This window comes from Xenopus laevis, chromosome 9_10S (assembly GCF_017654675.1).
Source record: "Xenopus laevis strain J_2021 chromosome 9_10S, Xenopus_laevis_v10.1, whole genome shotgun sequence".
NCBI classification, from domain to species: Eukaryota; Metazoa; Chordata; class Amphibia; order Anura; family Pipidae; genus Xenopus; species Xenopus laevis.
The window spans coordinates 11,159,805-11,220,752 of NC_054388.1; the positions used below are offsets into that span (position 1 = coordinate 11,159,805).

The window sequence follows — 60,948 nt, forward strand, 5'->3', positions numbered from 1 at the left end:
GGGAGATAATTATTCCCAGACCCAGAAAAACAGCACATTGAGAATAGATAGTTCCCATATATACAATAATGCTGTCGAGGGAACAGAGGCCGGTCACAGACACAAGGGATCTGATGGGACTGTTGCCTCTCTGAGTATTGTTAGTACTTACAGGGTTGGGTAAGTTATTCTGGCTGAAGTCAGGCACTACTGAGTCAGAACTGACACATACAGGTTCCCCCGGGCACTTACACAATGCTGTGAATCCCCGAAAAGGAAGCAATATTGGAATATAGCTCCTGTATAGAATAAAGGTTCATGCAATTAATATATGAGATGATTAAAGGGAACTCCACTCAAAAATGGATTTATTGCATAATAAAGGCAAATGTAATCATAAGCAATTCCTACTGTGAAAGCTGGATCTCTGGCAACAGTTTTTATTTAATTCATCCGGATAATAGTAGGTCACCCTCCCCGTGTGTGTGTTGTTTGTAGTACAGAAGCTATAGTAAGGAATAGGGCAGCTCCTAACTACAGGCAAAGAACACACCCAAAGGCTTCCATAAGTGTAAGACTCACATTTATATTCCCTGAATCATTTCCTCTTTAGATCTCAACAACCAGATCAACCAGATACATTTTTTTCAAGAGCCCGTATGCAATTCCTCCTGGAATTCTATTATATTGCGTAGTCAGAAAGGAGATATTTAAAGGGTAAATTCAGCTTTCGATGAGCTAAGATTATCTGTAATTGTTTTTTTTTCTGAATTTCAGCCGCAAGCAAGGCTGTTTGTTTCAGGCATTTGTGAAACTGAAGAATGAATCCCATGATAGAAAGAATACAATGCTATTACAAAACAAAATCAGGCCTTGCAATTAATGAGCAGGTCACTGATAGGACCAAAATTGTGGAGCTGCATATACACTATGTAGTCTTATTTGCAAATTACAGAAAAACTATCCTTTATTGGATTTCTGTTTTCTGATTAACCGCACACAAGGGCAAGATATCTGTACCTATTATAAGGGATAATGTACCCCCTACTGTAAATGATAAGGATATTAGAAGTCACTGAGGGGTTGTTCTGTGACCATATAAAGGCACAAGGCTGCAGGCTGAGTTATACGGGGAACTCTGAGTATCACTCATGTATTATAAGGGATAATGTACCCCCTACTGTAAATGATAAGGATATTAGAAGTCACTGAGGGGTTCTGTGACCATATAAAGTCACAAGGCTGCAGGCTGAGTTATACAGGGAACTCTGAGTATCACTCATGTATTATAAGGGATAATGTACCCCCTACTGTAAATGATAAGGATATTAGAAGTCACCGAGGGGTTGTTCTGTGACCATATAAAGGCACAAGGTTGCAGGCTGAGTTATACAGGGAACTCTGAGTATCACTCATGTATTATAAGGGATAATGTACCCCCTACTGTAAATGATAAGGATATTAGAAGTCACCGAGGGGTTGTTCTGTGACCATATAAAGGCACAAGGCTGCAGGCTGAGTTATACAGGGAATTTAATGAAGCATCAATGAAGTTACTATTAAAAGGGATAATGTACCGCCTGTTATACATGAGATGGATAGTATCATTTTAAAGGTTGAATGTAGTACAAGTATGGGACCTTTTATCCAGAATGCTCAGGACCTGGAGGTTTCTGGATAATGGATCTCTCTCTTAACTTGGTTCTTCATACCTACTAGAAAATCATGTAAATATTAAATAAATCCAATGGGCTGGTTTTGCTTCCAATAAGAATTAATTATATCTTAGTTGGGATCAAGTACAAGCTATTGTTTTATTATTACAGAGAAAAAGGAAATCCTTTATAAAAATTTGGATTATTTGGATAAAATCAAGTGTATGGGATACAACCTTTCCATAATTCGGAGCTTTCTGGATAGCAGGATTCCAGATAATGGAACCCATAACTGTATCTGTGGCTAATCCAAGACACACCGTGTTCAGCCATTTGCACATATGATTCTATCTTAGATTCTGCTTGTGAGCCATGGACCTACAGTTTAGCACTGTTCTCATTAAATGTCATTAAATACGATTTATAATTATAAACACTATGGGGCAAATTTACTTATGGTCGAATATCGAGGGTTAATATTCGACTGTCGAAGTTAAATCCTTCGACTTCGAAAATCGAAGTCAAAGGATTTACTGCAATTCGTTCGATCGAATGATTAAATCCTTCGAATCGTTCGATTCGAAGGATTTTAATCCATCGATCGAACGATTTTTCTTCCACCCAAAAAAGATAGCAAAACCTTCCCCATAGGCTAATATTGACTTTGGTAGGTTTTAGGTGGTGAACTAGGGGGTCGAAGTTTTTTTAAAGAGACAGTTCTTGGACTATCGAATAGTCGAATGATTTTTAGTTCGAATCGTTTGATTCGAAGTCATAGTCGAAGTAGCCCATTTGATGGTTGAAGTAGCTAAAAAAACATTCGAAATTCGAGTTTTTTTTATTCAATTCTTTCACTCGAACTAAGTAAATGGGCCCCTATGAGTTATAGGAGATTTTCCTGCTGGTAGCCGGACTCAGAGATTTCAGCTTCTTCTTATCAAGTGAAACTATAAATAAAGTAGAGATATCAGTTGTCACGACACAGGAGAGTTTTCTCTGCAGTTTTCTTGACCCAAACCAAAAAATGTAACTACAACTGAGCCATTTTCACACAAATAATAGTGTTATGGGCAACTGGCTGCTGGGAGATCAATATATATATATTTATATATATATTTATATATATATATATATATATATATATATATATATATATATATATATATATATATATATATATATATCAAACAAATTTTGCACATGTGCAAGGGAATTCTGTTTTTCATGGTCTTAGAATTTTGCTGATAAATAATAATAAAGACGTATCTGCATGCCATTCTTCAATTAAAGAAAAAAAACCCCCAAATAACTCACTGAAACACGTGGAATTGATCTGTTCTCTGTACAGTAAGGGCACTTTATTTAAAATACTATAGCAATGCAAACAGTGAAACAGCCGTCATTCTTTTTGTTTTTATTAAGTAGCAGAAGGAAATAACAGGCAGTTTGAATACAGTGTAATACCATAATAATCAGGCAGACTGTTAGTTTCAATTTTATTAGGCAATCAACCAGAAAACTCCATTAGACTTGGTAAATAAAGTATACAGTATGAGAAATCTAATTGAACGCTTAAAAAAAAAAGAAAAAAAAAAAAGCACATTGTACAGTGTATAAGTATTTGGTATTGGCGCCCCCTACAGCTGGTTTGCATAATTATCCCTTTTAAAATGCATAAAACTTAAAGGGATACTGTTACTGTTTCAAAACACATCAGTTAATAGTGCTGCTCCAGCAGAATTCTGCACTGAAATCCATTTTTCAAAAGAGCAAACAGATTTTGTTATATTGAATTTTGAAATCTGACATGAGGCTAGACATATTGTCAGTTTCCCAGCCGCCCCCAGTCATGTGACTTGTGCTCTGATAAACTTGAGTCACTCTTTACTGCTGTACTGCAGGTTGGAGTGATATCACCCTCTCCCTTCCCCCCCAGCAGCCTAACAACAGAAGGTGGTAGGTTACCTTCTAACAACAGATGGGAAGGTAACCAGATAGCAGCTCCCTAACACAAGATAACAACTGCCTGGTAGATCTAAGAACAGCACTCAATAGTAAAAGCCAAGTCCCACTGAGACTGATTCAGTTACATTAAGTAGGAGAAATAACAGCCTGCCAGAAAGTAGTTCGATCCTATAGTGTAGGCACAAGTCACATGACTGGGGCAGCTGGGAAACTGACAATGTGTCTAGCCCCATTTCAGATTTCAAAATTGAATATAAAAAAAATCTGTTTGCTCTTTTGAGAAATGGATTTCCATGCAAAATTCTGCAGGAGCAGCACTATTAACTGATGTGTTTTGGAAAAACAGTATCCCTTTAAAAAAAAATCATTATGGATATATGTTTTTTATTCAAGCTATACATCAGCGTCTTCAGGCACAATCTGAATGAGCGACTTTCAGTTTCCATCATAAATGACCCCCATTACAACTTGCAGAGTCTTTGAGATAAGTCTTTCCGAAGCATTTAGGAAGTGGATACACGGTCCATGTTTTTAGATCTGTGGCAGTACAGGGAAATACCTCCCCAACGGGCTAATGCTTAGTGCAATTTATTAAATTACCACCTTGGACAGTTACACACCCCTAAAACTCCCATGACTCCCCCAAACCCCACCCTTTTTAAATAAAAGCCGTTCTGCTTTAATAATCTGCATCACCCTGTGGAAAGTGGAATATCCGTTAGGTGCACACCCTAATAATACTATTTAGACGTCTCCTCAACACTCCAAAGACTTGTGAATCTGCTATAATAGAAAGTGTGTTTTTCCCCCCCATTTGCCATTGAATATATCTGCACAACGTATATTATTATTATTATTATATGTATTAAGGGGGTATTGTATTGACTAGTTAAAGGGGAACTCCGGCTTCCAAACCAAAATTCAATAAAGAAGACCAAATAACACAGAAACCCTAATATACCCATCACAGTTACCTGTTTCTTCCAAAAGTATGAATAAATGCCATTTTCTTTGCTGAAATCCAGCTGTTTAACAGTTCTTCTCTTTCTGCATCATTTTAAATCCTGGCAGGGAAGGAGGGACTAAAACACTGATGTTACAAATTGTAACAACCAATCCAAAGCTTACAGACAGCATTCAGGAACTACATAACCCACAATGCATTGCACTGTGATGTTCTGTTCCTTATTGAAATTACGTGTGCAGGGAATTGTGGGGTTTGGAGGATGCAGGCTGAGGACAGATGATACAAAGTAACAGTAGTCAGCCAGATCAGCAAAGTAGTCAGACAGATCAGCAGGAGAGCAGGGGGCTGGGCTTAGAGAACTGTTCCAGACCATTAAATATCATGCATATTTTTTAATCGATGCATACCTCCCAGCTGTCCCTTTTTCAGAGGGACAGTCCCTCTTTTGACAGCTCAGCCTGCAGTCCCTCATTTGTACTGGAAAGTCCCTCTTTTCTCTGCACTGAACAGCCAGAAAAAGAAACAAAGTTTCTCACTTAATTGGCTTTTAGCAGAGAGCCCAGAACAGCTAACGGGAGCAAATAAGATACTTTGTAACAATTTTGAGACACAAAAAAACAGTTTAGATAAGGAGAAATATTTTCAAACCTAAAATGAACATAGTAATTAGGTGTCGTGGCCACAGAAAGGGGCGTGGTCAAAAAATTAGCAAAATTTCAGCAAAAATTTTTTGTCCCTCTTTTTACTTCCAAAATGTTGGGAGGTATGTTGATGTATATTGCAAAGTTGCTTGAAATTATGTTTACTTTTCAAAAAGCTTAAGTTTATGTTTGTGTGGAGAATCCCTTTAACTAAAATCTCATGTTTTCTGTGATGATTCATTACAATTAGGCCACTAGCGGCTTCTCTCACTCATATTAATAAATACAAATATGCAGACAAATAAGGCTCCTTGGGGTTTCTGTACCCATATATGTGTATATTTACCTTGTACAGATGGGGAGTCCAGTTCTCAGTAGAGGGGGGTTGAAACGAAGCCCACCTATATCACTTCCATGTAGAATCACATGATGAAGGGGTCATTCTACTCATCTGTAACCAGCTTATAGCAAACCAGTGCAAGACCCAGCGTGACCCTGTGGCATTAAATGACGGATGTCTGTACATATTAACCTGAAATATACATTAGCAGTATCATCTACCCCCCCAACCAGTCCCCAAATGACTTTGCAACCATCCCGGCATATTCTTCTTGCTTTACTTGGCCTTTTCTCCTGGGAGGATGCATACTGGGTCTGTCTGCACCGCTGCATCGCTCAGTCGCTTCGGGCCCTGGAATTTATTGATAAGGGAAATAAGAATTGGTGATTAGCAAGGGGTGCATTCTGCTATGGGAAGTAAATGTCCAGTATAACTGCCCCGAAAGCAATATCACTCTCTGCACTGGTGGTTGTGACTTTTTAAGCAATGTTGCAGATCTGAGCTGAATAACGGACCTGGGAAGAAGCAAGCAAGGCTGTCTTCTGCTGCATTGTTTCAAGAGACAGAACCAGCAGTGCGTGTATATATGAATGGAAATTGGAAAGTTGCTTAGATTTATATTTTCTTGTAATTTTTTTTACATTTGCAAAAACTTCAGCAGCGAGTCCTTTCTTTCCACAAACAGAGAATGAATAATAATCCTACTTCCAAAAATGTTACCTCCTCTTGTATCAGTGCCTCATATAAGGTGCCAAGTCTCTTTTGTGACTCAACAACTAGTCAGGGAACCCATAAACTATAACAAGGATACAGATATATAGAAACATTTTGGTAACAGTCACCCTGCTATAGTTCCAGGGGTACCCAGGACACAAATAAGCACTCACCCCAAATCTCCCCCTAACTGACCTTCAGGCTGGGCCCCCTTAGCTCATAACAAGGTTACAGATATATAGAAACATTGGGGTAACAGTCACCCTGCTATAGTTCCAGGGGTACCCAGGGCACAAATAAACACTCACCCCAAATCTCCCAATAACTGACCTTCAGGCTGGGCCCCCTTAGCTCATAACAAGGTTACAGATATATAGAATCATTGGGTTAAAAGTCACTCTGCTATAGTTCCAGGGGTACCCAGGGCACAAATAAGCACTCACCCCAAATCTCCCCCTAACTGGCCTTCAGACTGGGCCCCCTTAGCTCATAACAAGGTTACAGATATATAGAATCATTGGGTTAAAAGTCACTCTGCTATAGTTCCAGGGGTACCCAGGGCACAAATAAGCACTCACCCCAAATCTCCCCCTAACTGGCCTTCAGTCTGGGCCCCCTTAGCTCATAACAAGGTTACAGATATAAAGAAATATTGGGGTAACAGTCACCCTGCTATAGTTCCAGGGGTACCTAGGGTACAAATAAGCATCACCCCAAATCTCCCCCTAACTGACCTTCAGGCTGGGCCCCCTTAGCTCATAACAAGGTTACAGATATATAGAAACATTGGGGTAACAGTCACCCTGCTATAGTTCCAGGGGTACCCAGGGCACAAATAAGCACTTACCCCAAATCTCCCCCTAACTGACCTTCAGGCTGGGCCCCCTTAGCTCATAACAAGGTTACAGATATATAGAAACATTGGGGTAACAGTCACCCTGCTATAGTTCCAGGGGTACCCAAGGTACAAATAAGCATTCACCGCAAATCTCCCCCTAACTGGCCTTCAGGCTGGGCCCCCTTAGCTCATAACAAGGTTACCGATATATAGAAACATTGGGGTAACAGTCACCCTGCTATAATTCCAGGGGTACCCAGGGCACAAATAAGCTCTCACCACTAATCTCCCCCTAACTGGCCTTCAGACTGGGCCCCTTAGCTCATAACAAGGTTACAGATATATAGAAACATTGGGGTAACAGTCACCCTGCTATAGTTCCAGGGGTACCCAGGGTACAAATAAGCTCTCACCCCAAATCTCCCCCTAACTGACCTTCAGGCTGGGCCCCCTTAGCTCATGACAAGATTACAGATATATGATAACATTGGTAATTTGAACCCCTATTCCCAGGCAGAGTTTAAAACCTCTGGAATAAGTTGCATTTTCAAGTTGAGCTGAGACATAACTATTACTGACACTATAATATAAATAGACATATGGAACATTTCTCTTATCCAGGGCAGATATCTGACTTCAAAGCCACAGTACAGAGGTTTATGCCGGCTGAGCCGTGCCTGAGAGCCGACTGAATGAATTCATTTCTAGAGCAACTGGATGGTGCATATTAAAACCCTTATAAAACAGCAGTGCAGGAAGGGAGCAGATTCTCTCCTGTGACGTGTGTCTTAGGACGTTGCCATACTGAGTAATGACAAATAAAAGAATATTGGCATGCAGGTGATTTAGAGGAATAATGTATCTAAACAGGAAAGGACAAATAAAGTGGATAATTTAGAGTCTGCTGGTTCTGATTTATCCATGTGAATAAAAATGTTTCGATACGGTCACGAATAGAGATGACTGGCTAGTGTAGAGTATGAAGAGTGTGAGACAGAACGTACAAATTGTAGATAAAGAATTGGCAGATCTGGACAACTTATGGTGCCCTACTTGGTTATTTAGACTTATAACATTATGAAGAATTAGTATTAGTTCTATATATCTCCGATATCATTGATGTACTGATATTGTTTTATCCTCCTACCTACACCCTTCTTTCACCCATCCCCTTCTCTTCCCACCCTCTGTCTTTCCTTTTTTTCCTCCCTTTTCCTCTCTGTTCTCTGTGTTTTTATTATTGTAAGAAATATAATAACAATACAACTGGACACATTCTCCTATTAATAAAGCATTTAAAAAGAAATTATAATTCCTAGAAATTGCTCAACATTTGATGAATATGACCCAACAATTATTGGCACTGGTAGAACTGGAATGTTGTTGCATTAGGAAATAGCTTGGCCAACTCTACCTGGCATTGACCTATATCTGGCTAAACTTACAATAGCTTTGAAGAAGTTTCCCAGAGACTGTCTCTTCTCTGTCTTCTTCAGCTGTCCGTCTTTAGTTGCGTCGGCCCCATTCTGCACAAGTGCCGGATCGGAAGCTTGATGCTGTGTTGGGCTTACAGCCTCGGGCATATCTTTGCTTTCTTGCTTGGTCATCTTCTCAGCTCCCGCCTTTTTCTCTTTTTGGTTCTCCTTGATTTTGGGAGCTGGGGGTGGAGGTTCCACCACAGCCGACACTACTGTCTTCTCTGATTTTGTGGCTTCTGCCCCATCTGTTAGATCAAGTGACTGATACACAGAGAATAAAATAGTAAAGATGTCTGGAAGTTTTTCATTGTGGCTTAGTTTGGAAACTTATGAAAGTGATTAAATACATTGCTTATTAGTACCACCTATTTTCTTATTGTTTTCTATATGACAATGTAGTATAAAGATACTGTTTATTTTATTTATACATAAAAGTAGAAGCCCACATGCTGTATTATCTTTGGGAATCAATATGGAACCTCCCACCTATATGTTTTGGCACATAATAAGCTATACCCTCATACTGTACTGTCTAAGGGAAACAATATGGCACCTCCTTCCCATATGTATAAATACAAATATACAGAGAAGGAATGTTCTGGGAACACAATAAGCTATACCCTCATACTGTACTGTCTAAGGGAAACAATATGGCCCCTTCCTCCCATATGTTTAAATACAAATATACAGAGAAGGAATATTCTGGGCACACAATAAGCTATACCCTCATACTGTACTGTCTAAGGGAAACAATATGGCACCTCCTTACCATATGTATAAATACAAATATACAGAGAAGGAATGTTCTGGGCACACAATAAGCTATACCCTCATAATGTACTGTCTAAGGGAAACAATATGGCACCTCCTTCCCATATGTGTAAATACAAATATACAGAGAAGGAATGTTCTGGGCACACAATAAGCTATACCCTCATACTGTACTGTCTAAGGGAAACAATATGGCACCTCCTTCCCATATGTATAAATACAAATATACAGAGAAGGAATGTTCTGGGCACACAATAAGCTATACCCTCATACTGTACTGTCTTGTATTTCAGGGAAGAAAAAACCAATACAAAAATATTTCCTGTTTAACTATTCTCCATGAATTCGTTTACAAATGTTACTGGCAAAAGGGAAACAATATGGCAGCTCCTTCCCATATGTATAAATTCAAATATACAGAGAAGGAATGTTCTGGGCACACAATAAGCTATTCCCTCATACTGTACTGTCTAAGGGAAACAATATGGTACCTCCTTCCCATATGTATAAATACAAATATACAGAGAAGGAATGTGCTGGGTACACAATAAGCTATACCCTCATACTGTACTGTCTAAGGGAAACAATATGGCACCTCCTTCCCATATGTATAAATACAAATATACAGAGAAGGAATGTTCTGGGCACACAATAAGCTATACCCTCATACTGTACTGTCTAAGGGAAACAATATGGCACCTCCTTCCCATATGTATAAATACAAATATACAGAGAAGGAATGTTCTGGGCACACAATAAGCTATACCCTCATACTGTACTGTCTAACTCTGTTGTATTTCAGGGAAGAGAAAACCAATACAAAAAATATTTCCTGTTTAACTATTCTCCCTGAATTAGTTTATAAATGTATGGTACCATACCAACGAGCAGTCATGCTTGGCAATTCAAGGGAGTATTCAGTGTGTCTAGGAGATGCAGCTATGGAACTAAAACAAATCTTAAAATGAATTAAGTTATCTAGTTGCTGCGGTAAGTAATCTAGACAACCAGAAAATGTAGTCATTGTCATTGTTTTTGTGTTTTATTGCTACCGTTTTATTTCTATGATGTATTTTCCGGCATTCTTCACCCTACATCATGCTAATAGCTAAATTTAAGGTAGTGATAGACCAGATTTGAAGTCTATAGAAAAAAAATTTGGTTTATTTGCGATTTTAATTCTGTATGCAAAATCACCAAAACATAAGCACGAGAAACAAACCATATTCATATTCAACCGAATCAAAGTTGTACCTGCCCCTTTTTAATGGTGACACATATGCCTGGTTATTGAATGGAGAATATATTATTAGAGTACAGGTATGGGACCTGTTATCCAGAATGCTTGGGTCCTTGGGGATTTCGGGATACTGAACGTTCCTTAATTTGGATCTTCATATCTTCAAGTCTAAGAAAATCATGTAAACATTAAATAAACCCAATAGGCTGGTTTTGCTTCCAATAAGGATTAATTATATCTTAGTTGGGATCAAGTACAAGCTACTGTTTTATTATTACAGAGAATAAGGAAATCATTTTTAAAAATTAGGATTATTTTAATGGAGTCTATAGGAGACGGTCTTTCCGTAATTCAGAGCTTTCTGGATAGCAGGTTTCCATCATATACATGTATTTCCTTCTTCATGTATTTATTTTATTGTTGTATTTTATTCTCTTTACTTTTCCATTTATGCTGCCGTCGTATGTTTTGGTCCCTCACAATTCTATTTCTCTTTTTTAATTTACAATTTTTTACAGTTAATCCACTTTACTCCTCTCTCTTTGGCACACACTTTCGGCTGCTTTCTGTTCTGCTTTTTTTATTGTTGAAGCCTTTTGCTATCGTCTTGTTTTCTTTTATTCACACCTCACTTCACTCAAAAATAACACAAACCCCTCTAACAGGAAATCATGCTTGTTCAGTGCCCCATATATTAATCCTTGTTGTAGAATAAGGTTTTTTTTTTTAATGCTTATGTTGGTCATTTTGCTGGAGAGAGAGAGAGAATGCTGGTTGAAAGAACTGTGAGGCGAATATTTTAAAATATTTATGCTTTAAATTAAAAGGAGAATCCAATGCAAACATTTTGTTTTATACAGTATATAAATAGTTTTATAGAAAAATCTTGCTAAAGCTTAAAGGGGAACTGAGCCTCAACAGTTATATAGATAATATAATACATATCATTCCCAGTTGATGCAGAACCCATGCTTCAGAAATACATTTCAAAGCTACTTTAAAGGGGACCTGTCACCCTAAAAAAGTATTCAAAATCCTATTTTATCACATTAGTCAAGCAAAATGAACATTAATTACACTATATAAATTATTTGGATCTTGTTTTCTCCAGTCTGGGAATTCATAATTATAACAAGCAGGCAGAAGCCATTTTGTGGACACTGTTATTAAGACAAGTCTTATATCATCTCAGAATCTTGTTTGTGCACCAGAATGGGGGACCTGATGTCCATCCCCATGTACTGGCTACATTAAACAGTGAAGAGAACGGGGGAATATGGGGAGAGCAGTGACATCTAGGAAGTGTTGAATGGAAAGTGAAAGTAATTGTCTGCCCCGCCTCTATGACTAAAGCATAGAGGAGGGGCAGACAATATTTGATTGACAGCTGAGATTTTCAAATGAGTTTACAACAGCTTTGAATGCTTTAATAAAAAATAGAAATTGGGTTTCTTGTTTCATTTGAAACTTGTTTCTGAGAAATCACTTGTACTCTATCCTCCATATGTAATTGGGTAACCCACAGCAACCAATAAGATGTTTGTTTTTAAACAGTAAATGCTACCTGCTGATTGGTTGTTATGGGTTTCTGCTGCAGGGCAAACTTAGTGCATTGTATTACATAACCCCATATGTATGCTACTATTAGATCCTGTGGAGTCAGAGACTCAGGTGGTGGGTGGGACTTGAACACTCTAATGGCAGCTTACAGATGGAGGGGAGAAGTCTATAACTAAAGTAGTAGGCTGGACTAGAGAATTATGATGGATGCCTTCATGGGAACGGCCGGAAGTCTGTAACTCAGAGAGTGAGCTGGACTAAGAACATTATGATGGAAACCTTCGGGGGGAGGGGCAGGAAGTCTGTAACTCAGAGAGGGGGCTGGACTAAGAACATTATGATGGAAGCCTTCAGGGGGAGGGGCAGGAAGTCTGTAAATAAGAGAGTGGGCTGGACTAGATCATTATGATGGAAGCCTTCAGGGGGAGGGGCAGGAAGTCTGGAACTCAGGGAGTGGGCTGGACTAGAGCATTATGATGGAAGCCAGTTTACTCTAATGGTTGCTTTCAATGTGGGTCAGAATATCTCTTTTTAGCCGTTATTTTTGAAGCATGGAAAAACGTATGTTTTTCAAGACTTTTATGCATCAAATATGAAAAAACATGTTTTTAGATTTAGTTCTCTTATAAGTGACGAATAATACAAATATCCTTCCCCAGACAATTTCATGCATATCCTAGTTTTATGTTTGCATTCAGACAGAGACAGGAAAGCCTCCACCAGATAATTGCATAAGGAAATTCTCCACACTTACTGACTGGTCAGTACTTTTCTCGTTAACCTCCTCTGAATTGCCATTACCTCCATCACCAATCACTGACTAAAATAACATACATGGGATTTTTTAAAACACGTTAAAATTGAATTATACATTTGTTTTCTTTTTCTTTAGAAGTATTAATGCATCTCCATAGGCCCTACGCGTTTCACACATCTAAGAGCCCATGATTAAAGGAGAAGGAAATCTACCGATGCAGTTTAATGCCAACAGATTAGCCACAATAGTGCAAGCTATAAGACTATATTTATTCTGCAGAATGTTTTACCATATCTGAGTAAACAGCTCTAGAAACTCTCTCTGTTTGTTTAGGATAGCAGCTGCCATATTAGCTTGGTGTGACATCACTTCCTGCCTGAGTCTCTCACTGCTCACTCATAGCTCTGGGCTCAGATTACAGCAGGGAGGGGAGGAGGGAGGGGGAGAGAGGAGCAAACTGAGCATGCTCAAGCCCTAGCCCTGGAGGTTTAAGCTGATAACAGGAAGTCTGATACAGAAGCCCATGAGTACACAATAGAAGGAAAGAAATGCTGTGTTTCTTTTGATAGAAGACTCAGAGCAGCATTACTTTGACGGTTTACTGGTGTATTTATATAGACCTTTCTAATAAAGCTTACTTAATTTTAACCTTTCCTTCTCCTTTAAGTACCTTAGAGCTACAAAACGTGTAGGGCCTATGGAGATGCATGTATACTTTTAATTATGATTGTTAAAGACTTTTTTAAACTTATTCTTTTGGCCCTGTCAATTCCTCTGAGTGCCAGATAGCCCTTTCTCTTTGCTGAATATATTGTAATATCTTCCCCAGAATAAATCATTTTAACAACGTACCTGTAAATCACAGCAAAGCTAGTTTTTGTAACCGCATAACCCCCATTACGAACTATTTCCTGGCAACATGGGATTAATATGGAAGGTACGTTTTCTTTAATTATTAGAAAAATATCAACAGAATTTTTAGTGCAATTTCCACCAGTACTTTCCTCATAATGCTTAGGAGCTCCCTTGACTATTGACGGGCTACTTAGTTACTTATAAACAATTATTATACCAAAAGTACAAGAGTAGAGGGTGAAGATGCTGAGAAAGATGAGTAGGATTGAAAGAAGGAGAGTTAGGAAGTAATAGACGTTATCTTGTTAGACCTAACTGTTTGAAATATGGTGGCTTTCACCCGCCTGATCTAGAATTAATCCTGCTCAGTGTGTTATCCTTACCAGCTGTTTGAAGAACATCATCAGTTTTGGCTTAGTATTTTTCCCATCTTCAGCCTTTTTACCCTTGTCTGGAGATTCTTGCCCTTTGCCACTGGATGCGGCAGCCTGAACCCCGGCATCTGCTTTGGCTTCTTTCTCTGCTGAAGCCTACGTTATTGAAGAACCAGAAACAAATCTCTCAGTGCACTTGACCTTTAATGGCATTTATAATGATAAACAAAGAGGTGAGGCAATAAGCCTTGCAGGTGTCCTGGTGTCCCAGTGGTTATCAATGGGGCTCTGAGTTGGATTTTGACCCAGGCGTTCTGCAGGGGGGTTGCATTTTCTCCAACCATCTGTGACAACTGTGTTTTTCATTGACACTTGGGGCAAATTAATTTACACCTGATTAACTTGATCTAAACATGTGTTATGTGATAGGGACCTTAGATTATAATTTCCAGGGACTGATATGAAAGATGTGTAATCCCTGTACAGCACTGATGATATATTTCAGCCCTTTATAAATAAATCTTAATGATAAATAAATTAATGCACTGATAGAGAGGACCATGTAACTGTCATTTTTGTATCTCAAGATCTATTGCAATCTACAAAAAATTCTTCCTCTATCAGTCTGGTGTTAGCATTGGCTTTCATTACAACGGCTTTCAAGACCACATAATGAAAGTTACGTCTGATTATATCATCTGATTATCTTATGTGCCAAAGGCATTGTCAGCTAAGGTTCCTGGCTGCGGAAACTCATTAGAAAGTTATTATACCATAGTTTACTGACCTATCCATGTGACCCAAGATTTTAAATCAAACAACTAACTCCCCAGGGAGTACATTATTTTGCTTTTTAATAATGCCATTAGTCATCAGGACCTTAATTAACTAAGACTGCACTAAAATACAGTATATACATTAATGTTTAAAATGTCCCTAACTATTTTTTATTTTTACTTTGTACTTGTATTTAAGAAAATGTCTTAATGAGCCATCTTGCACTTTCAGTCTTACAGAAGTCTCCATTGTCCTTTAACTATTGAGCTTTCAGAAAGAGCCAGTGCTGCACTATGGAACTGCTTACTGGCAGGCTGTTGTTTCTCATACTCAATGTAACTGAAGGAGTCGCAGGGGGACCTGGATTTTACTATTGAGTGCTGTTTTTATATCTACTAGGGAGCAGATATCTGGTTACCTTCCCATTTTTCTGCTGAACGCATGCTGGGGGGAGGGAGGGGGTTGATACGCCAATTTGCATTGAAGAAGTAAAGAGTGACTGAATTTTATCAGAGCACAAGTCACATGACTGGGGGCACCTGGGAAACTGACAATATGTCCAGCCCCATGTCAGATTTCAAAATTAAATTAAAAAAAATCTGTTTACTCTTTTAAGAAACTGATTCCAGTGCAGAAGTCTGCTAGATCAGCACTATTAAGTGATGCATTTTGGGGAAAAAATATTCCCATGACAGTATCCCTTTAATTTGAATGTGCAAATCTACAAGTCAGTAGGCTTTCCAAAATGACTAGTAATGCTCTATTCATAAAGTTATAATGACTTACATTCTCAGTTACTGCCTCTGCCTCTGGCTCTTCTTTCAAAGACTGAAGTATAAAATATTGGGTATAAGTCACATGTGCTGTTACCAGCTCAAATGTTTGCCCATTACCTTCTAAATATATTTTTGAAATATGATTTCAAAAGTAAGTAGGCAGGAACTAAATATGGAAATCCTTTAAGCGGAAATAAGAGGATGATAAGAAGAGGCACAAGAAATGTCATCACAAGATTATGAAGAAAAGGTTGGAATAATGAAAAGATGAGGCCAATATAAAAAAACAATTATAAAACAAAGAAAAATAAAGAAAGAAGAGGAATATCTGGACATATTCCCAGATTTAAAATTGCCCACTAATCTGAAAATTTGTAGACATATTATTCTTTCTTTCTTTTTTTACCAAGAGTTATTCTGATGTCATGGCATTTAATGAATCAATGTATCTTATGCCAGATATTTGCCAAAAGAGATTTTGTTGGTAGCGATGTAAAATAAAGTGATGCTTTCAAATAAACAGAAATGTATAATCTTTTTAAGGGTCAGTTCAACATCACAAACATTAGCAACAACTTACATTTTCTTCATTCTTAACAGGCTGAGGGTCACCTTTAAAAGACTGAAGAGCAAATAAAAATATTGATAAAATATCATTGAATTTGTAGTATATTTGGAAAGATTTGCAAGGCCACATGCATTGGAGTCTTAATGACATCAACGGTATACCATCCAATCAAGGAAGGATTCCATGGATGGAAAGAGCTGCAACCAATGTGGTTGGTTTAGCATGCATGATTGTGCAGGAGAATAAAGGAGATGCCACCCAAGCAAAAACCACCCTCATCAAAGCTCCCAAGATGGATTGAAAGTATTCCTTTAAGATCCAATTTGAGGATGGAAAATAATTGTTTTTTTCCAATTCTTTGGAAAAGAAAGATCAGAAATGAGTCCTGGAATAAAAGAGAGTGTGCTAAAATGTGAACTACAAAGAAGACAATACACAGACAATTGATCTACAAAGAAGACAACTAGATACTAAATTTAGACGTCATTTTTTATTATCCATTGTGCCCTTCCAGGGCATTTTTAATATTGTTGAGTGGAGAGGCAAACGCAAGATATTTAAAGGAGAAGAAAGGCATACTGCACTTGGGGGTGCCAAATGTTAGGCACCCCCAAGTGATTGTTTTGACTTACCTGAAACTCCAGGCCAGTGCTCCTATCAGCAGAATACTGCACCGGCCCGGGGTTATACCAGTGAGCACCGGGGAGCGATCCTCTTCAGTCTTCTTCTTTCTTCAAATTTCCTTTTTAGTTAAAGTTTGGAATTTAATTCTACTGTGCGTGCTCAGCCACGCAAAGAAAGCAGAAGACAGAAGAGGATCGCTCCATGGTGCTCACTGGTATAACCCCTGGCCGGTGCAGTTTTCTGCTGATAGGAGCACTGGCCTGGGGATTTCAGGTAAGTCAATACAATTACTTGGGGGTGCCTAACATTTTGTTGGTCAAGAGAGGTCTTAAGTGTAAAAGTAAGTCGAGCAGTTCTACAGCTCCATCTGGCAGCCAGTGGTGGCAGTTGAGTAGATGTGCTCTCTTCTCTAGTCAGCAATGGAGGGGAAGTTGGTACGTAGAAGAAGTCTGGGCAATCTACTGTTGCTGTTTTGGTAGTATGACAGGCTGAGACACAATAATACTCATAGAAGCATAGTTCCTTTTCTAACATTATATGCAAAAAGAAGTTTGGAACTTAAGTGTAAATATCATTTACATAAAGGACTAGATATAGGTCACTTAAAACACATTCATAAAACAAGTAGGGGCATGAGTTTATTGGGAGTCAGCCAAGTCCTGTATCATAGTGGTCTCTGATAGGGTTGACTACCATCTTAACTACGGGGTCAAATTACTAATTTCAAAGTTTGAATTTCATCTGAATAGTAACCAACTCTACTACAGGGTAAAAAAAAAAAGTATAGAGTATGAAAGATAATTTAATTCAAAGCTTCATTTGGATTTTATCAGAATAGTAACCAACTCTACTACAGGGTAAAAAAAATACTTAAGTATAGAGTAAGTAAGATAATTTAATTCAAAGTGTCATTTGGATTTCATTTCAGAGGTGATTTTTAGTTCAAATCAGGACAGAAAACAAAACAAAATATGGTTTGATTCTTGTTACAAATCGTCATAGAAGTCATAGAATTTAAAGAAAATCTTCACTTGGATTCTGCTTATGTTGTGAAGACATTTTCCTTAAAGGGTAACTATCATGTTTCTGCACTTTATTTACCCCAGTTTCAAATCTTGCAAAATACATTATTTGCCACATCAAAATAAACTAAGATATACTGTAGACACCTTGAAGGGATTCTGTCATGTTTTTACGGTATAGTTTTTATTACTAAATTACACAGTTTACATTACAAATAATTCAATATAGAATTTAAAATGTTATTCTTGAACCAATAAATTCATTTTTCTTTAGTTGTAATATTGGTGTTTAGGCAGCCATCTCAGGTCATTGTGGGTGATTTTAGAAAGAGGCAGCACTTCACAATTCAGCTGGTTTCAGATAAGCTATTGTTTTTACTACTCTGTGTAACTAGAGGAGTCTTGGTTGGACTTTGATGTTTTACTATTGGGCGCTATTCTCCCATATACCAGTAGGTGGGGCATGGGAGCATTTTTAGCAATGCAGGTGTCGGGAACTTTTATCTGGTTAAATTCCCAATGTTCTGTTGAGAGGCTACTCAGAGGGAAAGAGAGGGGTGTTATCACTCCAACTTGAATTAAAGAGTGCCTGAAGTTTCAGAATTGAATATACAAAAATCTGTTTGCTCTTTTAAAGAGATTTCAGAGCAGGATTCGGAGTGCCAGGACATGATAGTTTCTCTCTAAGGAATCAGTTGCAGAATTGCAAACCTTTCTCCAAAAAGGCACAGGTGGAGCAGATTCCTTTTCTACTTTTCCATGACCACTTATCGGCTGGTTTGGGATCTCTGGTTGGACATTGGGGGCAGTAGGCTTAGTTTCCAAGGAAAGCTCCTGCTCAGGAGCAACATTGTCTGAGTTTTCTATTAGAGCTACTGCAGACTGTTGTTCCTCAACCTGGAACATAATAATTGAGCAATTTCATTAAAACCATCATTACAAATTAAGATAAAAATGATTATATATATAAAATATAGCAGAATTCATATGGCATTTTGGAACTCTCCTCCAAAGAACGACGACTTCCCTACTGATTATGCTTGATGGACAGCATAGAGGGAAAGGTCATCCTTGGAAGAAGAGTAGTACTAAATTATTCCTATTTCAGTGTTAAATAAATATTATGGTTCACAGAAAAATTCAGCAATAAATGCTTTGAAAGAATAATTTTGGAGGTGATTTTTAGGAATAACTTACATTTTCCTGGATTTTAGTGACAGCAGGGTCTCCTTTAAAAGACTGAAGACAAAATTTATATTAATATGGTGAGCTTTAGAACTGAAAATCTAGGGACCTAGGACTGTAGTTTACCAACAGACAATTCCTCTGAAACTTTGTTCATGCCATTTAGGACTAACATATTTCTGTGTTCTACGTTTGATCAAAGTAAAACCCTTTAAAGGAATTTACAAAAAGAAGAGATTGATAATCTGTTTAAAGGTATCAGTGACCTTGATAAACCAGAGATGATTGCAAGATTGATTGACATTAAAGAAAGATGGCAGCTTGTATTATCAAGAACAGTACTGAAAAGTTCATAAACCCCCAGAGAACAATATAGAAGATACAAGACCAATAAAGCAATAAGAGGATAATGATATACTATTAAAGGCTTTGTAGAATCAAGTTAAATGAAAATATTTAGACCTTCTTTGAAGACCCTTAGGAGATGATGTGTCAGGAGAGGTAAGAAGACCAAAAAAATCACTATAAAAGATAGAAGCCTTCCAATCAAAGAGAATCACCAGTGCAGTAGGCCAAATTGACCAACTCTTCTTTTCATTATTCAACCTGAAGTAGACCATGCTAACTTCTGCTTGGTTGCTATGGGTTAATGCCCTTGTGAAAATGTGTCCACTATTAAAGAGCCCAACTGTCTTTAGCTACACAAAGAGTTTGTGATTCTACAAGACCATCATTGGAGCTCTGTGGGTTAGCAAGGACTTATTCCATGAGACGAGTAAGGCTACAACAGTCCAAAGCTTCCAAAATGATCCATATTCAGAATCATTAATTAGGTCTTCAAATATTATTATGTATGACATTTGCAAACTAATAGAACAAAGACCATTTAGTGCATTTAGCTCCAGATTCATTTGTTACATCTGTCAGGCATGTATTGTGAGTCAACTGCTATCACTAGCGTATCTCCAATATCTGTCTGTCTTACAAATAACCCTAATAATGAAACATAATAAACTGCCAACCTTTCTCCAAAAAGGCCTAGGTCTCTCTGGAGTGGTTTCCTTTTCTGCTTTCCTATCACTGCCTGAGGGCTGGCTCTGGATCTCTATCTGGACGTTGGGTGCAGCAGAATTAATGTTTTGGTCTCCTATCTGCTCAGGAGCAGCATTGACTGAGTTTATTGTTACAGCGGCCACTGGCTGTTCCTCCTCAACCTGGAACATAGTCATCAGAAATTAGTGGAAGAATTAAAAGCTACACAGTTACACAAGTCAACGATGATGGAAATGAGAGCTCATTCAAGTCAAGAATTTATAAAAAGAAAAGAAATAGTTCAAGAAACCCAATATGATAATACTTATTAAGCAACACTAAAAAAATTTACTATTTATCAGCTATATAGCTTAAATAGATGATAAAATGTTGTTTGCACCTATATTTGCATCTGGCTCCAATGTGCATACCAGGCATCTCCCTACGGCACAAGGAAGGAACCCAACAACTGCCTTGATCAGGCTTCCACATGTGGGGAGAAGAAAGGGGCAAAGTGGGTTTTCCTGGCAAAGTAGCATGGTTTGGTTGGATCAAGTACTGCTATTCCTTATGCCATAACAAACAGTGGGGTCCTACAAGCCCCTATGTCCATGCCCCAAGCTTATGGCTTATAAGGCTTGTGATAGCCACAAGCTTGAAGGCTCAAGGTTTTGAGGGTTAACTCCTAAAAACAATAACCCCATACACCTTACAATGGTAGAGAAAGAACAAACAGTTGTCTACCATACAGCAGAAATGAAAGAAGTGAGAATCAAAAAACTTACATTTTCCTCTTGCTTAGTAGCTGGAGGATCTCCTTTAAAAGACTGAAGAAAAATTAATATTAATACAGAGCATCTGGTTTCTTTAAAACGTGTTCTGGTGACAAAATTGTCAGAAATTAGTACTTTTTTAACTTCAGCTGATTTTGAACTGAAAAACAAATGATTACATGTTGACTCATCCAGCGAGTTGCTCTGAGGCTTCCCAATGTAGCCATCTCAGATCTGTGCTGATTGATTAGGACTATTGGTAATCAACATCTGAGGGTCACCAAAGAGGCACCGAGAGATTTCTGCTTCTTACTACACATGTCATGTTTAAAGACAAGTTGCAGAGCGCAGGAGTGAAAAAGACTTGTAGTTTGAAGGGTCATTCAGATTTTCAAAGTGAAACCATGAAAACGTAGCCCAAGAAATCCAAGAAAAGCAAACATTTTTGCCATGAGAATGGAAAGAACGTGCAGTAGAGAGAAGACCCAGTAGGAAGAAGACCCAGATTTATAATGTCAAAGTGAAACAATGAAAATATAGTCCAAGAAATCCAAGAAAAGCAAACACTTTTGCCATGAGAATGGGAAGAAAGTCCAGTAGAGAGAAGACCCCAGTAGGAAGCAGTAGGTAGAAGACCCCGATTTACAATTTCTTTTTAAAACAAAAGTCAAAGATGATTTAACTTCAGTGAAGGAAACGTAGCTACAGTTTGGCTTTGAGAGATCTTCTAGAGATGATTTCATGCAAGGAAGGCATGGAAGACCCTTGAAGAATTCAAAAATGCTTGATGGCCGGAATCAAATAAGGAAAGCTCAAGTAAATATGTAATTAAGCACAGGATGAAAGAATGGTTTACACATTTTAACCAATTCAACCCACAATCACATTTTACTCAGCTACACCTTGGAAAGCCTTTGACTTGTTACATTAGCATTTCATGTGGTTGATTGCTAATTGTAAGTACACACAACATGACAAGTCCTAGTAATCTTCTGCACTCAACAGCAGTGACCTGCAGAGAGAACCATTGTAGATCCCCTGGATATTAAGATATATTTCTAAGCATTATCCTATCAGTTTATGGTGTTTCTCTGTACCGGTTATGATCAAACTTAGGAGGCTGTTCCTGAAGAATTGTTCTTAGTACAGGGAATACCTATGCTGCCATTATTTTATGGGATCTCTCTTTACAGACTATGAGCAAACTTAGGGGGCTGTTCCTGCTGAATTGTGCTTAGTACAGGGGAATACCTATGCTGCCATAGTTTTATGGGATCTCCCTGTACAGGCTATGAGGAAATTTAGGGGGCTGTTCCTGCTGAATTGTGCTTAGTACAGGGGAATACTTATGCTACCATAGTTTTATGGGATCTCTCTGTATAGGCTATGAGCAAACTTAGGGGGCTGTTCCTGCTGAATTGTGCTTAGTACAGGGGAATACCTATACAGTATATATTACGAGGGTGTGAAAGGTGCTGTTGCCTCACATAGGTAAAGACACTTTATTGAATGCCATACAATTCATTGCAGATATAATTCACATTAATATAATCAAAGTCCAGTTATTGTTAATGAAAACTTAAAATTCCACAGATTGTGAATCAAGTTTGTAAAACGTGCAGGTCCTACATGTCCTAAGGAACCACAATTCATTCTCATTTTTGGCAAATCATCTGTTTTATTGTCTCTTATTACGAGAATTACTTGGGATTTTGCATACACCCCTAGAATAATATTATTTGGTGGGAAATCAATTCAGCTAAAAGAAATACTGTTTTGTGTGTAGTCAGCATTGATTTTGAATGTGATAATGTAAATATTACCTACCTTTCTCCAAAAGGTCTTAGGTCTTGGAATGGATTCCTTAGCAGCCTTTCCTTCATCTTTGGAAGCTGGTGCTGAGATCTGTGGTTGGACATTGGGTTCAGAAGGATTAGTGTCCTGTGTTAGTATTTGCTCAGGGGAGGGTTGCTCTGGACTTATAGTTACTGCTACAGGCTGTTCCTCCAGAACCTAGAACATATTAGTGGTTAGGGAAGGAATTAAAAGTGAACTAGAAGTGAGTAATTAGGATACAAATAAAAGGCAGTTAGCAGCACTTTGAATTTGGGGAATGCATTTTAAAGGGATTCTTGACCATTCTTGATAACTGTTGAGCATTGATAATAAATGAAGTGAAGGAAAGATTTGACTGATGTTCCCACTGGCGTGAATATATCTCGACAATGCAAAATGCTATTGATAATATCTGAGAAATTTGCTAAATACCAAAGTTTTTGATTTTCACAATAAAAATTAATTTCCGCTGCATCTAAATCCATTTTCCATCTCTACATTTGATAATATATCTGGCCAAAATTAAAGATAGAAAAGGGCCTTAAATTACAAATTATTTCTAGGAAATTACAAAGTGCAATTATTGAAATTATCAGTGAAATTATAAGTGAAAATATTGCTTGGAAATGACAAGGTGGCAATAAACAGTGGAAGATTTAAATACACAGTTAGGGGCAGATTTATCAAGGGTCAAAGTGAATAAGAGGGAATTTTCTAAGTAAAAAAATTCGAAATTCAAAGTAATTTTTTGGATACCTCAACCATTGAATAGGATACTATGACTTTGACTTGAAATTCAATTAGAAGTAAAATAGTTTGAATATTCGACGACCATTCGATAATCGAAGTACTGTCTCTTTTAAAAAAACTTTCGACTTCAATACTTCGCCAAATTAAACCTGCTTTCTAGAGCAGTTTTCTACGTTTTTTGAAGTCGAAGTAAAATTGTTCGATCGATCGATTTTACTTCGACTGCAAATGGCCAAATTCGATGAAAAAAAACCTTTGCCTTCGATAGTCGATGTAATTCAATTTGATGGTCGAATTTCGAAATATTTTCAACTTCAAATTCGACCCTTGATAAATCTGACCTTAAAAGTCATTAACGTGTTACAAACCGTAGGCAGTTAGAAGGATTACAGTTTTCATATTTACATATTTTTACATATCCTTTCAATTATACTGTAAATTTACCTTGTTACCACTTGACAGGTCGTCACCCTTTTTGGACTGTAATCACAAATTAAAGAATATTAAAGTTAATTCTTTTGTGATAAATTCAACCTGTTGTTTGCTCAGTGGGGAACTGGATTTGCATCTGTTATTAAGAATTTGTTATTACATTAGTGTAAAAATTAATTAAAAGAAAATGAATCATCTTTGACTATGATAGAACCTTTCTTGGATGCTTTCAGACTTTAAACCTTTGCAACTGACTTTTTCTAAATAAAAAAGGCTCACTCAAATTTGTTGTTGAAAAAAAGATGCTTTATTCTAAAAACGATACTAAAGGGCCTATTTATGAAGTCTCAATTTTTTTCTGGTCTTGATTTAAAGGGAAAAAAATTACATTTTTAGAGGGAAAAAACCCTCACATTTTTTGAGATTTGTTATCTCTGAAGCTGCTAAAAATCAGAATCCAAAAATACTCCAGCTAAATCATGTAAAGATCAATGGCTCCTTTAAAAATTGGAACATGTTTTGTGCCTTCATGATTCTCAAAAGTTTCGCAATTTGACGTTTCGTTTGATAATAAGATGATGTTGAGTTATTGAGGCAACAATTTGATAAAGTTGAGTTTCCTGAGCGATAAATTTCCCCCACTGATTTTTTTTAAAGGGATACTGTCATGGGAAAATTTTTTTTTCAAAATGAATCAGTTAATAGTGCTGCTCCAGCAGAATTCTGCACTGAAATCCATTTCTCAAAAGAGCAAACAGATTTTTTTATATTCAATTTTGAAATCTGACATGGGGCTAGACATATTGTCAATTTTTTTTAAGGTTAATGAATTTTTTATTTGTGCGTCTGAGATAAGTGTTTAGGGTCTATGTTTAACCTGATGATGATTCATGTCCAGGTCCAAAAATATTGAGAATCATGAAAGCACAAAACATGTTCCAATGGTTAAAGAGACCATCTGCCATTGACGTCTACATGATTTCAAAAGGTTTTAGAGGGAGTATATTCGAATATTGATTTCTAGCCGCTTCGAGCATAATAAATTTCAAAAAAATTTTGTTTATTTCCACTATAAAAATTTTAGTTTTTCCCCTTTAAAAACTTGACCAAAACAGTTTAAATTTAAGTTTAATGTCCAGGTGAAGTCATAAGTCAGTCTCTCTGTTCCTATTCTATGAATGAACTTGCTGGCTGTGATTTGAGGATGAGAGAGATGGGAACATGATACACCCTCTTGCAATTTCAAAATCATTTCCAGACTAAGGACAAAGCTGATAATCTACAGCCGTAAATATATTTATACAAAGCCTAATACTGCCCCACTGTGGGCAAAGTCGAAAACAAGAAATTTTGGTTGTTTTGAAAGGCGTTTTTGTTTTCTCCGAAGGCATCAAAAGGTCATGCTATCAACATCTGGGGAGGTTAAGGAAAAAGACATGAACTGTAGATATTTATAATCTATCTATATATCTACAGACACACAAAAGAAAGGGGATTTATCAATGCACATTCCCTGGTCCCCTGTTTCACTAGTAATTTAGTATCTATGCAAGTGCAGGTATTTTGAAACACAGAGGGGTTTTTAGTTACAAAGTTAAGGTCATAAAATTGACAAGCCACTGTAGCACGTCATGGTAAACCCAATACAGTGGTCCTAACTAATGATGGGCGAATAAATTTGGCAGGTGCGAATTCGCTGCAAATTTCCATATTTTCCCACCAGCGAATACTGAACACAGTGAAACTGCGACGAAAATTTGCTGGAGAAAAATCCGCTATGTTAAAAAAATTTGGGCGTGCGTCAAATAAAAATTGACGCACGTCAAAATTATTCATATGCTCATTGATGCATTTGGACAAAATAGGCACGCATATAAAAAGTGTTGCGGGCATCAAAATTGACGCACGTCAAAATAATTTTTAACGCTCTCTGATTTCAATGCATTTCGAAACGGGACAAATTTGCTCATCACTAGCCCTAACTATGTACCAGTGGTCATTTTTAGTAGGCTGTAAGTCTATACGGTACACTTCCATTGTACTTAACAAATGTTTACTAAAGGTGGCCATACACGGGCAGATTAAAGCATCTGATATCAGTCCCGCCTGTGTGTTGGGGCTTCTGACGGGTCTCCGCTGTTGATATCAGGGTAAAAATTAGCCATACATCGATTGGGGAGGTTTGATTTTTCTGGCGATCAAGGACCGCATGGACTAGTTGATGTGGTCCTATGATCCATCAGCACCCATTCTCTTCATCGTAATCCAATCGTTCAGCCCTATGGTCAAACGTTTGGATTCACCCAATATCATATTGGGGAAAGATCCTCCTGTTTGGCGCGCTCACCAAACAAGCGGATCTTGTATGGCCACCCTTAACCTTGCAGTGCTCCCACAATTTATTATATTTCAGCAGGGTTGCTCTGCAGGACGAATGGCCAAACTTCCATGTGGTTGTTCCATTGTCCAAAGGCCTTCTGCCTTTAGAAATGGGTGATGGTCTGGCAATCTCTCTCTGGTAGTGGCGATCTCTCTCTTAAAAGCCTAAAGCAGGGGAGGATTAAGAATGTCAAACCAGTGTTATGGTCATGGCAGTCTCGATCCTAAAAGATCTAATGGTGGGATATGGTAAATCCCGGCGAGACCAGTCCTTTGGTCAGGAGACATTATCCCAAGAAATGCTACCATGCAGGGAGATGCCAACTTATAAAAAATGACCAGAGGTAAATAGTTAGGAACACCATATGGGGTTTACGTTGACGTGGTATGGTGGTTTTCAGTTTTATGATCATAATGCTGTAACTAAAAACCCCTGTTTTTGAAAGTATACACATTTTTTTTTAAATTACTAGTGAAACAGGGGACATGGGGTATGTACATTGATCAAACCCCTCTTTTGCATGGTTGTAGGTCAGTCACACTTCCATTGTACTTAAGTATTTTACTTAGCCCAGTTTTGTAGCTAGATGTTATCAGGCCCCACAGCAAATAAATTTTAGGGACTTTTTTACCAATATATGTTGAAATGGCTCATTATTTAGGGCCTCGTGGGGCCCCTGTACTTCCTGGGCCCCCCTGCAGTCGCAGGGTCTGTTTCCTCTGTAGTTAGCCCCGTGACTAAGCCTTAGAGTGCTCCCAAATCTCTCTCTTTTGTTCTCTTTCTTTCTATCTAATGTCTATTAAACAGAAGTGTTCAAGAAATGGATGCAGAAATAGGTCAATAAATGTTATGGTCTTGCTGTGCCCTTTAACTATGAAGACAACATTTTTGTTTGCCAGAAAGACCCTCTTGTTTCGGTAAGAAGTGTATTTATTATGATCAATGAAATATACAGAATGCTTTCAATTAATGGCTTAAATCATTATTGCAGAAGCATGACTAAAAATGCATTATGAAATACAAGGTTAATTAATTACCAGTTAGGGATCCCAAAAGTTTTTTTACTCGTTAGCCACATTCAAATGTTAAAGGAGTTGGAGAGCAATACAAGAATGAAAAAAGTTCTTGGGAGTAACAAAGACTGTGATTGGCTATTTGGTAGCCCCTATGTGGACAGGCAGCCTACAAGAGGTTCTGTTTGGCAGTACATCTGGTTTTTATACAACCAAAACTTGCCTCCTAGCCTGGAATTAAAAAAATAAGCTCCTGCTTTGAGGCCACTGTGAGCAATATCCAAGGGGTTGGAGAGCAACATGTTACTCATGAGCTACTGGTTGAAGATCACTGGTTTAAGTTATGATAAACACACATTCAGAATATCTGCCCATAAGACTATATTTACATGAATACAGTACATACTTTATACAAATCCTACCCAATTACCCATCTTTTCCTTTTCCATAGTTTACATGTTATCGGCTCCCCCACTTGTCTCAGCCCTACTTCCCCATAATTTACTACCACTACTAAACTGTTAGGTATGAGCAACACACTGTTATACTTAGTAAGTTAATGTTTTCAGTGGGTTAAAGGAACAGTTTAGAAACCCAGTATTACAGATGGTGCTTTGGAGGCAAATCCAAATTTCTGAGCTCCCATCTGTTACTAGTCAGGGTTTCTAACTGACCTTAGAGAATCTACAGACCTTATGGCCAAAAAGTCTGCTTAACGTTCTAGATTTGGGTCTATCAGACTTCTTTGGGCTCTTTGCTTCTGGTTCGGCTGTTTGTTGTTGAAGGCTCTTTGCTTTCTCCTTTCTGGATGAAGATTTTCGTAGGCCGCCATTTTCTTTTTTCTTTTTTGGTCACATAGTAAGATACACAATGGCAACAGGTCACTTTGTGTGGATTTTCTACCATTCCCAAGCAGGAGGAAAATGCAGGATTTTCCAATTTATTTTATATAATTTTGTATTTGTATTTTAGTTTCATACAAATAAATATTGTCTATTATTCATAAACCCATTGTTCAAACCCATTGATGCTATAATTGAATTCCCAAATGTTTATTATTTACCAGCATGACAACTCATGGGCAACATTCAGCCACGGTTGCTCCTTCTGTGGCCCCCCAGCAATTCATCCTTTTCTCAAGGCTGTTCTGACTTGAACTGCTAATATAGAGAAATCTCATAGGACTGTTCCATATGAGCATTCAATGAAGCCACATGTAAAATGTGGGAGATCAAACATGGAGCAGTTTATATGCTTGCCGTTTATGTATCAGAGCTATTTGAATATTCTATATTTGAGTTTTAGGCCAGAAATATATCTGAAGGTGAACAGAAAGTTTATTAACCACAACACAGATGTAAAAAGTCAGGGCAGATTGTGTAAAAGAAAAGAAGAAAGGATTGTATGCACAAAACAAAAATAAAGAAATGATATGATGAAGGGGTAAGGAACACAAGATGCCAAAAGGAATGAAGACAAAGGTGAGGGGCATTAAAGGAAGGGGAAGAGAAACAGAAAAATAAGGAGACAAAAGTTGAAAGCATTAAAAGTTCGGAAGTAGGAGAGCAGAGTGGGGCCGAGGAAAAAAGTAGAGAAAAGGTTGGAGTATAAAAGGGAGAGGCAATTTAAAGGACTTGCATAAAGTCATGTAAGTGCTGGTGTGTAGCTCCATTTTTTGGGTAAAGTCCAGAATCGGAAAATAAGCAAATGAATAATGAAATATACAAAATCAAAAAAGCAAAATGTTATTAAAAGATGATTTCTTACCCGGGTATCCCTCAGTCCAAGGGTTTGCAAACTTTTTGGGAAAATATAGAGCATTATAATGTAGTAAGAGGTCATCCTGTAGTAAAGCAGTGGCGTCAGGCTTACACATGTCATAATAAAGATTTTTTTACTTTAATAAATCATATTTGCTTTACTACAGGATGACCTCTTGCTACATTTGAATGCAATGGAAAGGACTTGACCATAAAAAAAAAAATCTAAAAAAGAAGAGGAGGGAAAAGGAGAACATAAAAAAAGAAGACATGACGCAGGAGTTGAAAGGAATAGAAAGAGGGCACTGTGAGATCAAGAACAGAGGGGTGGTAGAATAAGAGAAATGGAAAAGGTAGAAAGAAGAATAAAGACAAAAAGGAGAAGGACTTGAAACAAGGTACAATAAGATGGTTAAAGAAGAAGATAGGAGGAAGGAGGAGGAAAGAGTGAAAGGAGAAGCAAGAAGAAGAGAAGAAAAGTTTATTTCTGCTACAGTCATGCAGCTACTAAACTACTCAGTCCACACATAATTATCAAAGCACTAAAATACTCAAATATGACCTTTCAAGTGGCACCTTTACTCACGTCCTTCAACCGGGTGCCCTAGACAACCCTAGGCAAGTGCACAGAGGTGAGGAGCACCAGCAGGGACAAGAAAGCCTGGACTAGGGGTAAGTAGAAGACTCTTCAAGAGGTACCCGCCCAGCGCCCCCAATTGTTGCACCATGGGCAGTAGGTACAGTAGCTACAACTCCGCCAAGGTTTAAAGAACAGTTTTTAGCAGCATTGGCACTTTAAACCTGACTTCTATTTTGTGAATACTTGGCAAATAAAGTGACCAGTCCTACGAAGTGAAAAATGTACCATATAATAACCATCCATGCAGGTCCGGACTGAGAATTAAATTAGGCCCTGGCATTTCAGGTACACAGAGGCCTACTCAGCCCACATAGAGGCCCAAACAGCCCCACCAGCCCACTAAATACTGACTTTCTATGGGACCTTATAGCAGCCCCTCTGGCATTTGCCAGAACCCACAGATTGCCAGTCCGTGCCTGCATCCATGTAGGATGGAAAAGGAGCAGATATCACTACGTTCTACCCTTTCAACGAACAATTGCAAGAAAGAAAGAGTTAAGGACGGGGCCCTTGAGACTATATAAAATATTTACACACTTGTAGGGAGCAGTTTTGGCTGAAATTAAAGGTGTCACAAAGCCTTTGTCACATACTTATAATTTCCTTTGTCCGATGGAAAGGCGTTGGCCTCTGCAAACTAAGCTTGTTTATAACACATGCCCTGCTTTATAGAAACAGACCAAGCACTGAAGGAAATATACAGAATATAATACACACAATCCATTAATATGTTATTTATTTTTATACATGTTGCCCTGAGACGTCATCAGTTGTAATTGTTGCTTAGTGACATCACATCACATGACTAATGATGATCATTTTGAAAAATAAAGGTCCCGTCAGTTTAAAATTGTACACTTCAGTATATATACTTTTTATAATTTACAGTAGGAGTGCCTTGTATGGTAACATAGCCCCTCAGTGACTTCTAATATCCTTATCATTTACAGTAGGGGGTACATTATCCCTTATAATACATGAGTGATACTCAAAGTACCCTGTATAACTCAGCCTGCAGCCTTGTGCCTTTATATGGTCACAGAACAACCCCTCAGTGACTTGTTATATCCTTATCATTTACAGTAGGGGGTACATTATCCCTTATAATACACGAGTGATACTCAAAGTTCCCCGTATAACTCAGCCTGCAGCCTTGTGCCTTTATATGGTAACATAGCCCCTCAGTGACCTCTAATATCCTTATAAGTTACAGTAGGGGGTACATTCTCCCTTATAATACATGAGTGATACTCAAAGTACCCTGTATAACTCAGCCTGCAGCCTTGTGCCTTTATATGGTAACAGAACAACCCCTCAGTGACTTGTAATATCCTTATCATTTACAGTAGGGGGTACATTATCCCTTATAATACACGAGTGATACTCAAAGTTCCCTGTATAACTCAGCCTGCAGCCTTGTGCCTTTATATGGTCACAGAACATCCCTCTATGACTTCTAATAGCCTTATCATTTACAGTAGGGGGTACATTATCCCTTATAATACATGAGTGATACTCAGAGTTCCCCATATAACTCAGCCTGCAGCCTTGTGCCTTTAAATGGTCAAGGAACCCCTCAGTGACTTTTAATATAGTTATCATTTACAGTAGGGGGTACATTATCCCTTATAATACATGACTGATACTCAGAGTTCCCTGTATAACTGAGCCTGCAGCCTTGTGCCTTTATATGGTCATAGAATAACCCCTCAGTGACTTCTAATATCCTTATCATTTACAGTAGGGGGTACATTATCCCTTATAATACATGAGTGATACTCAGAGTTCCCTGTATAACTGAGCCTGCAGTCTTGTGCCTTTATATGGTCATAGAATAACCCCTCAGTGACTTCTAATATCCTTATCATTTACAGTAGGGGGTACATTATCACTTATAATACATGAGTGATACTCAAAGTTCCCTGTATAACTCAGCCTGCAGCCTTGTGCCTTTATATGGTCACAGAACAACCCCTCAGTGACTTATAATATCCTTATCATTTACAGTAGGGGGGTACATTATCCCTTATAATACATGAGTGATACTCAGAGTTCCCTGTATAACTCAGCCTGCAGCCTTGTGCAAATAGATTTTTTGGGCTAGGCCTGCTTGCTTAGGCTCATGGGAAAGCAAACAGGGATCCAACTGCAGGATATGCAGATCAAGGTACTTTTGTAATAAAAGAAATGTCACCGCGCTTTTAATATTACTCCCTGGCTGAATCTTTATTGCCTGAGTCACTTGTAAAACAGAGGTAATTATACACAAGTAGCTGGGATATTAGACACATGAAAAGGAAGAGTAAAATAAAAACATAAACACACATATATCTAGGCACATTCATCAGCTGAACGGAAAATATTTGAACTTTCTTCTACACATTAATGACACCTTCTTAATTATTATATGTAAATTTAACAGCTCCTGCAGTATCTCTCAGTTCTTTGCTTTTCTCTGTACTGCTGGTCCTGACTACATGAAACTATGTAGCAGAAGCCAGCTCATCTCCGGTCAAGACTCCAATTCCCACAATGCCTTGCACACTTCTATGAGATATTAAACTTTTTATTCAGCAGCTCTCCAGTTTGCAAGTTTAGCAATTTGGTTGCTGGATAGTGATTGGCGAATTTATTCGCCAGGCGCGAATTCGTGGTGAATTCATGTCGAATGTGTCAAAAACGAGACGCCGGCACCGTTTCGCGAATTTTTCGCTGTTTTGCGAATTTCGCAAATTTTGCAGCGTAGCGAAATGCCCCAAATCCGCCCATCACTATTGCTGGAGCTCAAATTACCCTAACAACCATGTTTTTACAATACGAGAATTGAATAAGAAACATGAATAGGAGAAGGCCTGATTAGAAAGAAAACTGAAGGTCAATTTGAAAACTTGGCTAGCATTAACCATTCTATAGTATACTAAAAAGTAACTTAAAGGAACAGTAACACCAAACAATTAAAGTGTTTTAAAGCAGTTTAAATATAATGTACTGTTGCACTGCCCTGGCAAAACTGATGTGCTTGATTCAGAAACTCTGCCATGGTTTATATAACCAAGCTGCTGGGTATCTGTGGGGCAGCCATTCAAAGCTGAAAAAGGAGAAAAGGCACAGGATACACAGAAGATAACAGATAAGATCTGTAGTATACAATGGGATTCTTCAGAACTTATCTGTTATCTACTGTGTATCCTGTCCTTGAATGGCTGCCCCCATGGCTACACAGCAGCTTGTTTATATAAACTATAGTAGTACTTATCTGTTATCTACTGTGTATCCTGTCCTTGAATGACTGACCTCATGGCTACACAGCAGCTTGTTTATATAAACTATAGTAGTACTTATCTGTTATCTACTGTGTATCCTGTCCTTGAATGACTGACCTCATGGCTACACAGCAGCTTGTTTATATAAACTATAGTAGTACATATCTGTTATCTACTGTTTATCCTGTGCTTGAATGGCTGTCCCCATGGCTACACAGCAGCTTGTTTATATAAACTATAGTAGCACTTATCTGTTATCTACTGTGTATCCTGTGCTTGAATGGCTGCCCCCATGGCTACACAGCAGCTTGTTTATATAAACTATAGTAGTACTTATCTGTTATCTACTGTGTATCCTGTGCTTGAATGGCTGCCCCCATGGCTACACAGCAGCTTGTTTATATAAACTATAGTAGTACTTATCTGTTATCTACTGTGTATCCTGTGCTTGAATGGCTGTCCCCATGGCTACACAGCAGCTTGTTTATATAAACTATAGTAGTACTTATCTGTTATCTACTGTGTATCCTATGCTTGAATGGCTGCCCCCATGAGTACACAGCAGCATGTTTATATAAACTATAGTAGTACCTATCTGCTATGTACTGTGTATCCTGTGCTTGAATAGCTGCCCGCATGGCTACACAGCAGCTTGTTTACATAAACTATAGTAGTACTTATCTGTTATCTACTGTGTATCCTGTGCTTGAATGGCTGCCCCCATGAGTACACAGCAGCTTGTTTATATAAACTATAGTAGTACCTATCTGCTATGTACTGTGTATCCTGTGCTTGAATGGCTGCCCCCATGGCTACACAGCAGCTTGTTTATATAAACTATAGTAGTACTTATCTGTTATCTACTGTGTATCCTGTGCTTGAATAGCTGCCCCCATGGCTACACAGCAGCTTGTTTACATAAACTATAGTAGTACTTATCTGTTATCTACTGTGTATCCTGTGCTTGAATGGCTGCCCCTATGGCTACACAGCAGCTTGTTTATATAAACTATAGTAGTAATTATCTGTTATCTACTGTGTATCCTGTGCTTGAATGGCTGCCCCCATGGCTACACAGCAGCTTGTTTATATAAACTATAGTAGTACTTATCTGTTATCTACCATGTATCCTGTGCTTGAATGGCTGCCCCCATGGCTACACAGCAGCTTGTTTATATAAACTATAGTAGTACTTATCTGTTATCTACTTCGGCCTCGTGTTTTTATATGGTCATGAAACTCCTCGGTAACTCATAATATCCTTATAATTTACAAGAGGGGGTACTTTATTCATTATATTATCATTATCCTTTTCGATACATATTTACAGTATACATCTAGTGATGGGCGAATAAATTCGCTAGGCATGAATTCACGGCGTATTTCCACGTTTCGGCGCTGGCGAATAAATTAACTAAAATTGAAAACATTTTGGACACGCGCAGGAAAAGTCGCTCACGTCAAAACCGTCTTGCGTCAACATTATTTGCACAACCATTGACTTTAACGCAGGCGTCAAAATTGAAACGGGTGTCAAAATTTAAGTTTCGCTAAAGCGAAACAGGACAAGTTCGCCCATCACTATATACATCTACTTTAGCCTCGTCTCTTGTCTGTCAGAGACATTCTTGGAAATTGTTGACTGTTAATCCTGCCTTCTTAGTAGTGTTGGACTGGCACATTAGGATACAGGCAACACTCCTGGTGGGCCCTCCTGCTCACCCAAACATTTGGCCTTTGATGCCTATACCATGGTCATTTCCATTCCGATATAAATAAAGAAACTGAGATAAGGATAATCAATGATAAGGAAAGAGAAGAGACTTTTTACAGAGGTAACTGAGAATAAGAAGAAAAATAATTTGGAGAAAGCCACATAGGTTAAGGCTCTCTGGTAGGCTCGTTGTTGGCTAGGTTAGCTGTTTTTAAACAAAATGATCAAACACCAATAATATTAGGCACTGATATAATAGCACTGAGCAACTACCATCTGTTTCATCTGTTCTAGGATCAAAAACATCTTTGTGGAAGGCGATTGGCAGATTATATGGACAGCCGTTTGTGTGAGCTTAAAGGTGGCCATAGACATTCAGATTTTTTTAAAAAACTTTTTGTTATCGTAAGACCAAGCTTATCCTAAACCATAGTTTAAGGGAGTTATTTATTAAAGTCCGAATGAAAAAAAAAACTCGAAAAATTTAGAGGGGAAAAAAGTCAGAATCCGAAAATACTCTTAAAGGTCTTAAATTTGTCCATTGATCTTAACGTCCATGGCCACCTTAAGTGTAAAGGTTCTCCAGCAGCTGGGGGAAGTAATAACCTGCTGCTCTATTACCACTTCCTGAGCAATGTCAATCAAAGCCATAAGTGCACAGAAAATATGTTCACCCTCCATACAAAACGATTTAGAACTATGAAATAGTAAAGTTAAGACAATCCTTCTTTGTTACTGAGGATATCTTTCCCCCCCAAATTTGAGGCTGTTAAAATGAATTGACCAAAATGTAATTTTTTATTTTATACAGGTATGGGATCCATTATCAGGAAAGCTCTGAATTACAAAAAGGCCATTTCCCCTAGACATTTTATTAATCCTTATTGAAGCAAAACCAGCCTATTGGGTTTATTTAATGTTTACATAATTTTCTAGTAGACTTAAGGTATGAAGAGCCAAATTACGGAAAGATCCATTATCCAGAAAGCCCCATGTCCCAAGCATTCTGGATAATAGGTCCCATACCTGTATTCTGGGTTTTTTGTGTCCCAAAAAATTACAATTATGTAGTAAATGTAGAATTTCTTTATAAAAAAAAAAGGTGCCTACCTTATCGTCAGAATCTTTTTTTGACTCTTCCTCAGATTTCAGTGTAGACTTGTTAGGAGAAACCTTGAGAAAAAAAAATAAAAAATTTTAGAAAAATTAGAACATACAATATAGAAGTATTAAAATATACAGTATATATATATATATATATATATATATATATATATATATATATATATATATATATATATATATATATATATACAAAAATAGAAATTAATAAAATATGATAATATGTATTTTTATTACAGGTATATGACCTGTTATCCAGAATGCTTTAAACCTGGGGTTTTCAGGATAAGGGATCTTTCTGAATTTGGATCTTCATACCTTAAGTCTACTAGAAAATCATGTAAACATTAAATAAACCCAATAGGCTGGTTTTGCTTCCAATAAGGATTAATTATATCTTAGTTGGGATCAAGTACAAGCTATTGTTTTATTATTACACGGAAAAACAAAATAATTTGTAAAAAATTTTATTATTTGGATAAAATGGAGTCTATGGGAGATGGCCTTTTTGTAATTTTGAGCTTTCTGGATAACGAGTTTCCGGATAATGGATCTCATACCTATATAATATATTTTTTATAAATAAAAAAATATTACATTATATTTTTATAAAACCCCCAGCTCCAACAATGTTAGAAAAATGAGAAGAAACCCATGTACAAATAATAAAGTATAAATAAAAGAAATAAATATATATATATATATATATATATATATATATATATACTATACATAAAATAAAAATAAATAAAATATTATAGTATATATGTTTTTATATATATTTATAAATAAATAATATATACATTAAGTAATTGTATACATAAAACAAAATATGCATAAAATATATAATATAAAAATATAAAATACATGATATATATATATATATATATATATATATATATATATATATATATATATATACTATACATAAAATGAAAATAAATACAATATTATAGTATATATGTTTTATTATATATTTTTATAAATACTTTTATATTACATAATTGTATAAATAAAATAAAATATGCATAAAATATGCATAAAATATTTAATATAAATAAAATATATGATATTTTTTAATACAACATTCCTTCAACTGATTGCTCTAAATTGTACTAAACAACTAAACATTGTATTAAACAATGTGATCAACGTGTATATTAGTGAGTGGTACTCATTAACGGAGCAGAATTTTTAGCAAGTTCTACAAATAAGATTTCTTGCCAAAAAAAACAAAACAAGAGAATTCATCATCTACAGATTCAGTGTTCTGAGAATAATACAATTCATACTTTTGAACTAGACTGCGCCAGTTTATCTTTCGGGGGGGGGGAAGGCTGGAGCATCGACTGATTTTTTTTTTGTTCAATATCACGCAAAATTTTAAAACAATTTCCAAAAAAATTCCAGTTCATTTTTTAAGGTGATAACATGATAATAAATTAGAGAAATGATTTTGTCAATAAATGAAGCCTAATCATTAGCCCAGATTTTTGTAAGTGAAGATGCTCCTCAACCTTTGTGTTTTTGAGGTGTATCAGGAACGAAAGCTGTTTAATCAACTCAATATTCGATCCAGCGTCTATTCTTAAGCTAGCATGTCGGATGTGAGGAGATCTACACAGGGAGATGGCCTTTAAATCATACCAAGGTTTTGAAGAAGCTCATGACTGGATGGTCCTCTGGTGATGGAGGGGCTGGAAGAGTTGCTTCTAGAGTGGTTGGACTCTTGTTCTTCTCCTGGTCTGTCTCAAGCTCAGAGCTGAACTCCTTGCCAGCCTCCTGGTTGAAGTCATCTATGTTCTGCAAGGGAAGGAGCAGTGAGCAGCCAGATACTGTTTATTTAGCTTCACAGCCGTCCAAGAAAACTACTTCTCCTTCTCTCATTCCCTCTCGCAACCCTCATTCCTCTCATTCCTCATCCCACACCGCTGGAACAATCGCGCATTGACAAGTCATTGTTTTTTTCTCCTTTCTCTCTCGTCTCTAATATATTCAGAGTTTGCAAATGGTTAGAGTAACATTTTGTGCTCGGCCACACAGACATGCACAGATATGGGTCAGTCACTCAGCCTTCAAAACAAGCCCCCCTTTCTTTTGGGACTGCTCACCAGTTGTGAGATGGGACACGTGGCTGTGTTAATGGGTCAGTTCTTTCAATGCCTAATTATCTGCACACAAAGCGCCCATTTTCTTGATCACTTTGCACACTGTACATTGACAAGTGCTTTCTACAATAACATGGTGCAAAGAACTCATATACTGTAGATCCCTAACATTCCAAAGCTTACAGCTTAGGTTAAAGGAGAAGGAAAGCTACCGAAGCAGTTTATTGCCAATAGATTAGCCACAATAGTGCAAGCTATAACACTATATTTATTCTGCAGAATGCTTTACCATACCTGAGTAAACAGCTCTAGAAGCTCTCTCTGTTTGTTTAGGATAGCAGCTGCCATATTAGCTTGGTGTGACATCACTTCCTGCCTGAGTCTCTCCCTGCTCACTCATAGCTCTGGGCTCAGATTACAGCAAGGAGGGGAAGAGGGAGGGGGATAGTAGCAAACTGAGCATGCTCAAGCCCTAGCCTGGAGGTTTAAGCTGAAAACAGGAAGTCTGATACAGAAAACCCATGTGTACACAATAGAAGGAAAGAAAAGACAGAGGATTACTTTGAGGGTTCACTGGTGTATTTATATAGACCTTTCTGATAAGGCTTGCTTAATTTTAGCCTTTCCTTCTCATTTAAAGGGGTGGTTCACCTTTGAGAAAACTTTATTAAGTTAAAAAATGTCCAATTCTTATAAATTTTGCAATTGGTCATCATTATTTATTTTTACTTATTTGCCTTTTTCTTTTGACCCTTTCATGCTCTATTGCCCCTGTGCCTTAAAGAGGAACTCCAGCCAAAAGTAGTTTTTCTAACTGCAATTTTGTAAGATACATTCATTAAACATTTAATTGTATGATATACAGTATATGTGTGTGCAAATGTTATTGTTATTAAAAGCAGTATCTGTCTGGCTGTTTATATCCTTTGTACTACAGGTTCTGACTCTTAAAATAATGTAGTAGAAGGAAACTGATAACCAGACATGAAGGAGGACTGAGTTCTGCTATGGTGAGATTTGGGGTGAGTGCGTGCTTATTTGTGCCCTGGGTACCCCTGGAACTATAGCAGGGTGACTGTTACCCCAATGTTTCTATATATCTGTAACCTTGTTATGAGCTAAGGGGGCCCAGCCTGAAGGCCAGTTAAGGGGAGATTTGTGGTGAGTGCTTATTTGTACCCTGGGTACCCCTGGAACTATAGAAGGGTGACTGTTACCCCAATGTTTCTATATATCTGTAACCTTGTTATGAGCTAAGGGGGCCCAGTCTGAAGGCCAGTTAGGGGGAGATTTGGGGTGAGTGCTTATTTGTACCCTGGGTACCCCTGGAACTATATCAGGGTGGCTGTTACCCCAATGTTTCTATAGATCTGTAACCTTGTTATGAGCTAAGGGGCCCAGTCTGAAGGTCAGTTAGGGGGAGATTTGGGGTAAGTGCTTATTTGTACCCTGGGTACCCCTGGAACTATATCAGGGTGGCTGTTACCCCAATGTTTCTATATATCTGTAACCTTGTTATGAGCTAAGGGGGCCCAGTCTGAAGGCCAGTTAGGGGGAGATTTGGGGTAAGTGCTAATTTGTGCCCTGGGTACCCCTGGAACTATAACATATTATCATATTATGACTAAAGGGGCACAATCTGAAGGGTTAGGTTAGTGTTTCTTTTCTCAATAAAAAAAATCTGCAAACACTGAATGGAAAGAGTAGCAGTGTGTAATTTACAGATATTTACACAGGATCCCAACAAGCAGATACAACTTAGGTTACATTATATGAGGCAGAAGACTTAACATCTGTCAGGTTAAATCCCCATAAACCTGCCCACCCCCTGCAATAAAACGGCAGGCTGTACTAACTGCAACAACTTCTATATCCATTTACTCCACTGCAAAATAAATATACTTTTATTCCTTAGAACTAAATGTATTCTCTGCATTCAGGGATTGTCTATGAATATACAGTTGGTACCTGTGTAGGGTCAAGGGGGGATTCGTCCTAGGCTGACCTCAAGTGTCCAGAAAACACCCTTATTATGGTCTTATTAGATCATTTATGCATGACCCCTTGCTTTCTGCTGAACTTCCCAGGAATATCAAGCCTGCAGACCTGTGTTCCCAGGATGAACCAAAAGGACAGGGAGAGAGCAGTAGCAGCTTCCATTAAGGCCTATGTAATCAATACTTTTTTTTTAGAAAAATAAAAAACATCTCCAGCCTGAATAAATCTGGCTGTTGGGGGGGATGTGATGGGTCAACAGTAAAACCCTGGTCAACCATGGTGTCACTCATAGTGTATATGACATCACATGCAGCAGAAATTACATCACACACAGACATGCATGTGACATCACTTTTGCAAGCTAGAGGGCGCATTGTATATAGAACTGGGTCCCATTATTATCCATTATTCTCATCCCTTTCCTACACCTGTGTCCCTGTACCTTTAAAGGGGCTGTTCACCAAACACTTTTTTCAGTTGTTTTTAGATTGTTCCCCAGAAATGAATTACTTTACATTATTTATTTTTTTATTGTTTTTCCAAAATCTAAGTTTAAAGTTGAATGTCCCTGTCTCTGGTGTTTGCGTCTGGCAGATCAGTAATTCAGGTGCAGACTCTAAACTGTCACAATTTTACTACATTTAAAACATTTCTCAGCAGCATCTCTGGAGTATTAGCAACTATTGTATCAATTCTAACAGCTGCCTGTAATGAAACCCTGAGATTCTGCTCAGCAGGGACAAAGATAAGAAATGTATCAACTAAATGTATCAATTTAGAACAGGTTACAGGGTCGGCGACCCCCCCTCCCAGAGCTGCTTTAGAAGGTGAAAAATTACACTTTAAACTTCAATATGAGAAAAACGTGACACATAGAAAATAGAAAGTCATTGGAAAAAGTCGTTATTTCTGGTGATGTTTCTGAAAACAACTAGTTGTTTGAAGGTGAACAGCCCCTTTAAAGGGGGCATTGTCTCCTACTAAAAATGTAGATCTGCTTTGTATCGGACACAGGGGAACTACTGTCTCATAAAGAATAATACAAATCAAAACAGAAAGGCAAAAGAAAAACAACTCCAGACAAAGATGCAATGTGTTTCCTTCCCAAGGTCAGACCAATGGAATGTCCATGTGAAATGGTTAAATGTTCATTTAACCCTTCAGTTCTAGGTTCATTTTGTGCCAGGTCCAAGGTAAATCCCATCACATTGTGAAACATTGTCCTTGAAAAATATACAGAATCCGCACTGTGTAAAGAACACCCAAAACATTTCCTTTGTTATCCCTTTTGTTTTCCATCTGTGTTTGTAACGGGGGAGGAGGCATTAACTATAAACTGCCATATATTAAACACTAGTTCCTTTTTTTAAAACAAAAAACTAAAAACCAACTTTTTAAGTCACAGTTGGACTATTTTCTATCAAAACTTTTTTTTATTACATTAACAATTAAACTGTTGTAGAATGGGTCCTTCTGTCTTAATGTTATATAGGTAGCTAGAATCTCAGCCATAAAGCAGGGCGGGACTGCTGCTTACAATGGGGATCAGATATGATCTGTGCAGCCACTGGGACAGAATGCTCTGTTATACAGATAGCTAGAATCTCAGCCATAAAGCAGGACAGGACTGCTGCTTACAATGGGGATCAGATAGGATCTGTGCAGCCACTGGGACAGAATGCTCTGTTATACAGATAGCTAGAATCTCAGCCATAAAGCAGGACAATATTGCTGCTTACAATGGGGATCAGATAGGATCTGTGCAGCCACTGGGACAGAATGCTCTGTTATACAGATAGCTAGAATCTCAGCCATAAAGCAGGACAGGACTGCTGCTTAAAATGGGGATCAGATAGGATCTGTGCAGCCACTGGGATAGAATGCTCTGTTATACAGATAGCTAGAATCTGCTTACAATGGGGTTCAGATAGGATCAAAGAAACAAAGGACACAACCATTTGATTATACTTTCCTTTACAACCAAAAAAAATCAACATAATGCTTTCATAAATAAGCATTTTTAGCCTCCACTGACTGTTTAACAAACCACAGATAATATATTCCACCCTCCCAGCTCCTAGAAGTCACTCCATATATAACGGGGACTATAATAACATCTTTCATTGCAGAACAACTGTTCCTTAAACATTTACTGATCCTCTGTGAATTCCAGGGCTGCCCTGGGATAGTGTCGTCCCATAACCCTATGTACAACAGAGATTGTTATTCAACAAACCAAATCCACCTCTCACTTCAAGTGCCCATAGATTGCAATTCATTGATGGTCCAACAATAGGGCCAGTGATGGAGCATTATAAGCAAATATTCTGTTTATACTGAACACGCTCCCTCTGGAGGGACACGTCACTGGGCATTAGGATGCAGAAATGCCAGTCTATCCGAGGAAGAATACACCCAGCTCTGTACAGGTCTGTAGGACGGAATGATTTATTGACGAAATAGGGACTGGAGAGCCTTTCAGTGTAGTCTGAATTTCTTTAGTGAAGCCCTACATGTTTCGGACCACAACGGTCCTTCCTCGGGTGCATGTTGAGGAAGGACCGTCTGAAACATGTAGGGTTCAATAAAGAAATTCAGACTACATTGAAAGGCTCTCCAGTCCCTATTTTGTTTTTGATATTAAGTGGAGGTGGCTGCTCCAGTAACTGTTGATGAGCCTTAAAGACTAAAAGAACTTACAAACAAGTGGATTAATAAGGAATTCTTTGCTTACGGAATGATTTATTCTCTGGATTGGGAGCTCTACAATTTTGCCATATAAATCATTAATGAGTAGTAGTACCACCCTGGTCACAAAATCCTTGGGAGGTTAATGTGTGCTTTTGTGCAGGTTAGAAGAGGACTCTGTTTAAAAATGGAGGAATAAGGGTATCATTATCAGCATAGGAATGTTTTTTTTATTTATAAGGGCAGTCAGGTTATGGAATTCTCAAACAAGAGAGGTGGGAATGAATGGTATTTCTCAAAATGTTCTGGGCACACAATAAGCTATACCCTCATACTGTACTGTCTAAGGGAAACAATATGGCACCTCCTTCCCATATGTATAAATACAAATATACAGAGAAGGAATGTTCTGGGCACACAATAAGCTATACCCTCATACTGTACTGTCTAAGGGAAACAATATGGCACCTCCTTCCCATATATGTAAATACAAATATACAGAGAAGGAATGTTCTGGGCACACAATAAGCTATACCCTCATGTCGTATTGTCTGAGAGAAACAATATGGCACCTCCTTCCTATATGTATAAATACAAATATACAAAGAAGGAATGTTCTGGGCAAACAATACGCTATACCCTCATACTGTACTGTCTAAGGGAAACAATATGGCACCTCCTTCCCATATATATAAATACAAATATACAGAGAAGGAATGTTCTGGGCACACAATACGCTATACCCTCATACTGTACTGTCTAAGGGAAACAATATGGCACCTCCTTCCCATATATATAAATACAAATATACAGAGAAGGAATGTTCTGGGCACACAATACGCTATACCCTCATACTGTACTGTCTAAGGGAAACAATATGGCACCTCCTTCCCATATGTATAAATACAAATATACAGAGAAGGAATGTTCTGGGCACACAATAAGCTATACCCTCATACTGTACTGTCTAAGGGAAACAATATGGCACCTCCTTCCCATATGTATAAATACAAATATACAGAGAAGGAATGTTCTGGGCACACAATAAGCTATACCCTCATACTGTACTGTCTAAGGGAATCAATATGGCACCTCCTTCCTATATGTATAAATACAAATATACAGAGAAGGAATGTTCTGGGCACACAATACGCTATACCCTCATACTGTACCACTGTCTAAGGGAAACAATATGGCAGCTGCCACCTGCATGCATAAAGCAAATCTACTATAGTGCCCTGGCTCTTCTTGGAGTGCAATGATGTTTCCTAACATAACAAGAGTAAATCTGTAGCAAAGCCAATACACACAAAGCTGTTTGTCAAGAGTATTGGGAGAAGCATTAGTCTATGAAGTGGCAACTTCCAAAAACAGCAGCACAGAGCTCCTCTTACTGGTGGAGAGGCAGTGCCCTAGCAAGGCTGCTGAGGGGAAACCATATGGACACACATAAAAAGAAAGGGTTGTTTGAACAGAGGGTGCAGTGCTGCATGACTTATTAACATTTAATTTATATTCATGCTGGATAATCCCAATCTGCATCACCTTCAGCACACATCTAAATATAGTACAACCTAACCAAGCTGGTTTAATATATCAGGTTTAAAGGGATAATGCATATAATGGCATATATTTATTTATATGTCCCCAGAGCGTAGCTCTTAATATCCATGATTTGAAAATCAGTTCATGTAGGTTGTTGTTCATTATGAGTGACTACATTTAGTCACACCTTGGTTTAAGACTGGGTGGTTTTTAATGAAGGCTTGGAAAGGCTAAGTCCTGCCCCACCAAATTTAAGTAATTTCCAACAAAAAAAGGACAGAGCTATTATACATATTATACATATAACTGGCACTGCATTTATTCTGCTGTGTGTTCTGCGCAATTATACTTGGAATTGGAACTGTATTTATCCTCCCATGTGTTCTGGGGTATTATATATAGAACTGGCACTGTATTTATCATGTTGTGTGTTCTGGGGTATTATACATGGAATTGTCACTGTATTTATCATGTTGTGTGTTGTGGGGTATTATACATGGAATTGTCACTGTGTTTATCCTGTTGTGTCTTCTTGGGTATTATACATGGAATTTGAACTACATTTATTCTGCTATGTGTTCTGGGGTATTATACATGGAATTGGCACTGTATTTATCATGTTGTGTGCTCTGGGGTATTATACATGGAACTGGCACTGTGTTTATCCTGTTGTGTCTTCTTGGATATTATACATGGAATTGGCACTGTATTTATCCTGCAACTACACTTAACTTGCCACACCATTAGATGCACAAACAAATAGTTAAACATCTGTTACAACTTACAAAGCACAAATGTATGAACAGAGGAATTATGAAATCATGTGATCTGGGATAGTATACATGTATTTGGCACTGTATTTATCATGTTGTGTGTTCTGGGGTATTATACATGTAATTGGCCCTGTATTTATCCTGTTGTGTCTTCTTGGGTATTATACATGGAATTGTCACTGTATTTATCCTGTTGTATCTTCTTGGGTATTATACATGGAATTGTCACTGTATTTATCATGTTGTGTGTTCTGGGGTATTATACATGGAATTGTCACTGTATTTATCCTGTTGTATCTTCTTGGGTATTATACATGGAATTGTCACTGTATTTATCCTGTTGTATCTTCTTGGGTATTATACATGGAATTGTCACTGTATTTATCCTGTTGTATCTTCTTGGGTATTATACATGGAATTGGCCCTGTATTTATCCTGTTGTGTCTTCTTGGGTATTATACATGGAATTGTCACTGTATTTATCCTGTTGTATCTTCTTGGGTATTATACATGGAATTGGCCCTGTATTTATCCTGTTGTGTCTTCTTGGGTATTATACATGGAATTGTCACTGTATTTATCCTGTTGTATCTTCTTGGGTATTATACATGGAATTGTCACTGTATTTATCCTGTTGTATCTTCTTGGGTATTATACATGGAATTGTCACTGTATTTATCATGTTGTGTGTTCTGGGGTATTATACATGGAATTGTCACTGTATTTATCCTGTTGTGTCCTCTTGGGTATTATACATGGAATTGTCACTGTATTTATCCTGTTGTGTCTTCTTGGGTATTATACATGGAATTGGCACTGTATTTATCCTGCAACTACACTTAACTTGCCACACCATTAGATGCACATACAAATAGTTAAACATCTGCTACAACTTACAAAGCACAAATGTATGAACAGAGGAATTATGAAATCATGTGATCTGGGATAGTATACAGGGAATTGGCACTGTATTTATCCTGCCATGTGTCAGAACACAACATGTTCAGTGTCCTAATAATAAACATAATTCCATTAAAGCTTTACTTGTCCTTTAACAAAAAAAGGGGGGGGGGATTTATAACTGCATCACTATTCATTGAAAACTAATCCTGGCATGTAACTGAAAAAAATAATAATGAATGCTTTTGTGTCAGAATGAATTGCCGCTTTGTGTATTGTCATTTCCCTTCGCATCATTTTACTCTTAAATTAAATAGAACAAACACAGCGCAGTTAATGGAACATTTTCTAATTGGACCAGTGTTGTTAGTGGAGTACCGCAGGGCTCTGTACTAGGTCCCTTGCTTTTCATCTTATTTATTAATGACCTGGAGGTGGGCATTGAAAGTACTGTTTCTATTTTTGCAGATGATACTAAATTGTGCAGAACTATAGGTTCCATGCAGGATGCTGCCACTTTGCACAGTGATTTGTCTAAACTGGAAAACTGGGCAGCAAACTGGAAAATGAGGTTCAATGTTGATAAATGCAGGTTATGCACTTTGGCAAAAATAATATAAATGCAAGTTATACACTAAATGGCAGTGTGTTGGGAGTTTCCTTAAATGAGAAGGATCTAGGGGTCTTTGTAGATCACACGTTGTCTAATTCTGGGCAGTGTCATTCTGTGGCTACTAAAGCAAATAAAGTTCTGTCTTGCATAAAAAAGGGCATTAACTCAAGGGATGAAAACATAATTCTGCCTCTTTATAGGTCCCTGGTGAGGCCTCATCTGGAGTATGCAGTTCAGTTTTGGACTCCAGTCCTTAAGAGGGATATAAATGAGCTGGAGAGAGTGCAGAGACTAAGTGCAACTAAATTGGTTAGAGGGACGGAAGACTTAAATTATGAGGGGAGACTGTCAAGGTTGGGGTTGTTTTCTCTGGAAAAAAGGCGCTTGCGAGGGGACATGATTACACTTTACAAGTACATTAGAGGACATTATAGACAAATGGCAGGGGATCTTTTTACCCATAAAGTGGATCACCGTACCAGAGGCCTCCTCTTTAGACTAGAAGAAAAGAACTTTCATTTGAAGCAACGTAGGGGGTTCTTCAGTCAGGACAGTGAGGTTGTGGAATGCACTGCCGGGTGATGTTGTGATGGCTGATTCAGTTAATGACTATAAGAATGGCTTGGATGATTTTTTGGACAGACATAATATTAAAGGCTATTGTGATACTAAACTCTATAGTTAATATAGGTATGGGTATATAGAATTTTAATTAAAAGTAGGGAGGGGTGTGTGTATGGATGCTGGGTTTTCATTTGGAGGGGTTGAACTTGATGGACTTTGTCTTTTTTCAACCCAATTTAACTATGTAACTATGTAACTATGTTAAGATACAGAGATCTCTGACGGAACAAGTTGGATCTTACCAATTTATGGCTATAATCTGAAAACAAGCTAAATGCCTGTAAATCCGGGGAATTGTATTCGGCTTATATGTGTTCTCTTTCATACTGGTGAATTAAATGAAGGACTAACTATTTCATTATATATATGGTATGCCATACTTTCAGTTGTTTCAAATATAAACTTCTATTTACTCTATATATATCCATTATATAGCCAATATATATTGACACTGGGCACAGCTGAAGACTATAACTACTGTAGACTATATTTCCTCTTTGAATGTATTGTTTAATTTTTTGGATAAAATCAGGTTTCCAGTTCTGAAGCTTTCCTATGGAGGGCACTAAAGTGCTTTTTTTTAGCTTTATTTAAGCCAGGGATCTGCAACCTTGGCTCTCCAGCTGTTAAGCCAAGGTTGCAGATCCCTGATTTAAGCTAAATGACTCCTGGATTTCTTCTTTACACAGCCAGGCTTGAATAGTGGGCGGTCATCAGTGGTGATGGGGCATTAGACCAAATAAACTATATAGGGCCCAACCTAGGTTCCCTATGACTTTCACACACACACAAGAGTCAGTTTTATCAGGAACCAATTCATCTGCCTGTATGTGTTGTGTTTGTGGGGGGAAAAGTATTCTAGGAGAAAACCCATGAAGATACAAAAAGAACATAAACTCCAGAAGGGGCACATGCTGCAATTGAACCTACAACCCCAGTACTCAGGAGCAGTTGTCCAACTCTCTATCTTGTCCTTCTAGACCTTTCTCTACTATGTCTTTTTTTGCCCAACTATCTCCATCTTGCCCTGGTGTCTTTATATTGTCCTACTGTCTCCTTCTTGTCCTACTCACCACCTTGTCTAGCTGTCTCTATCTTGCCCTACTATTTCCATGTCAGCTGTCTGACTCAGTCTTGCAATACTCAACTGCCCAGCTCAATTATCTCTATCTTACATCTTGCCCAACTATCTCCATCTTGTTTTAATGTCTTCATCTTGTCCTACTGGCTCCATCTTGCCTACTATCTCTATATTGCCCTACAATTTCCATCTCGGTTGACTGCCTCAGTCTTGCCCTACTGTCTATCCAACACCCTTCCAACATACACCTGCTATACAGTGTGCTCCCACTGTATTTAGGGCCTAGGGAGGTTTCTAGTGTCTTAAAGATACTAGAAAAATAAGGAGAAGTATTTACTAACAGTGAAATTCTAATGGCAGAGTCACATGATCCTGGGTACATTTTGCTTATGACTCACATGAAAAATGTGCCTGGTGTATCACTGACATCATATCAAGTATCTGTTGCTTCTGGCACAGACTGAGCAGAACAGAAACATGAGTTTATGATACATTGAAAATATAATTCCATATCCAGGATACATTTGCAGCCAAAGTGCCTATAAAATCATCGCAGAACAAGGAAAATGTATGATGAGTTTCTTGACTGTTTATAGCATTCGCATAAAGACTTCTTGCCTTCACCCTTGTCAGTTGCTAGTCTGACCTCTGAAGTGAGTACAATCTTTTGGACTTTTACTTCTAATATAATTTCTGCCTTTAAAGTGCAGAAGAAGAAAGAGAAAGGAGTTCCTTTGGCCTTATTTGGGTTATGAGTGCAAGGGAGGCTGGGATTAGACTTTGTGAAAAAACTGTTAAAAACAATTTATAGAAACAATCACATTCTTGGCAGAATTGACTAACCTGAGTTTGAGAGGTATTGGTCAGTGGGATACTTTGTAATCCAGCATTCTGTTCCACAATGATCCCGGCCTCCTCATTTTCCTCCAGTTGAGGTTGTTGAGGCTCTTCAAATTGCACTTTCTTTTCTGCCATAAATATCCTCTGGAAAAAGCTTATTTCTTTGGGTTTGGGAGGTGTCTCCAATCCATTGGACACTGATGCCGCCAGTGGTGGCTCATTAATAGCAGGTTCAGAGGGTGGTGTTGTTGCATTTATGGCAATTGCAGAGAGAAGTGATTGATTTTGGATCTCAGTATTGCTTGCTTTTGTCACTGATGTTTCCAGTACAACTGGTGTGTCATTTTGATTTTCAATAACAAGTGGTTCTTCTGAGGGAACTGTGGTCTTTATCTTCTCTCCTTCTAGACCACTGACTTGCAACATAGTACGGCCTGAGGGTGGCCGGGAAATAGATAGTCTAAACTTTGATTGAGCCGTTGGTGCAGATGGCTTGGAGTCAATTTCTCCATTAGAAATTGGACTAAATACAATAGTTTTTTCAGTAGATGAGATGATGCTCTTCTGCTGTGCCTCTTGTTTGCCATCAACTAAAACAGCATAAAGAGAAAAATAAAGGAAGATCAAAGGTAAATTATTGGGCCAGCACAAGTGATGTAATGCCATAAAAAATCCAAATGTCAAGCTAGCCATAAGTATTATGAAACATTTGTTATGGGTTGGCTGCATGTTTCTATTTTATCTATGAATGTCTCCTTTTAAAGCAATTTTGAAAGCTCCACCCCAAAAAGGGCAAAATACATCTACTGTAGCCATTTAGGGCATTGACATGTGGGTTTTTAAGTTGTTTACCTCGCAGTGTTAATTAACAACCCAAACATTCATAGATGGCAGTGGTGTAACTACAGTTGAACAACCCTAGGTGAAGAATGTGCACCTGCCCCCTTCCCTCCAGAACCACGCCCAATCTTCTTCAGCATCATGGACACGCAAACTTCTCTGCAGATTTGACCACAATAAGACGCTATTGCATGTCCTGTGGGCCCCAAGGGGGTGTGAAATTGGGTGTAATTGCACCCCTCATACCTCTGGTGGTTAAAATACACCAAGGCTTGTTATTTTGGATAGTTTTCCCCTTCCTTGTATTGTGCCAATATCCAAAATTTCACACAGTATCAAGTCAAACAATGAAAACATAACAATGACCTTTCGTATTTCAGCTCTTTTGAGCAATAAACTGGTTGACCCCCCAGCCATCACTTGCAGGTAAAGTTTACCTGAATGCTTAATTTGGCTTGAGCTTGTTTAGAGTAGAGTGACTCAGGCAGAAATTATCCTGTCTTCAAGCACTATGAATTTGGCACTTGGTTACCATTCTTCGGTACTTTGTGAGCACTGGTATTGGTATGAGGCCAGACACACCTGTTTGACTTTAATATTTGAGCTATGAAACATCTGAGGTTAGGCGGGTGAGATGCAATGTTATATACTGGAATTTCCAAAGTTTCAGTGGCAGCCAATGACATTGCATAAAGTGCAGGTGACCATTATCTACATGAGAAAGAATTAGATCTTCATCCATGGGTTTCCTTATAGACACTAACTTTGACTTAAAGGTAAAATTACCCCTATGGTTAAGTGAATAGAACAGATAAGAGGCTATAATCCTCATCCAAACTGCAGGTATGCCAGGAACCACCCAACAGAAAGAAAAGCACAGCTTTAATTATGAAGGTCAATAAAGTCCATCTAAGGCTTGTATATGTGTGTACAGACAAAGGAATCTGCATAAGTCTGGTATGAGTCACATTTTAGCTGGGGCGGTGCTGATTTTTTGGGTGTTAACTAGTACAAAAAGAAAAAAAGCCCTGTACATCGTGTGACTGTCTGCCAGATGAAAGTTGAGTGTAGGACTGGCCAGACCAGAGATGAATTTGACATAGTTGGCCAGGTTATATATATTGCAATATATGGACAAACAATCCCTGTCTAGTTTAAAGGGGAGGGCGTTTTTTAGTAGTTTAATGCAAAAAATATCTCAAAGCCCTTAATATATTTATAATGGGATGAGTGCAGAGGACCTCTTGTCTTTGTCTGTATGAACTTTCCCCAATAGTTATTTCCTCTTTGACACTATTTTTTATGATACCTCAACAACTTGGGCACCTTCCTCATTTTATCTCCTGTCAAACCTGCCCCAAAACTCTACCCTTCTAACAATCACTGAGATCTCTTTATCTAGTCATTGGAACCAAAATGTTGGCCAACTGGGCCTTCCTCACTGTATATCCTGCCATTACTTTCCAGCAGGCTCTAACTGAAAAACTCTACCCCTCCCACAATCAATGAGGTCTCTTCTAGTCATTGGAACTAAAATGTTGGCCAACTAGGCCTTCCTCACTGTATATCCTGCCATGGGGTCTTTAATTTGCCATGACTTTCCAGCAGGTTCTAACCCAAAAACTCTACCCCTCTCACAATCAATGTGGTCTCTTCTTCTAGTCATTGAAGCCAAAATGTTGGCCAACTGGGCCTTCCTCACTGTATATCCTGCCCTTGGGGCTCCATCAGGTTGTAACCAGCAATGTATACATTTCCCTAAGCATGATGGGATGTGTATTGCTTGGGATCAACTTTTCTTGGTTCGAATGAATATATGTTTATATGTTTCTACCAGTAGGGACACATGTGTGTATTATCTGTTTCATTCTATGTACTCCCAGGCAATTGTGGAATTTAGTCCAAGCTGCCAATGTATCTGTCCAAGGTTGAGTCACATGGAGTAGATACAGCAGCTGGTATCAGACCAGCCACCCAGTTCCCAAACACAATTAGAGGTATCACGTCTAGTCAACAGGGCGTAGCGGGCAAGTGATCAGGGAGAGTGAAAGGAAGCCGTACCAACTATTTGTTTATTCACTGCATGTTATGGCTTAATGTCCACATGGTTTAAGTAACACCTTGCAAGTCAGCTGAACTTATTCCATTTATAAATCGATTTATATTCACTTAGTCATTCTATAAATGGTGAGTAAAAGACACAGGTGCTGGTTATTCTGCTTGGGATTATTCTTATGAGAAAGAGCAGCCCTAATGAGGAACCTCACTTATTCTCTGTTGGCCAGATGTTCAAGATCAATGGTGGGATGCTTGCAGATGACAGATATCTACTGTGGCATAAACCACCATATAGGTGACATTGAGGAGAGGTCACAATAGAAGTATGACCAAAACATCAAAATGTGAGCTGCATTAATATTAATTAATTAAACATTCAGGCAAATATTGTCAATCAGTTCAGTTTTTTAGAACCCCAGTGAGTCCCATCTTTGGCACATGGGCTGAACATGGACCAAGGTCTGCTTGTCCACTCAACAAACTGTCTTTTACATTCAGCGCTGCGCAAAATTGTCAATTGTTCCTTGCAAGAATCTTGCTCTCAGTTTATGCAATAAAGTGATACGCCCCCTAAGGGCATCAAGTGAAATCAATAGGTTCATGAAACAACCCATGCAATCCAGATTTTACCTATACCTATCCCTAAGGATGCTAGATAGGTAGCATCTTCAGTCATTTAAATATCCATGTCATACTGCCTGGATCCACTCTGGCACTGACAACTCAATGCACCCATATCTATCTAGCTCAGGGACACCCAACCTTTTTCACCTGTGAGAAACATTCAGATGTAAAAAGAGTTGGGAAGCAACATAAGCATGAAAAATGTTTCTAGGTGGTGCCAAATAAGGGTTGTGTTTGGCTATAAGTAGCCACTATGTTGACTGGCAGCATACAGGTGGGTCTGTTGGGCAGTACACGGTTTTTATGCCACCAAAACTTGCCTCCAAGCCTGGAATTCAAAAATAATAAGCTGCATTGAGTCCACTGGGAGCAACATCCAAGGGTTGGGGAGCAACATGTTGCTCACGAGCTACTGGTTGGGGATCACTGAGCTAGCTATTCTCTTGAGTGCTTGCCTGACTGCAGAAACAGTGTAGCAGAAATCAACTTTCCACCAGCCAAGACCCCACTTCCATGCATGTCTTCTAAGATCTGTTAATCACAAAAGATACAAGGCCCCCAGCAGAAATTACATTTTGAAATAACTTTAATGCTATTTCCATTGTCTACAGGAAATTTGTTTAATAATAATATTTTCTTTTATTATGTCCAAAATATTTTTGGATTGAGATCCCCTTTAAATGAAAAATGTAGCAAATTGATATATAATGCCTGGCAGTATGTGCAACAAGCCAATACAGCGCTTGACAGTTTACTCATTATAATGACATATTTATTTTGGAAAGGATACCTTGTCAAGGTTTCTGGGAGCCTGGGTTGAAGCTCACACCCTGAATACAAACAAGAATGTTGACATATTTAAAAATAAAAAAGAGAATGTTGGCCCTGCCCATGTCATGAACGAAAGGGAGAAACAGCTGATGGCATTAAAGTGCCAGCAGCCAAAGGTGGGGAGGAATAAGTGCCACATAGAGACTCCGATAATGTAGTGCCCCATAGATACAATCGTACAATGTTAACAAAGGCATGTGAATTCTCAGGCATCTAGACAGCATTTAAATAAGCCACACATGAAGAACTGGGATCACCATTAGGCTGATTCCCCCAACCATCAGTGCAAGGAAATTTTGACTCATCATTTGTCCCTCTTATTGCTCTTTTATGTAATGGTATAATGCTAAAATAATTTATAGAAACCTGATTTCTTCTTCTGTAAAATGTGACCGGCTCCTCTTTCTTAGATCTAATGTCTTAAACCAACAAGCTATTGAGGCAGAGTCTGAAGAAATTACCTTGGTCAGTGCTTGGCGTGACTTCATCTAGTGTAGCATTCTGTAGGGCGACTGATCCATTCTGAGCAGCAAACTACAATAGAGAAGAGAAACAAAAATGAGCATTTTGTTGGCTTATATGGACTTTAGGACACTAAAGCATTAGCATTAATACAATCAACACCTAATTTCATGACATCCTTGCGGATTATGATAAACAGATTATGCTGATTGGAGCAACATTCCAGAGGATTTATTGCCGAAGGAACATTCTATTTACAAGTTACTCTGAATTGAGAGCAAGTTGGATGACTGGTGAAACATCTTCAAGGAAAAAACACAGCAAGTCCAGTTGATTTGACTTATTTCTACAGATATTAGCATTAAAGTTAGAAAAATGGTTAAATTTTAAAAGATATGGATGGGGTTTTTTTTGTCTAACTTTCAAAATTTACAGAAATGTTTCATTCACATACATCTGATATCACTTCACTTAATTCATAAGAGCTTTGGCATATTAGTTCAGTAATGCATGTTTGGTTAAAATATATTATTTTCTCGGATGTGACTAATAACATTTAGGCAAATATTGAAAAGGAATAATTCATATTTAACTCCTTGTCAATCATTTTGTTCAAGCTGTTGAGATTCTGTTGAAAATGGAATTTAAATAATACTGTCCCATGGCACAAATAAGCACTCACCCCAAATCTCCCCCTAACTGGCCTTCAGACTGGGCCTCCTTAGCTCATAACAAGGTTACAGATATATAGAAACATTGGGGTAACAGTCACCCTGCTATAGTTCCAGGGGTACCCAGGGTACAAATAAACACACACCCCAAATCTCCCCCTAACTGGCCTTCAGGCTGGGCCCCCTTAGCTCATAACAAGGTTACAGATATATAGAAACATTGGGGTAACAGTCACCCTGCTATAGTTCTAGGGGTACCCAGGGCACAAATAAGCACTCACCCCAAATCTCACCCTAACTGGTGTTTAAGATACAATTTGTGGCTAATCCAGGACTATATGAAACTATAGTGCAGATTATATTAATGGTATTATAGTAAACGTATGTCCTGTTACATTGTACAAGAAAGGAATGTTAATTCTCTACTGATCACATTCAAATGATGTTATGCCTTTAGGCAAGAATGAGGGAGTTGAAAGATATTATTATTGTTTGACTCATAAACATCAGACTTCGCTATTTTCTTTTTGCATTCAGTTTAGATGCTTCATGTGAATGTTTATTTAAACCTCGATAAACTGGTTTTAACTTTGTTAGCCAAAAACATAAAATTTATGATGTGTATAAAAACGAGAGTTCCTCATGCTCATAAAGATTCAAGCATTACATGCAAAGAATGTATAACAAATTCCTACAAAAATCAAATTTTTATAAACTGAATAAAATTTTGGACTGGAACCAAAATGTTTAAAAAAAGGGCTTTTGATTGTTCTGAAAACTGTACAGGTATGGGACCTGTTATACAGAATGCTCGGGGCCTGGGGTTTTCCGGATAACAGATCTTTCCCTAATTTAGATTTTTAGACATTGTCTACTAGAAAATCGTTTAAACATTAAATAAACCCAATCGGCTGGTATTATGTCTAAAAAGGATGAATTATATCTTAGTTGGGATCAAGTACAAGCGACTGTTTTATTATTACAGAGAAAAAGGAAATCATTTTTAAAAATGTGGATAATTTGGATTAAATGGAGTCAATGGGAGCCAGCTTTCCATAATTCGGAGCTTTCTGTATAATAGGTTCCCAGAAAATGGATAGAACCCAGTAAGAATGCCAGGCAACCAAAGGTTATATAATCTACAGTAACTTCCAATATAGACAAACAGCTCCTGTACCTCTGGCTGCTTTTCTTGGACTTGCACATCCTCATTTTCTGATCCATCTTCTCGACTTAACGTATTTCCCATGATGATCACTCTATGGGAAAAATACAAATATTTCATTCTATACACATTAGTTACAGAACAGAGAGAACCTTGAATTGTGTTGTACATTGATCTCAGCCGACTGTTGACTGGGCAAAGAGTTATTATTGTATTGTTGCTCCTAATGAGAACATGATGTTGCAGGTTAGAAAGGAAACATTCCTTTTAAAATAGAATTCAACTGAGAAATGGGGAATTTCCCGACAATGTTTTTGGGCAATTCTTCGATTTGAGCTTTTATGTATATATATATATATATATATATATATATATATATATATATATATATATATATATATATATATATATATATATATATATATATATATATAAATAATTAGGCGGGGGTGCAATGAGGGTGTGACCACAAAATACATATGGAAAATTACAAGATTCCTCAGCACTCAACCCATTATCAATATATTTAAGACAGAGACATTTTGTGCATACTGCTACTGAAAAATGCCTTACCCTTTAAACATGATGATTTTAAAAATTAATGGGGACAATGCATGTACAAGTTTAGAATGTGCGCACAAAAGAATGTTTTTACACACATAGCCGAGAAGGAACATTACTCCAAATTATTGATGGGCGAATTTCTCGAGTTTCACTTTGCCGAAAAGCTCGTGAATTTTCTGCAAAATTTAGCACAAGGTGAAAAAATCGTTTAACTTGAGAAATTAACGCCTGCACCAATTTTGACAATGGCATATGCACGTCCAAAATTTTTGGACGCCGGTGACCCTGACTACTGTAGTGAGTAGTGATACTCTCAATCATTCTGGGTAACAGGTCCCCTTTGAACTATAGCAGGGTGAGTGCTTATTTGTGCCCTGGGTACCCCTGAAACTATAGCAGGGTGACTGTTACCCCAATGTTTCTATATATCTGTAACCTTGTTATGAGCTAAGGGGGCCCAGCCTGAAGGCCAGTTAGGGGGAGATTTGGGGTGAGTGCTTATTTGTACCCTGGGTACCCCTGGAACTATAGTAGGGTGACTGTTACCCCAATGTTTCTATATATCTGTAACCTTGTTATGAGCTAAGGGGGCTCAGCCTGAAGGCCAGTTAGGGGGAGATTTGGGGTGAGTGTTTTTTTGTGCCCTGGGTACCCCTGGAACTATAGCAGGGTGACACCCCAATGTTTCTATATATCTGTAACCTTGTTATGAGCTAAGGGGCCCAGTCTGAAGGCCAGTTATAACAGTAGTCTAAAAGCTACTAATTTAATCTAATTATTCATGGTCACCTGGAACATCCTCCCTAAAGTCCCCCCAAAAAAACCACAGCACATCTTGAACAATCCTTATGGAAACACACTACAATAATATTGTAACAATACAGATTTGATTTCATTTTGCAGCTGCTGCCAGTGCTTAATTGTGCTGTACTCCCATAATTATCAAATATTCTGTAATTCATAATGTACTTTCTCTGAGTTATTGATTGTAATCATTACGAATACTCTTATTTTTCAGATACAACCAGAAAATAATGGTTAAAATTGTAGTAATATGCATTACGTTTCCCTACCTTTGCATTCCTTCTTGTTATGGAAGCTCATAAAAATCTGTCCAGTGAAAAGTTGATCTGGGTGAACTGAAGTCTTATCTTAGCTATCTTATAATGTTCTTGTATATCTGCCTGGCAACAAGAGTCACCGCCCCAAAATCAAACTCAATAACTGTAACCACGGAGGGTACTTGTGTTGTTCTCCAATAATGCCATTGTTCATACACTAGAGCTGGCCATACACTGAAACATCCAGCAGGTCTCCAAACAAAAGTATCACAGTGGTGGGGACAAGCTGTCGGGTGAGTCCCACATTAAAGAGCCAATGCAGTCCTTTCCCTGATGGGATTTTAAACTTACCCAACAAATGTCTAGCCAGATATATCAGTTGGTTAGGCACATACACAGGCCAAATCGGTAGTTTAAATCCGCCACATTAAGTCAAGGAAGCCTGGCTGAAGATCTAAGGCTCATAAAGCAACAGGTAACAAGTATGTTGCTGCATTGGGCAGTGTGATATTGGCATGATTGAACATTTCAGGCAAATACTTCTCCTGACCTGCAGTCACACCTCTAAACATGTTGTTGTTCCCCTGCAGAGATAATAAGATACACAAGGGCTGGAAATGTCCCAGATGAAGGAGAATACCCCAACGGAGTGGTCACAAAGCCATCAGGTGCAAACGTAGTTAAGATACCTGCAATAAGCCACAGGGATATTTGTTGCACCCGCGGATTGAAATGATAACCAGATGCTGCTGATATATATAAATATATAGCATGGCACTACAGCACACAGAGGCATATTTATAAACACTGGGCAAATTTGCACCTGGGCAGTAACATATGGCAACCCAAAAAAAAAGCCAGTCACCAATTGATTGCTATGGGATGTCGCCCAGGTGCAAATCTGCCCAGTGTTTATAAATAAGCCCAATGAGGGTGCTCCAATACTGAGTGCATAATAAGACATTATGGAGGTCGTTTATGGAGACCCTGAACACAAGCAAAAGCAATAAGAGGTGCAAAAGCGTGTCCCTTAGTGCTCTGGGGTCTGGCTGTCTCTGCACCTCGCACTAGATAAAAATATCTTACGTTCCTCTGACGGTCTAAATTGTGCATTTGAGTTATGTGCAAAGTCATCTGCCCCCCCCAACCCCATGTATATGAAGCTGCTGAAATCAGTGCAGGGTACAACGTGTATCACATATGGCTGTTTGCCCCCTTTTTTGTGCTTTTTGCACCCTTAGCCGTACCTGGCGGTGGCCATTCCCAATGTGGGCTGTGTCTATAGTCGAAGCAGACTTGTGCCTAAAGACTTGAGTGAAGATGTTATTTTAGTATCATTGGCAAAATGACGCAAATCCCCACTCCGGCAACTATGAGCGGCATTATGGCGACTTCATATACTGTATACGCACATTAGGGAGAAAACACTGCATTATTGGTAAAAACATGGTGAATTGCATCTGATACGGCACTTTCCACACTGCGGTTGTGTTAATAAATGAACCCCTAAGAGTTTAGATGCTCTTAGTAAGGATATTAAGGGCTGTGAGATGATAAACTAAGGAAGTCACTATGGCAGCGGAATAAAGGAGGATACAGAGATATTGAGGTTGCAGAGACATTAAGACAATGATTGGTGTATAGGGGTATGATTGCACACAAACCCGAACCCCCCTAGGGGCGGCAGAGTTGCCATAATGGCATATCGAGAGTGGACCAGGAAGGGGGTTTTCGCACAAGTGCGATCCGGGGGGTCGGGGGATGAGCAGGGGTGCACATCCCCAAATCTCACTCCAACTGACCTTCATCGTGCACCTGGGCCTGGACATCTCTAGTTCTGCCACTGCACCGATTGTATCTAAACTCTGAGTGTGCTACAACATTGATGTGACTAAGACACTAAGGGGGTTATTTATCAAAAATCCAAATTTTTCTGCTTTTAGATTTAATTTCAAAGAAATCAGACCACGCTAGAATCCATGATTTGACCTTATTTATTATTAAAAAAGCACGATTTGTTGGAGACAAACTCGATAAAATTGTGCTAAAACCCGAATCATACTTTTTTTCCCCCAAATTGCTAGATTTTTTTGCCGAAAAGCCAAAATAGTTGGATTTTTGGGCTAATTCCATCGTAGACCACAGAAACATCCAAATAGGACTTATATACAAACTCCAAGCTGTAAATAGGAAGAAGCACCCCGACTTACACTGGCTTATGCCTTTGTCACATTTTATTGCAGAAGTTGTAGCACAAGCTTTTGGGGACCAACCCGATTCCTCAGGTGCAAAATTATATACAACCTCGGCAGGTCTGAGATGGGGGATTTTCAGATTCTGACTTTTTGCAGCATCAGGGAATAATAAATCTCAAAAAAAAAATCCACTAAAAATTTTGATTTTATAGTAAAAAAAAATTTTTTTCAAATTTTAACATTCGAACTATAATAAACAACCCCCTTAATATGTTGAGACAATGAAAGAGGTTTGTCATTGTTGGTACTGAGACACTGTAGGCAGAGGAAACATTTAGGGGCCATATTTATAAGGGTGTAAATTGTGTAATTGTCACATAGTATTTCACAACACTACACATGCACCATTCATCACACAGCTTCATAACAATGCCATTTTTACTACGTGGCATAGCTTGGCATTAGAGTGGCATTGTTTTGTTCAGTTACAATTAGCCTAATGAGACAATAAAGGCTTCTCATATAAATATATATGTAACTGCATCAGTACAGTAACCCACAGCAACCAATCAGACATCTGCTTTCATTATCCAAACTGCACTGTCCCAAACTAACCCTGATAGGTTCCTGTACTGATCAGTAAAGGATACCAGACACTCGATGGCTAGTGAAGCGGGGGTGACCCCTGCGTGTTTATTGCGTCAAATGTAACGTTTCGGGGGCACGCCCCCGAAACGTTACATTTGACGCAATAAACACGCAGGGGTCACCCCCGCTTCACTAGCCATCGAGTGTCTGGTATCCTTTACTGATCTTCAAGTAGGAGAGGCGCCGACCTCTCTAACCAGCACCAGGCTTGAACTTCGAGAGAGGTGGGGAAAGAGGATTAGTGTGAATCGTAGGTTCCTGTACTGTCCAACATTGCCCGTTACACAGGGAAGCTAATGAGACATGTCTTGTGCCGAGCTTTGCTGGTATCAGTGTAGCCACAATACAGGGGGCATTTATTTAGTCTCTGCGCCTTCTTGTGTATTAGCACCAGGTGCAGTTATTTCAGCACAGCTACTCATATAGTAAAGTGTCCACCACTGAGTTCATCTCAGAAATACAGGTGTATATTCACTTACCTTTAGGGCACCCTTCTCCTGCAGTTTCAACCTGTCCCCAGAAATTGTGCAGCTTCTGAACCTTCACTTTTGTTCCGTCCCTTACCTGTTACCTTCACAGACCAGATGTATTAATTCCAGACCAAAGGGAGGAGCAGCCTCCTCGCTGATTGTTTTTTCTGCACTGGGAACTCTTTGTGTACTCACAACGTAAGTGCAGGTCATACCTGCTCCAGCCTATAGCTCTAGCGATCTTGCACAGTCACAGGTGCTTGTGTACTTTTTATATTCAGCACAGCAAGAGGCTTCCCTTGAAGAATGAGCCTTGTACATCACCAAACAGCCCTAATATCATAAATATTAATGTCACATTAGTTTGTTCGGCTTATGTATTTTGAGA

General features: G+C 38.3%; 1 protein-coding gene across 18 annotated transcripts; it reads right to left on the reverse strand.

Annotated features, from left to right (window-relative positions):
- Positions 1–5,311: 5,311 nt before the first annotated feature.
- LOC108702607 (breast carcinoma-amplified sequence 1) lies at positions 5,312–60,737 on the reverse strand. 18 transcript variants are annotated; one of them, XM_041578233.1, is made up of 19 exons: positions 60,570–60,737; positions 55,635–55,716; positions 53,786–53,858; positions 48,975–49,561; positions 37,449–37,604; positions 35,790–35,852; positions 27,995–28,144; positions 23,922–23,957; positions 22,719–22,904; positions 20,904–20,945; positions 20,109–20,300; positions 19,099–19,140; positions 18,613–18,798; positions 16,268–16,309; positions 15,698–15,739; positions 14,144–14,290; positions 12,903–12,968; positions 8,545–8,838; positions 5,318–5,898 (listed from the first exon to the last, which is right to left on the reverse strand). In XM_041578233.1, the coding sequence occupies exons 2-19, from the start codon at positions 55,704–55,706 to the stop codon at positions 5,824–5,826; spliced, it is 2,451 nt and encodes an 816-aa protein (XP_041434167.1). In that variant the 5' UTR covers positions 55,707–55,716; positions 60,570–60,737; the 3' UTR covers positions 5,318–5,823. The 18 variants fall into 18 exon arrangements, with proteins under 18 accessions (XP_041434181.1, XP_041434182.1, XP_041434172.1 ...); XM_041578232.1 differs by lacking the exon at positions 60,570–60,737 and adding an exon at positions 57,260–57,387; XM_041578236.1 differs by lacking the exon at positions 60,570–60,737 and adding an exon at positions 57,260–57,386 and having other exon boundaries at positions 5,319–5,898; positions 22,719–22,796.
- Positions 60,738–60,948: the final 211 nt, after the last annotated feature.

Bases quoted from the DNA above. Each gene is read 5' to 3' on its own strand.
- LOC108702607 (XM_041578232.1), bottom strand. The intron at 49,562-53,785 runs GTAATTTCTTCA...ATGCTGTTTTAG, and splicing joins CACGCCAAGCACTGACCAAG to TTGATGGCAAACAAGAGGCA. The intron at 5,899-8,544 runs GTAAGTTTAGCC...AATAAATTCCAG, and splicing joins GAAACTTCTTCAAAGCTATT to GGCCCGAAGCGACTGAGCGA.